This window comes from Malus sylvestris, chromosome 7 (assembly GCF_916048215.2).
Source record: "Malus sylvestris chromosome 7, drMalSylv7.2, whole genome shotgun sequence".
NCBI classification, from domain to species: domain Eukaryota; kingdom Viridiplantae; phylum Streptophyta; class Magnoliopsida; order Rosales; family Rosaceae; genus Malus; species Malus sylvestris.
The window spans coordinates 7,468,449-7,532,424 of NC_062266.1; the positions used below are offsets into that span (position 1 = coordinate 7,468,449).

The 63,976-nt window shown below is 40.4% G+C and overlaps 6 protein-coding genes across 6 annotated transcripts; 5 read left to right on the forward strand and 1 right to left on the reverse strand.

Annotated features, from left to right (window-relative positions):
- Positions 1 to 7,311: 7,311 nt before the first annotated feature.
- LOC126628029 (glucosamine inositolphosphorylceramide transferase 1-like) lies at positions 7,312 to 13,110 on the forward strand. The gene is made up of 4 exons (XM_050297604.1): positions 7,312 to 7,870; positions 8,228 to 8,350; positions 10,647 to 10,814; positions 11,044 to 13,110. The coding sequence occupies exons 1-4, from the start codon at positions 7,520 to 7,522 to the stop codon at positions 12,724 to 12,726; spliced, it is 2,325 nt and encodes a 774-aa protein (XP_050153561.1). The 5' UTR covers positions 7,312 to 7,519; the 3' UTR covers positions 12,727 to 13,110.
- A 588-nt stretch (positions 13,111 to 13,698) lies between these two features.
- On the forward strand, positions 13,699 to 16,005 carry LOC126628031 (pentatricopeptide repeat-containing protein At1g08070, chloroplastic-like). Its single transcript, XM_050297605.1, has one exon. It carries the CDS (start codon positions 13,926 to 13,928, stop codon positions 15,747 to 15,749), a length of 1,824 nt encoding a protein of 607 aa, XP_050153562.1. The 5' UTR covers positions 13,699 to 13,925; the 3' UTR covers positions 15,750 to 16,005.
- Positions 16,006 to 20,779: 4,774 nt separating this feature from the next.
- LOC126628032 (transcription factor bHLH91-like) lies at positions 20,780 to 23,032 on the reverse strand. The gene is made up of 3 exons (XM_050297606.1): positions 21,893 to 23,032; positions 21,237 to 21,665; positions 20,780 to 21,035 (listed from the first exon to the last, which is right to left on the reverse strand). The coding sequence occupies exons 1-3, from the start codon at positions 22,895 to 22,897 to the stop codon at positions 20,931 to 20,933; spliced, it is 1,539 nt and encodes a 512-aa protein (XP_050153563.1). The 5' UTR covers positions 22,898 to 23,032; the 3' UTR covers positions 20,780 to 20,930.
- An 8,373-nt stretch (positions 23,033 to 31,405) lies between these two features.
- On the forward strand, positions 31,406 to 32,949 carry LOC126628033 (transcription factor bHLH10-like). Its single transcript, XM_050297607.1, has 3 exons — positions 31,406 to 31,957; positions 32,103 to 32,531; positions 32,727 to 32,949. Exons 1-3 carry the CDS (start codon positions 31,496 to 31,498, stop codon positions 32,826 to 32,828), a joined length of 993 nt encoding a protein of 330 aa, XP_050153564.1. The 5' UTR covers positions 31,406 to 31,495; the 3' UTR covers positions 32,829 to 32,949.
- Positions 32,950 to 33,517: 568 nt separating this feature from the next.
- Positions 33,518 to 40,394, forward strand: LOC126628034 (uncharacterized). The gene is made up of 2 exons (XM_050297608.1): positions 33,518 to 33,899; positions 40,109 to 40,394. The coding sequence occupies exon 1, from the start codon at positions 33,627 to 33,629 to the stop codon at positions 33,897 to 33,899; it is 273 nt and encodes a 90-aa protein (XP_050153565.1). The 5' UTR covers positions 33,518 to 33,626; the 3' UTR covers positions 40,109 to 40,394.
- A 5,926-nt stretch (positions 40,395 to 46,320) lies between these two features.
- On the forward strand, positions 46,321 to 47,277 carry LOC126630052 (uncharacterized). The gene has a single exon (XM_050300221.1). The coding sequence runs from the start codon at positions 46,321 to 46,323 to the stop codon at positions 47,275 to 47,277; it is 957 nt and encodes a 318-aa protein (XP_050156178.1).
- Positions 47,278 to 63,976: the final 16,699 nt, after the last annotated feature.

Below are 63,976 nucleotides of genomic sequence, written 5' to 3' on the forward strand. Positions count from 1 at the left end.
CATGTTCCGATCGAGTCTATCGAATTTCAAAGTGAGTTTCAGATTCCATTGCCTGTTATAGAGTGATTTCTTTCAAAACGTTTAGTCCATGCAAGATGCAAATTGCAAATAGGTCGAGCATTACCTCTTGTGCCGATTTCTATCAAATGCATGGGTTATCTAGCTTGCTACTGTTGGCAATATGATTGGTTGGCTACATTCTCAAAATATGAAATCATCCCATTTTCTATCCCATGAATTGGTGGGCCAACTAGTCAGCTATGAGCATCTGACCACACACACTTTTCTTCTTTTTGTCTTTTAGGGCAGTGGGGACTGGGGAGAGAGGATAAGGACTACATTTCTTTTCGAAAAGAAAAGTCAAGTGCTGATTACCAAAAACAAAAAAAAAAGTCAAGTGCTTACTTGGAAAGAATATGCTTATTAGACCATCACATTTCTGATACAAAGTGGGCCTTAAATTATGTAAGTTGATTGAAAAGTCAAGTGCTGATTACCCAAAAAAAAAAAAAAAAAAAAAAAAGTCAAGTGCTTACTTGGAAAGAATATGCTTGTTAGACCATCACATTTCTGATACAAACTGGGTCTTAAATTATGTAAGTTGATTGCTACCAAATAAATTTTATGGAAAATTAATGAAAATGACTTGAAAATTTTGAGTTTTAACGATAATGATGAAATAAAGAGTAAAATGAATAGTATTATGATTGACTTTTTAGTGTAAAAATGTGGTTTTTCGTTAAAGTAAACAATACCGGAAACTTTTCGCTAAAATTCTAAGAGGCCGTTTTTAAATTAATTAATTATTTATTTATTTTTTAAATTGAAAACTAATATAACTACTTTCAGTTTTCACCACAGATGTTTAAATATTAACAGACTTCACCATAAAAGTTTATATCTTAATTTTTTTACTACAAGAATTATCTTTCTACTATTCTATCACACTACGAAAACTATTAATTCAGCTAAGCCTAAAACGGTGCTTGCAGCACTATTAATAAATTTAAGCATAAAACGGTGCTTGCAGCTTGCCATTATCCGATATGCGTAACGTCTTGCATGTTTTTTAATGCTTTCACCTTCTACGTACATAGCATTATCAACCTTCCAAACGACAAAAGTACTACAGTTCGACAGAAACAAAAATAAAACGATAAAGCACTAGACCCACCGGGCCAAATTTTGTTTCTATATAAAAACTTGTTCAAAACGACCACCTTTTAATAAATGTTTATAGGATATGACTGTTTATGCACAAATGAATGGTGTAACGTTCTTTCTTAGGTCAGACGACACATTTGGGATCCCCATTTACCTTTAACTGTTGTCCTTAAATGGTAAAATAAATCCAAGTAAGGAAACAGCAACAACATTTTTTTTAGCAATGACAAATTTTTTTGGGTGTTATGGAGTACCTATCACTCGAGTATTATAAGTTATAACAGTTAAGATCTTTAAATTTATATTTTAAAATAAATTTTTAACATTTAAAGTACATGTCACTCCGGGTACTCCAAAGTACCCAAGAAAGTCCTAGCTATGACTTGGCCGTGACATCTTCAACCACGTTCACACACGACATTCTCGTGACTAGTTTTCTAAAAAGCCTGGCCTATGGCCACCTAGGTGCCGTATAGTCGCTAGACGGTTGGCCGTGGTCACGATTAACCTCTGGATGCTATAAGAAAGGGTGCTTCACCTAAACCTACCCACGCACCTGCCTAGACCGCCTAGGCCGCGACTCTCAAATGAGAAAATAATAACTTCTATTTTGCATTTTATTTTTTTTCAATAAAAATGTAAGAGACTTAGTGGATACCTAGATGGACACTCATTACATGCCTGTAAGAGACTTAGTGGATACTCTAGTACTTTATAACTCTATGCCATTTTATTTACAATATTTACAACTTATGTATCGCAATAAAATTATGTGTTTTTTTTAAGTATAATTAGACATTTATTTAAATGTTGTGTAATAAACTTAATTTAAAATAAATAAATAAAAAGCCTAGGCCCCTGCTTGCCGCCAACTAACGTCTAGAGTTTTTTAGAACTTTGCTCGTGACACATATTAACCAAAAGAAAACGTACTCATAATTATATATATTTGATTTGTGGAACCCAAATCCTCTTCGGATCATTTGAAACTGAGCCTAAGGATCAAATGATCTGGGTCATTGAAATTTGATCCAACAGCTACAATTATTATAACTTTTAGAGGGACCCCCTGTTTGTAACCGTTGGATTAAATTTTAACGGCCTGAATCATTTGATCCTTAGGCTCAGTTTCAAATTATCCGGAGAGGATCTGGTTCTGATTTATGCTACATGCTCAATCTACAGCTTTAAGGACATTTTTAATGTCATTTGAATAAAAAAAAAGTCAACATTAAAGAAGACTCTAAAATCTTAATACAAGCAATTAAGGAGATTCAAATTCATGACCACTTAATCCCTCATCAAGGATATATAATATATGTTGGGCCATACCCTAATTATATGATTAATCACATTTACAAGGAAGAATATGGCAGTTGATGTGTTTGCTATAATCTATCATATTGACTGTCAATCGTGTATTTGGTCTTCTAAAAAAATATATATGATGAAGGGCATTCGGATGGGATTTGGATCCTCTCCTGAGCAGGGGGTCCGAATCCTCCTTATCCAATAACACAAGCCGTTGGATTTTGATCCAACGGCTACAAACAGGGAACATCTCTAAAAGTTATAATAATTGTAACCGTTTAATCAAAATCTAACTGTCTGCGTTATTAAGTCAGGAGGATTCGGACCCCCTGCTCAGGGGAGGATACAAATCCATTGGGATGACTCTAAAAAATCTATTTTATTCTCTATTTTTTTTGTGCAAAGCCGCCATGGATCTATTAAAAGGAAAAAGAATTGTATGTAACATAGCGATGAGACAATTGTGTTTACACCACTAATTATTTCTTAATTACAACAGATATTCCACAAATATCCTTTTATTCTCTAATCTTCTTGCGCAAGGCTGCCATCGATCTATTAAAAGGAAAAACTTATTTGTAACATAGTTATGTGCACAATTGTGTTTACAAGTTAACACTAAGTTTTTTTTTTTAATTACAACTTATATTGTACAACAATTTACACTAAGAGCATAGAAGAGGGTTCAAACCCGAGACATAGTAGGTTAAAATTAAAATCATAACCGCCAAGACAATCCCTAATACCTCTCACCGAATGACAATAGTAACTGGGGTTTCCCACGACTAAACATTGAAGCTGCAATTTAATTAAAAATGGCAAGAGACCGTAAAGAGTTGGCTTCCTATATTTTTCTTTTCAATGTATATAAATCAAGCAATAAGCAAAATATAATTAGGTAATAATTTTACTATAAATAAGCTAAAACTTCTCGCTTATAAGTTGAGAGAAACACAACTAAACCATAAAAATTAACGTAAACTAATCCTAAAACTTATTAATATAATTATAAAAAGAAAATGATAGATTTGAAATTGTGAGTATGAGATCTTGTTTTTTATTCCTCCTTCAAGAAAGAAGAAAAACCTTTTGCATTCCTATCTCCAAAGCATCGATAGCCAAATTTGACATGAGTTTAGTTTTCTGACCCAAAAGAAACAAATTCCCACAAAAACAAAAAAAATACAAATACAGATTGAAAACAACCACCCAACGGCTTTGGAATAATAAATTCCACCATTGGTTCGGTGCATTAAATCGAACTTTTTTCCTTTGTTTTTAGTTTGCTTTGCAGCAAAGAGAATGAAATTTTCAAAGTTGATGGATGGAATGGAAGGGTGAACTCGTTTCGGTATAAGCAAAGTGCGCCAACAAATTTGAAACTGCCCTCCTCCAGCTATTTACGTATATTTAAATAAAGGATATGAGTTCAACTTGTAGTTTGCAACATGATTTCTTTTATTTCATTTTTTTTATAATCATTAGCAATATGTGGAATTGAATTCAAAATATCGTTAAAAATTTAATTGTTCATTCCAAACTTTTTATTTAAAAAGAAAAATACAAGTCAGGAGTACACAATTAATATTTTGAAGTGACAATATTAGTTTCCAAAATTGAATGTTGTAGGCCATATAGAGTAATGACTCCACATCATTCTTTTTTTTGGATAATACTTGCACCTCCGATTGGGGATGCATACATATCCGTTGTAAGTAATGTATTGTCATTGTCTAAATTTTATAATTGAGATTGTTCAATTTTTTAATATTCCTTTGAAGATTACCTCTGAAAAAAATTATTTGAATCGAATATCACTTATGCATCCAAATGTATGAATCAAATTGACGGTGTGAACATCAAATAACATATTTATGATCAAACGTCAATTTGCTTGATATATATAGATGACAAAATGATCTCCAACTAAAATGAAATTTTAAAGATGATTTTAAAATTAAGATTATGACATTGCATGATTTCAATTACAAAATTAATACGGTCAAAATACATTATTCGTCCCACGAAAGAATGAAAGCATTATTCTCCCATTTGTTTTTCCTATTCTACTTTCTTTATCAAACTTTTGCTTTGCCAACTTCGTGCGCGAGGAGGATTGACAAAGTCAAGGTCAAGAAGCACTTGTTTGTATGTTGTAATGCCTCCGCCGAACAAGCCCTCCCCACAATATTTACTAGTTTCTTAGCCAGGAATCACTTGTTACAAGGTAGTCAACATTTGTTGTTATTTGTTTTAGGGGTTTCCCATTCAACACCTCCCCAATATACTCAAGCCCCAAGCAGGACCTGAGCTTTGATGAAAACGTAGAAAAATCAAGTTGCATTATGTTATATATCGGAACAACTTATGTAGATCAACAACTATATTTTTTTTTAATAATTGAAGAATAATAAAAAATTGAACAAATTTTGTAATTAACCACGGTTTTGGACGTTGCATTATGTTATATATCGGAACAACTTATGTAGATTGACAACTATATTTTATTTTTTTTAGTAATTGAAAAGTAATAAAAAATTGAACAAGTTTTGTAATTAACCACGGTTTTTTTTTGGGGGAGGGGGGGGGTAGGTTTCTAAAATAGAAAAAAAAATTGAAACCCAGAGTACATACACATACTCGCATATGCCCAAAACACTTTTTTTTTAATTTTAAAAATGGAAGGAGTGAGAGAGAGGTTTAATTTTTATTTTTAGAGATATGTTAGAATTACATGTAGGCTACACTTAAAAAAAAATTAGTTCTATGAAATTACATTACTACCCATGTTTTTTTTTTAAATTTTTATTATCTATGTTTAGTTTTGATTAGAGAGAGTTAGAATGGTGATTTATAGAATTTTGGTTGACAACAAGGATTTTTTTAAAATTTTAATTTTAATTTTAATTTTTTTATAAAAGACGATATATATTTCAAACGAGCCAGAAATAGGCTAAACAAGGGATGGAGATATTCTCCTCAATTAAATCACAAATAAAAGAGAGAAGTTCATCATCCCAAGTACAATCACCTCCAAAATGAAGGGCAAAGGGAGCTAGCCTATGTGTTACGAAATTGGCTTGGTAGGGATGTAGGACATAGTAGCTTTAGCGATCGAGTGTAGCAGGTACTTAGCATCCTCTATGATTGCTCCAATGGGGGACACATTCATAGAAAACCCATGTAAAGCTGACATGATCTAAAGCGAATCACTCTCCAAAGAAATAAATGTAAACCCCTCGCAACCGCCATCATAAAGCCATTCTCTAACTGCTAAAGCCTAAACTTGAATAGGATTGAACACATCATTACATCTCATACTCGCATCAGCTATGCAAACTCCGTTCGAATCCCTGATAACAATCCCCACGCTTCTAAGGTTTAGCTCCTTGTTCCAGGCACCATCAACATTCACCTTGGGTCACCCTGGAGGAGGTCGTGGCCATTTCGGGACAATTGGGTTGCAGCAAGACTCAACCATTTTTACATTAACTCTTATAAGATCCTGCCACCAATTTTATGGAAGAAGCTGTGGACGGCTTGTGTCCCCGAGAAAGTAAAGATTTGTGTGTGGCGGGCATGTTTGGGGTCTTTGCCTACAAGGTTAAACCTTGCAAGCGAAGGGGTGTTATGTGTGGTTGCCAGGTGGAATCCGTTGAGCATGTTTTCTGTGATTGCCATGTTGCTAGAGCGGTATGGTTTTGTGGTTTAGGTTTAAGGGTGGAAAATGGGCATGGTGTGAGTTTTTTGAATTGGTTAGCCAATCTGCATTTACAGGGACCTACGGTGGGATTTGAGCTTGGTCTAATGTTGGTTTGGTCAATATGGCAACACCGGAATGATGTTCTTTGGAATGGCAAGTACTCAAACCCGGATGCGATCGTACTACGAACCGATGGTTGGTTGTAGGAATTCCACAGGTGCCATAAGACGGACATAAGGAATGGGAGACGTGAGTTGCAGAAGTGGAAAAGACCAGTGGAGGGTTGGATAAAGTGCAATTTCAATGGAGCATAGAATCACTGTCAACACCGAGGAGGGTATGAAATTGTTTTGCGTAATTACTTGGGGGAGTTTTTAGGTGCTACAGTAGGTCCCATTCATTATTCCATGTTTGCCTTGCATGCGGAATTCTTAGCACCTAGGCACGCTGTACAGTTTGTTAAAGGGTTACATTCGGTCAATGTCCAAGTTCAACTTGAAGGAGATGCGAGCTTGGTATTGGCTACCATTAAGGGCCAAGGCAAGGATAGGTCTAATTTTGGACCCATTATTAATGATTTGCGATGTTTTTGTTTGGATTGGTCGAAGTCGATAGTTAGTCATGTGCAACAAGAAGGAAATTTAGTGGCTCATTGGCTTGCTCGGCTATGGCTTACTTGTACTTCAAAAAAGATATATTTTAACATGATGTTAATTATTGTTTTATCTTTACTATATTCGTTTTTTTGGTTAATTTAGGAGTTATTTATACTTTTTTAAATTAAAAACTCATTCTTCAAAAAAAAATAAAATAAATAAAAACTCATTTTACAATATTTAAAAATTAAAGGACACGGAAGTTGATGATTAATTTATTACTTAAGCGTTGATAAATGTACTTATTTATATTAATGACACATTATTTAATTTTTAAAATTTATCTCTAAATTTAATCTCTTTATCATTATCGTGAAGTTTATTAACTTTTCTCCCCTTGGCCAAAGCTGTAAATTTTCAAAAACAAAGAATTGGAAAAAAAATCTAGTTTTTTTTTTTTTTAAGGAGTAAAGTGGGATTTAATAGTATTTTAATTTGATGGGCGACAATGCATATCACTTATATCCAGTAAAACGCTTTCCCTATAAAATCACCAACTCAAATAACATCGCTCGCTCCGTCACCTTTTTCATTTTTCTCAAACCTAAAACCGCTAAATTTCAAACATCACATACTAATCACACAATTAATCAAACCCAAATGCTCGCGGCGGTTGTTACGGCGTTCTTCCTGCGGCTTTGACACCCAATCCATCGTCTGCGTCCGGTGGGGTTCTGGGAAAAAAATGGGTTCAAGTCCGGCCTCCGGCAGCGGCGACGGCGGTAGCGGTGGTGCTGTGGGTGGTGGTTGTGCGAATGGTGCGAGTAATAGCGGTGGCAGCTGCTGCAACATGAGCGTGAAGTGCAGGTGCAGGTGGAGGTGCCTGATGTCGTCGGGGTTGGTGTTCTTCTTGGGGTGCTTTGTGTTGTTCGGATCAGTCGCCACGGTTTACGTCTGGTTCGCCTTCACGCCTTTTTATGCTCGGACGGCGTTGGCCTCTCCCTCCATGCTTGGGTGTCAGGAGGACAATGAAGGTTCATGGTCTGTTGGTGTTTTCTTCGGTGACTCTCCTTTTTCCCTCAAGCCCATTGAAGCTGTAAGATTTCTTTGTTCTTTTCTTTTCACTGGATGGGGTGTGTATTATTTTGAGTATTTTTTTTTTCTTAATTTTAGTTTGGTTTTTGGTGGGTTTGGCTTGTATTTTCAATTTAGTCTTCTTTTGGTTTGACTTGTTTGGGATGAATTGGCCTTGCTGGAAGTGTGGTTTTTTATTTATTATTTTTTTCCCTGTGTATTAAATTAATTTAGCTCTTGGAGGAAAAGTTCTTAAGGAAAACTCTTTTATTTAATTTAATTTTGTTAGTTTGGATTTTTTTTTTCTTTCAATTTTTTGTTAAATTATGGATTTTTGGAGATTTCGAATTTTGAAACTGGGTTGCAATTTGGTGTATAGATGAATGTATGGAGGGACAATACTGCAGCTTGGCCTGTGGCGAACCCGGTTGTGACTTGTTCTTCAGTTTCTGATGCTGGTTTCCCAAGTAATTTTGTTGCCGATCCTTTCCTTTATGTCCAGGTATTTGCTCTGCCCTTCAAATATTTTAGGTTTTTACAGTTCTGATGTATGATTGATTGCATGTCAATTGTGTTCGGTACTGATTTGCATAATTCGAAGGCCAATTTACCGGACTATATAGTCCGGAACTTGAAATATCACGAGTTTGTATATTTTAAAAATTGAGTGAATTGTTACAGCAGTGTATTTAAGTCATTTTTCTCACAAAACTTTGAGGACTAAATGATTTCATGTGTAGAGCACAAACGGATATGGTAGGGTATAGATTATAACCAATTTTCCTTGGGTCGAAGGTTTAGGGCTGGAATCGGGATTTGGTACACTTGAGTTGTAAGGTTTCAACAATATGTTTTCTGCTCTTGTTTGTGGCAACAGTGATAACAAGTTTAAGTGAGTATAAGCGAGATGATGATATTGTGTTGTAGTCTGTTGACATTAGTGATATTTTTTGTCATCTCTGTGCTCAATCTGTTGGTGTGAAGTAGACAGGTCATTTGTTGGAGAGTTGTATTGGACATTAAGTGCATTATGGATACATGATGGCATTATGGATACATGATAGGTGTGGTCGTTCATTGGTTATTTAATTTCAACCTTTCATTCATACACCATTTGACGTTGTGCTATGGCTATGTTTGGTTGATACGTCTTTCTCAAGCAAAACATGATTTTGATTAGGGCCCAGATGGTAGTGAGAGCGTCCCTCTTTGTTGCTAACATGGTATTCCTTTTCTTCTCTGTATGGTTCTTGTGGCAAAAAAAAAAACTTGGTAATATAAGATGCATTCAAGTAACTTTATAATATAAGACCCTGTTTGTTTTCTGATAGTTCTTTGCATGGGATCACCACTTACTAAAATTGTCATGGCATTCTGTGTTGGGTTTTTCAGCCCATGATGAGTTGTCCTTAAGTCTATTAGAAATTATAATCTTCAGAGGATACAATTTTTTACCGAATTGAAATTGTTTTCTCAATTGGAGTTGTTTTCCCAATTTAAATTGTTTACCCAATTGAAGTTGTTTTCCCAATTTGAGTTGTTTTCCCAATTGAAGTTGTTTACCCAATTTAAATTGTTTACCCATTTGAAGTTGTTTTCACAACTGGGGTTGGTTTCTCAATTGGAGAATGATTCATAACTAGATTCCAATTAGGATTAGTAATTCTTATTGAAGAAGACCCTTATTATGTCTAAGGGGCTATTGCACTAGTTTTGAATTGGAGCAAAACAATGTGTCAAGGAGTTAGAGTGAGAGAATATTGTGAGGGCAAAGTGTGTGTGAGAGAAAAGAAAAGAGATAAGAGTGTATTTCTTGTTCTTGAAGGAGTTAGAATGAGAGAATATTATGTCTCTTTTTGGTCAAGAAAAGAGAGGTATTGCAAGATTATCCGTAGTACCCATTATTGAGATAGTGAAAGATTGTTGTTCCTGCCCCGTGGATGTAAGCACATATAGCGGAACCATGTTAATTCTTGGTGTTGTATATCTTGGTTATTTTGTTTTGATTTTCCGAGTTTGTTGTGTTTTCCCATTCTTAAACGTGATATGCACAACACCTTGAAAGGGACAGCCAATATAAGTTGTCAATGATATTTTGTCTGCTTTGGTAGAAAATTCTTCCAAGAAAAATGATTTCCTTGAGGAAAAAAAGGTCATTTCTCATTGTTTGGCTTTGATAAAAAGGAAAACTACTGTTTTATTTGGTACATGGATTAGAAAGTGCTAAAGTGAGGAATGGATTAGAAAGTGCTAAAGTGAGGAATTATTGTAGTTATTTTGTGTATTCTTATTTCTTTTAGATCTTTTCACTTGGACCAGGATGTGATTGTCTGTCACCATGAAGGACAGAAATCTTTTTTTTTTTTTTTTTTTTTTTTGGAAGAGAGGCTCTCCTTCCTTCCCTCGTCATCCTGTGGGGGAAAAATGATTTCCTGAACAAAAATCAAAAGTTATTCGACGAGTTTTTAACAATTTAATGTTTTTTCCTTTTGGGCAAGAACTGGTTTTATGCTGACCAAGTTGTTTACAATGTGGTAAACAAAAGAAAATCCGGAATGTTGTCTCTGTTGTTTTTTAATTGAGCTGTACTATGATTTTTCCAGCTCAATAGACCTTTTGGAGACTGTTAGTGGTGTTTGCATGTGTGTGTGTGTAGTGTGCATGTGTTTTGAATGTGTGTTTACTTGGATATGCATATTCTGATATGTCGGAATTGCACGTTTTAAGGTCTTAACTGTTGTCACTTTTCTTAGAATTACTTGGATCGTGCTACTCAATATCTCTGATTTTTGTTTCAGGGAGATATTTTTTACTTGTTCTATGAAACCAAAAATTCAATCACTTTGCAAGGAGATATTGGAGTCTCAAAAAGTATTGATAAGGGAGCAACATGGCAGCAATTGGGCATTGCCTTGGACGAAGAGTGGCATCTCTCTTACCCGTATGTCTTCAACTACCTTGGCCAAGTAAGAACACACTTCTTTTTACGTGCACACCAGCCCATTTGATCCTGTCACCAGTGTGAATGAAAGTAAAGAACTGTAACAGATTATTTCTACACAGTTGTTTGATGCATTTTTGGTCAAGTTGCAGCTTAACGGGATACATTGATTGCATAAAAAAGCACCTATCACCTAATTTTCTAGGGTAAATTCGATATCTGTTGTATAACTTATTTTTTATTGTTTCTTACAGATATATATGATGCCTGAGGGTGGTATGAAAGGGGATGTTCGTCTATACCGAGCACTCAATTTTCCTTTGCAATGGACTCTGGAGAGAGTGATCATGAAAAAGCCTCTTGTTGATTCTTTCATAATCGATTATAATGGAGCGTATTGGTTGTTTGGTTCAGATCACACTGGATTTGGCACCACAAAGAATGGACAGTTGGAAATCTGGTATAGCAGCTCCCCTCTTGGTCCTTGGAAACCACACAAGAAGAACCCTATATATAATAGGGACAAGAGCTTTGGGGCTCGAAATGGAGGCAGACCATTTTTCTACAAAGGAAATCTTTATCGTGTTGGTCAAGACTGTGGTGAAACATATGGGAGAAGAGTGCGTACCTTTAAGGTGGAAGTTCTTACCAAAGATGATTACAAAGAAGTTGAAGTTCCCTTGGGCTTGATAGAGCCAAGTAAGGGCCGTAATACTTGGAACGGTGCTCGCTATCATCATCTAGATGTGCAGCAATTAAATACTGGTGAGTGGGTTGGAGTGATGGATGGAGACCGGGTACCATCTGGGGATTCAGTTCGGAGGTTTATTCTTGGCAGTGCTTCAGTTGCTGTTGTTGCTGTACTCATTATATTGATGGGTGTACTACTTGGAGCTGTGAAGTGCATGATTCCTCTCAATTGGTGCACTCACTACTCAGGTAAGCGGAGTGATGCGTTCTTGGCCTGGGAAAGGTCACATTTGTTTTCTTCCAAAGTGAGACGGTTTTGCAGCCACTTGAACAGAGGAGTTTCATTCCTCAGAGGTAGGATTAAACCTAATACCTGTGCTGGAAGACTGGTTCTTGCTATAATTTTGGCATTTGGAGTTGCAGCTATGTGCACAGGGGTTAAATATATCTATGGTGGTAGCGGTGCAGAAGAAGCTTATCCATGGAAAGGTCATTACTCGCAGTTCACCTTATTAACAATGACCTATGACGCTCGTCTCTGGAATTTGAAAATGTATGTTAAACATTATTCCAGATGTTCCTCAGTGCGAGAAATTGTTGTGGTGTGGAACAAAGGAATACCACCTGAAGTTAGCGACTTTGACTCCACAGTGCCAGTTAGGATCAGAGTAGAGAAACAAAACTCCCTGAATAATCGGTTCAAGTTGGATTCTTTGATAAAGACCCGAGCAGTTCTTGAGCTTGATGACGACATTATGATGACTTGCAATGATGTTGAGAGGGGATTCAGGATATGGCGCCAACACCCAGATCGTATTGTGGGGTTCTACCCCCGACTAATTGACGGAAGCCGATTGAAGTATCGAGGTGAGAAATATGCCCGGACCCATAAAGGATATAACATGATTCTCACGGGGGCAGCTTTCCTTGATAGTCAAGTAGCTTTCGAGAGGTATTGGGGAAAAGAAGCTAGCCAAGCGAGGGAATTGGTGGACAAGTATTTCAACTGCGAGGACGTACTGATGAATTACTTGTATGCAAATGCTAGCAAATCCAAGAATGTGGAGTATGTGAGGCCAGCGTGGGCAATAGATACATCAAAGTTATCTGGTGCTGCAATAAGCCGAAATACAAAAGTTCACTACCATATAAGGAGCAACTGCCTCCTGAAATTTTCTGAGATGTATGGAAGTTTGGCCGGGCGCAAGTGGGAGTTTGATGAGCGGAAGGATGGTTGGGATGTATAGCCAGGGAGGTATAGTACCTAGTCGCTTACAACTCCTGAATTTGTTAATCCTTCTCTCTTCGTTTAGTAAACTTTTAGTAATCCATACTCCTTCCCCACCCCCCTCCTGTGAATTTCTTGTCGGGGAATTAGTTTATCAATAGATTTGAATTTTGATCAAGATGTGCATTGTTTTTGTGTTTTCTGATGTCTTGCTGGAGATTGATCTAGTATGTGTGTTTATCGTCTTGGTTTTGGACGTTCCATGGCCTCTGCAGCGGGGAAATTTTGCGTTGTATCATTACTCCGTTACATGTATGTTGAACTATTTTGGGAAATGATGTTTTGCCATATACTTTGAATGCTATATTGCCGGAATGAATCATGAAAAAGGTGTTAACTGTTATGTGTTTAGTCAGATAAGTAGTGTGTGTACAAATTTGGGTGGAGGATACGTAGCATCTGAGGAAATTGTATAATGGTGCTTGATGGTTTTATATGGTTGATAACTGTAATTGTGTACGTTGTGTATGATGGGAGAGAATCTTAATTAGTGTGACGGTATTTCAAGTCAATCACGTATTGTTATACGTTTCAATTTTGTGATATGACATTTGTGATTGACTTGAAATACTGTCATATTGTCATTCCCATTGCATGAACATATCCTCGATTATGCTGACCTTTGTGGTTTTGCCCTCAAAAGGGCATTCATGCCATTTTATCCACCAGTAATATAGTTAAAGAAATATAAATGAAACTGTCCGACCAATGGTCCAATACAAGGAATGAAACTGGATGTTTAGTCGGTATGTATGGCGATGTATAAGATATGTATACATTAGTTGTTGGTCCAAAGACTCTTCCATGGACAATTTAAATGGGAGGTCAAATATTTATTTGAGTGGAAACGTACTTAGTACTATTACCATCTGACAGTCATAGTTGCTTATTAAATATCACTAAAACTTATTTTGATTGTCAAATAGTGATAGCAATAAGTATTTGTAAGTATAGTAGTCAAATACATAAATTTATACGTTGTTTTACATCTTCTGAAAATGTAAATCTGATGCAAATAGGATGCAATATTGACTTTTATACCTCAAATTTACATTCGTAAGTTGTATTGTAGTTAAAAAAACTTATCTTAAAGCATCTCCAAGGGCTACTCCAATAGATGCAAAACCTCATATGCCGCGCCCCATATGAGTGTATGACATGAACTCCCAAGAATTATGGGTCCATGTTTATGGGAGACTCAAATCATGCAAATCAATAAGCACAACACAACTCAAACAGTTGCATTCATTTCTCATCAAAACAAGGCCTCTCCCTCTCAAATACCCGAACCTCATTTCTTCTCCTCCATCTCCTCCTCACAAACACAAACACAAATACTCACATTCCACTCACATCCTCTCTTTCTTAAACCACCTGGAAAAGCCAGACCTCTGCCTCTCCCTCTACAATGCCATCATCCAAGGCCTCCCTTCAAATCCCACCACCAAAACAGCCTCCCTTTTCCAACTGTTTGAATTGCTTGGACACATGCTTGCCAATGGCATCCTTCCTGACCACTACACCGTCCCCTCTGTTCTCAAAGTGTGTGCGCAGTCGCGTGCGCTGAGAGAGGGGCAGCAGATTCACGCCTACGCTATCAAAACCGGGCTTGTTTTGTCCAATGTGTACGTCAATAACACTCTTATGAGGGTTTATGCTGTTTGTGGGGTTATTAAATGGGTCCGGATGGTGTTTGATGAAAGTCCTCAGAGGGACTTGGTTTCGTGGACTACGCTTATTCAGGGTTATGTTAAAATGGGGTTTCCGAGAGAAGGCGTTGAAGCGTTTTTTAGGATGTGTGATGCTGAGATGAGGGCGGATGAGATGACGTTGGTCATTGTTCTCTCTGCTTGCTCGAAGTTGGGAGACTTGAGCTTGGGTAGGAAGATCAGTGGATACATTTACGATAATGGGGTATGCCGAGATGTTTTTATAGGCAATGCGTTGGTCGATATGTACTTGAAGTGTGGGGATGCCGACTTTGCACGTAAAGTCTTTAATGAGATGCCTGTGAGAAATGTGGTTTCCTGGAATTCGATGATAGCGGGTTTAGCACATCAAGGGAAATTTAAGGAGGCGTTGGACGCGTTCCGGGAAATGCAAAGAATGGGTGTTGAGCCAGATGATGTTACTTTAGTTGGCGTTTTGAATTCGTGTGCGAATCTTGGAGTGCTCGAGATGGGGGAGTGGGTACATGCTTATGTTGATAGAAATCAGATTGAGGCAGATGGGTTTATAGGAAATGCGCTTGTGGATATGTATGCTAAGTGTGGAAGTATAGACCGAGCCCTTAGAGTTTTTCAAGGTATGAATCGCAGGGACGTATATTCATACACAGCCATGATTGTTGGATTAGCTATGCATGGGGAGGTGGCGATGGCATTGGATATATTTGCTGAAATGCCTAGAGTGGGCATTGAACCGGATGAGGTAACATTTATAGGAGTCCTTGCAGCATGTAGTCATGGAGGACTTGTGGCAGAGGGTCAAAAGTATTTTAGGGAGATGTCAAGTGTGTACAAGCTCAGACCTCAGGCAGAGCATTATGGCTGCATGGTTGACCTGTTAGGCCGTGCCGGGTTAATAAACGAGGCAGAGGAGTTTGTTGAAAACATGCCAATTGAGCCTGATGCCTTTGTTTGGGGAGCCCTATTGGGAGCCTGCAGGATCCATGGGAAAGTAGAGCTTGCTGAAAGTGTGATGAAGAAACTACTGAAGGTAGAGCCCGAGAGAGATGGTGCATATGTGCTCATGTCAAACATATATTCCTCTGCAAATAGATGGAGGGATGCAGTGAAGTTGAGACGGGCGATGAAGGGAAAGAACGTGAAGAAAACTCCCGGGTGTAGTTCAATCGAACTTGATGGTATTGTTCATGAATTCAGAAAGGGTGACAAATCACATAAAAGAAGCAAAGAAATATACAAATTGCTAGAAGAGATTATGAGCCACATAAAGAACCATGAGCTTTTGGCACACTGAACTCCATTCTTTCGATGATTGAGGCACATCAACATAAACCGTCAACTAAACTGAGAAGGAAGAGCATTGACAGTTTGGCACATTGCGGCTGGCATGATCGATCAACTTGATCCCAGGAGCTAATGCATCTTCTGCGAGGTAAGAATTAAGCAAGAAGATCAAATTTAATAATTTTGTCAACCTACCGAGTAATTGTTGTAAAGATTCATCTTGTAAACTATCAACTATACTTCATAATCCACACCAAATTTATTTAGTACCGGTGTCACTTGTACCGTGCTTCATTTTTCGTAAATCAGTCCATTTGTGCTGTACTAGGATCTAGGTTTTCCTCAGGCAGAAGTTGCATTTTTTCGTCTCGGATGCACATAATCGTATAGCTAACCTGTGTGTCGATTTATCCCGTTTTAACGCTCTTCTCAGCAGCTAGGTATTCCAAAATTTTGCAGCAGGGGGTGGTTAAAACGTCAAACACATAAGACCATCTCCAACCGAACCCTCCAAGAAATTAATATTTTAATGAACAATACATGATCATATTTTTTACCATCTCCAACCGAGGGGCCAGAGGATCATAGGCCAAACATAGCCCTGTGACAAAAAACCATCTCTAACTGAGGACCAAAGGGCTATAGTATGGAATGTGAAGAATTTAATTAAAATGAGGCAAAATAATATGGAATAGTAAAAAATATGTAAAAATGGTGTAGGAAAAAATTAGAAATTAAAAAAATAAATAAACGTTCAAAAAAAAAAGAAAAAAGAAAAAGTGAGGTGGGCAAATGGAAAATAACAAAAAAAAAAAAAAAAAAAAAAGTGGGCTAGCTGGTTGGCCCTTTAGCCATTTTTTGTCCAGTGGGGCCCATGAGCCATTTGGCCTAACCCTTAGTTAGAGACAGTTTTCAGGCTATTTTCGACCTTTTGACCCTCTGGACTTTTCGGTTGGAGATAACTTAATAATACCATCCATCTAGTGCTTAAGATTTTGCTTCCAAGTCCTTGTGGTATCCATAGCTAAAGAAAACTTGAACTTAGTTGAAGCTATACCTGGAATATCTAAGTTTAATGAACTTATGGTAATGGGATTAATTTGAATATACAAATCTTATAGGGAAATGATGAATACACACCCTTTTTAGCATCACCTGCGTGCTTAATCTGTCTGTTGATTATGTTTGATTTATTCAATTTATAACTAAAAATACAAAGAAGAGTGTGAGAAGTTAAAAACAATGTGAAATCACCTCTCATTTTATATATCTTAGCGAAAACTTGTAGCTTCCTTGTAACAAGATACGGCAAAATAATGCATGAAACAGTCGTACGACACAAACGTAGTTGAAATGTTAAGGACCCGTTTGAGAGAGACTAGGATTCTCTCCATTCCTCTTTTTGCATTCCCTCCTCTCACATTCTCTTATTTTGTCTTTCACTTGTTATAAAAAATTAATGTAAGATATTGACGTGGCTTAACCATAACCGTTCAAATAGGAAGAAAAAAAAAAGAGGAAAGAGAATCTTACTCCTTTTGAGAGTGGGGAAAAACACACAAGATGTTCTTCTCCCAGTAAGTGGTTGTGGCCCCCAGTCCCAGAGTTGATCCGAAACGAACGTTAGATAGAGTTGGATGACGTGCATGCTTATCCTAGTTGCCAAACAGAAGACAGTGGAAGAAGGGAGAGGGCAATTATAGATAGAACCATGGTCCGAAATGCCGATATTATCGGCGATATATCGCCGATATTATCGGTTTTCAGGGGTACCGATTTTTTTTGCACTATCCAAATGGTTTTCGGGATAATATCGCGATATTATCGAAATTAACGTTAATATTGAAACAGGCTTCCCGGAGAAGAACGCCGGAGCTGTAGAAGCTCCGGCCGACTGTAAAACAGGACCCTAGACTCCGATCTAGGTATGAAAATGAAATAGAAGACGAGATGAACGTTTTTATAACTTCCGTTTGCCGTGAAACGGTCGGAGGTGTTCGGAAAGTGGCTCGACACTCACGGCCTCGCCGGATCTGGGTGTCCTTGGGGTCATCTGCGTTCCTCTGCGCGTCGCCGTGCTTCCCAGAGACGGAGGAGAGGGAGGGAAAGTTCAGGAGGGTGGTGGAGATGCTGCGCTAGCATCGGGGTGGACAAATTTGGGTGTGCCTGGGTGTGGGTGCAATCGGGGAAATGGAGTGAGAGAACGGGAGTGAGAGAACGAGATAGAGTTGAGAACTAAACTGAGAGAGAGTGAGGGGTCTAAGAGAGAGAGAGAGCCTTTCTCCTTTTTCTAAAAGGCTGTTTTGGTTTCTACAAAACAATAAAAAAAATGGAAAGGACATCAAGGGCTGTTTTGGGCTCGGGGTTGATGCAAAGAGTCGTTGGCTCGGCTCTGGTCTCGAGGCAGAGGGATGCAGAGCATCCCATGTGAATTCATATCTATTTTTTTTTCTTTTGTTTTTCTGTTAGTTCAGTTCTTTTTAGTTTTTTTTTGTGTTCTTTTCCTGTTTTTATTTAGTTTAGTATATTTATTTGAGTTTAGGTTCTTTTTATTTACAGTTTATTTTTTTTCTTTATTTATTTTTCACACCTTGAGGACAATGTGTGATTTAAGTTTGAGGGTGGGAAATAAGAAATTTTAGGTTTTTAATTTTTGTGTCAAGTTAAAAATTTTCGTTTTTAAGTTAATATCCATAGTTTATTTTAAGCGTTAGAACAAATGGACAAGGTGAAGGTTAATTCCATATTAGAGTCTTTTCTATTTATCGTCAATTAGACATTAATTCACGAATTATACTTTGAAAATTTGCATTATATATAAATGATTATAGTGTGTTTATACTTCTTTCATTAATTACTACATGTTTTCTACACTCACAATGTTTGCCAGCTCGCTATATAATCAACTTAAATCAGTTAAATCCATCATGCAATGCATTTTCTTCCAATTTTTTGTGATAAACTAATAGATAATTGACTAAATAAACATCCTACAAAGTTTCAATAAAAATTTCCAAGTTTTTCTTACAATTTCCGTGGTTTCCATGTAATTTTTATCTATATCGATATTTTACCGATGTTTCCATCGATATTTCCGTGTTTTCGGAATACCGATATTTCCGATATTACCGATATTTAATACCTTGGATAGAACCACACAACTAATCTGCCCCCTACAAAGTGTACAGTTTAATGCCGGTAGAATTGGCTTACTTTGGAATTGGATTCCATCCGGATCCACGGGATTCTTAGGGATCCTCATATATCATACGATTAGAAATCATTTAATTTTTTTTATTTAAAATTAAACACAAATAATATCTGATAAAAATTGTTCGCACGATATACGATGAACAACTAGAATATGAGGATCTTTATGATTCCCACAAAGTGGATCGAGAGAGGATCGTTTTCCTAATTCGGACTTTGTAATTAATTTAATTTGTCCGACAGTTTTGCCAATTGCCATAAGCTTTGTAAACTATAATTATTTATTAACTATTCTCTGTTGGCTGCCCATTTATTATTGGGAGTTTTAACGAAAAGCCCGCGGTACTGTTTACTTTAACGAAAAACCACATTTTTACACTAAAAAGTCAAACCTGATACTATTCACTTTACCCTTTATTTTGTCCTTATCATTAAAACTCAAAGTTTTTAAGCCATTTTCATTAGTTTTCCTTTTATTATTTCCCTTCCGTTAACCATTAACAAACTTCCATGGATTAAAATAAGGGAACTTTAACGAAAAACACCCGGTACTGTTCACTTTAACGAAAAACCACATTTTTACACTAAAAAGTCAATCCTGGTACTATTCACTTTACCCTTTATTTTGTCCTTATCATTAAAACTCAAAGTTTTCAAGCCCTTTTCATTAGTTTTCCTTTAAAATAAAGGAAAACCAATGAAAAAGATTTGAAAATTTTGAGTTTTAACGAAAATGATAAAAATGTGTTGTAAGTGAATAGTACTAGGATTGATTTTTTAAAGTACAAATGTGATTTTTTGTTAAAGTAAACAGTACCGAGAGTTTTTTTTATTAAAGTTCCCTTAAAATAATAATCTAGTAAATCATGCTTGAAGCATCTGCTATAACGTATTCGATTCTTAGAGAGGCATCTACTACCTACAGTTGCATATCAACACAAAACACGAAAATCTTAAAATTCGTTAGCTAATTATTTTGTTCTCAGTTTTTAAGTTTATTTTTAAAATTTAAACTGAAATATATGTAACATCCCACATCGTCCAGGGGAGTGGATTCTCTAAGCCTTATATGTATATTCTCATCTCTATCTAGCACGATATCTTTTGGGAGCTCACTGGTTTCAGATTCCATAGGAACTTCGAAGTTAAGCGAGTTCACGCGAGAGCAATCCTATGATGGGTGACCCGACCCACTAGGAAGTTCTCGTATGAGTTCCCAGAAACAAAATCGTGAGGGCGTGGTCAGGGCCCAAAGCAGACTACGGTGGAGTCCAGCCCGGAATGTGATGGGGGCTCGGGTCGACATGTGACATATATATATTATTATATACCATATGTGAGGTTTTCGTACTAACAATTAACGAGGGTTGACAAAACTTTTATTTTTGGACATAAATTCCAACAGACTTTACCATAAAGATTTGAATCCTAATTTATTTTATCCCATGAGCTATCTTCTAACTATCCTATATGGCATCGACGGGTAGTAATGTATAGTGTAACAATTTGTATCTTGGGTTAACTTCAATCGGGTTACTACTCTCAACTTTATCCACTACAGCTACAGCATGTTAGTACTATTTGAATTTTAACATTTAATGCCCGCACGTTGGGAGATTTTGACAATCTAGTTCTACCATTGCGATGGTGTTTAAAAATTCGATAAGTTATGACATGCTACGTGTGGAGTCCGCTATTTTTTTTCACAAAGAACAACAAAATATTAGTAGAAAGCTTGATAATTTATCAATGACAATGACAGATTCTTAGACGAACTCGAAGATAAAGAAAGAACACATGCATGTTTGTCTACATGCATTCGACACCACAAATTTGTAGAATTTTTATGAATTGTAATAAGTAAAGAGGGTTAAGTAAAGCACCACTGAACCATGAAAATATACTCTTTTAATACTATTTTTAAAAGACTTAATTGATATTAATCCAATCCAAGCATGCAGGTTAATCTCATGCCTCCTTCCTAATAACTGCTGGTGGGTGGAACCGCTGCTGCATATTGTATATCCAGAACCTCAATGAGCTTCCCAGCTATTGCACTTGCATACAAACAAGACCCTTCATACATCTGCATAATTAAAACCAAACCCTAATTAATTAAAAACCAAAGTTAAACCAAGTGAAACTAATCGTGTGAAATTGTGTTGTTTCTTTCGGTGTGTCCAGAACCTCAATGAACTTCTTAGATTATGTTTGACATGTCTGTCCTACATACGTTCTTGATTGTTATTAACGAAGTTTTATTTGATCTCACGAAAGACAAACACACCTTGGTATTGAACAAGAAGCTGTAGGAATTGCCAATGTGGCCACCAGCAACATGGTGAAGATCAAGCTGCAGCTCATCAAGAATCCTGGACACAAACAGCAACAGGTTGATCTTCTTCCTCTGCACCAGTTTGATAGTAACTTCATCGTCGATAATGCGGACATCGACTTCGGTGTCTTTGGATTTCCTTTGAAGCCATGAGCTCCTCAGAGAGCCATTGCTATAGGATTGGTCATGATGCTCTCCAAGAGGCTTCACATTACAGTTCTCATCGTCTCCGGCGGAACCTCCATCTTGTTCAGTCTTGCGCCTCTTGCCTCTCTCTCTCCCACGCCTTTTCTTCTCCACCAGCAACTTCAGCTCGTCCACTGACCTCAGAAGCTCGTTTATATAATCAATGGCATCTCCCAGAATTGATGCTCTATCATTCTTTCCTCCAATTAATTGTACCCAGAAAAATAAATTAAGCAAAACAAAAAACCGAGGAAATAGTGTTTCAATTAAAACTGCAAAACAACTGATGCATTTTATTTTATGAAATAAATCAACACGGGATTTTCTAGTATGCTATTCTATGCCCGGGGATTTTTGGTCGCTACATATATCGTTGATCAAGGATACACTGGAAGTGAAATTTGTGAATTTTATATGCGTACCTTTGTTGGGTTTGGAACCAAAGTCTTCAAGATATCGTACTTGCCATTCAATTGCTGTCTCCTTTGGCGCTCAGTGGCAAAGTGTTTGGTGCCCTTGACATCTCTTCCTCTCTCATTAGAAGCCATTTCTCTCGAGAACTCCAAAACTCCGCTATCAAACTGCCTCCCAAGGCTTCCATCTGCATCTGGGTCATACAGAACCCCTCCTCCGCTCCCCTCTCTCTCATCGCCGCCGCTACTGAACAGCGACCCGTTTCCTGAGCCAGGCAAGGTGTACCCATGCGGCAGAGACTGAAACAACTCCCTGAATAATGGCGGCTGTGGAGGGAGGTTCAAATGGAAAATCGGGTCATAGAGAACGGAAGAAGCCGTCCCTTGTGGGGTGTCAACCGCGCTGGGGAGGTCTCCGAGGGACCCCAAAGAGCTCGGAAAATTCGAGGTTTTTGGGATGGGGTTTGTGAAGGTGATGGATGGATTTTGGAGAAGAGAGGAAGGGGAGCATCTGGGTAAGCTGAAAAGGTTGAGAAGGTCAGGTGGTTGTGGGTATGGAGTAGAAGTAGCAGTAGTATTATCCGGGAATTGTTGCTGCATCTGATCATGGACTCCATGAATATTGTTGTCCCAATTTGTTGGGTGCTCAAAAGACACCAAATGGGAATTGTTGATGTTGTTGTAATGGTCACTGGTGTTGTTGTATGGGTTATCGATATTGAACCCAAGTTCGTTTTGGAGCTCGATGTCCATGTAGGAATGATGATTTTGGTGATGGTGATGATGATAAGAAAGCTCTTCTATGGAGAGTCTGATGTTTTCTTCGACACCAAACCCGCTGTTGGTGGTGGTGTTATTGTGGTGGTGGGTGTCTGAACAAGGCATGAGAACTTGCGGTTGTTGTGGAGGCGGCGGCAGCGGTGGGGAAAGCGGGTTGAGGTCGAGCAAGCTCTCTGCCGCAGATTCAGGGATGGAGTTTGGGTCAAAGTTGCAGCCTACTGTGTCTTGATACATTTTTGGTTTTGGACAAAAACCGTCTCCTTCTTTTGCCCTTTAGGATCCGTTATTTCTTCACAAGTCACAACATCAAGAACTGGTGGAGATAGAAAGAGAATTTGTGTGTGAGAGAGAGAGAGAGTTGTTTCTTTTTCTTTTTTCGTGTTCCGGTTACAATTAAATTTTTTTCCACCAGCGGGGAGTTTGTTACTGAGATCCCACCGGTGGGTCCACTCACAATCTCCATATTTATAAAAGATTGTTGTTGTTCAAGCACTTATTTTTACTTTCCATGCATCTTTTGTTAATTTTTATTTTTTAATCTTCTTCAATTCATTAAATTCCAATTAAGAAGGATGTGTGGAAGGTAAAAAAAAAAAGTGTGGATATCACCACCCAAAAATTCTTGATTGCTCGTGTGATTTAGCCCTTTTCGCCCTCTCATTCTTTTTCATTTGCTTTTTTATCCTTATCGGTTATCAAGTTAAGAACTTGGGATATACATTGTGGTAGCTATAGGGTGGGTGACTGCTTGTAATATTCTCATTGTAAGAAGAAAAGCTTTAAGCTTAAACAATGGAGGTTTCACACTAAGAGAGAGAGAGAGAGAGAGAGAGAGAGAGAGAGAGAGAATTCTTCTTCTGTTATATATTGTTTTCTTTCACACTGAATCATTACAAACTATTGCTATATATACACTTCACTTTCCTTACAGACTAAGCTAGCTCATAACAAACTTAACAGACATATCAGCTTAATCTATTTACACCTGGTAGCACATCAGCCATTGGATTGATCCTGTGTTTTTATACCTTTACATCCCCCCTCAATCTCATGCTTATGAGAACCAAGCATGAGATTGGAACAATGATCTTGAAACAAAGATATAGACAAGCCTTTAGTAAGAATGTCAGCAAATTGCTCCTTGGAAGAGACATGTTGCACAGCTAGATCACCGCGGATAACACGCTCCCGGACAAAATGGTAGTCTATCTCAATATGCTTTACTCGGGAATGAAAGACTGGATTAGAGGACAATGCTATGGCTGAAATATTATCACAGAACAAGACAGGAGCATCATATAAAGGAACATGAAGGTCACATAGAAGCTTCCGTATCCAAGAGACCTCTGCAGCAGTAATGGCAAGTGCTCTGTATTCGGCCTCAGTAGACGATCTCGACACCGTGTGTTGTTTCTTGGAAGCCCAAGAAATAGGAGTGTTACCAAGATAAACAACATAGCCAGACGTTGACCGTCGATCATTAGGATCCCCGGCCCAATCCGCATCACTATAAGCTTGAAGATGTAGTGGTCCAGAATTGAAATGAATACCGAAGTCAAGAGTGCCACTGAGATATCGTAAAATCCGTTTCACTGCAACTACATGAATATCCAGAGGATTGTGCATAAATTGACAGCATTGATTGACTGCAAATGCAATATCTGGCCTGGTAAAGGTCAAATATTGCAGTGCGCCAACAATACTGCGATATTGTTCGGGACTATGATACAATGTGCCTTCGGTCTTGGATAACCTGTGATAAGGGAGACAGGGTGTAGCACATGATTTGGCATCTTGCATATCCACCTTGGCTAGAAGATCCTGAATATACTTGGTTTGAGAAACAAACAAGCCTGTGCTCTTGTAAGTAATCTGCAAACCTAAGAAGTAATGTAAGTTACCCAAATCCTTCATATCGAATGCTTGTGTCAAGGCTGAAACGACCTCAGAAATAAGAGAAGAACTGCTGCCAGTTAGGATGATATCATCCACATAGAGTAATAAAATCACAATACCAGTAGGGTGCTTCTTAACAAACAAAGAAGGATCGGAAAGAGAGGCATTAAAGCCTAAACCCGGTAAGAAACTCGTAAATTTCTCATTCCATGCCCTGGGGGCCTGTTTAAGGCCATATAAGGATTTTTGAAGTTTGCACACATAATTGGAAGGATGAGAAGAGCTCACAAACCCCGGAGGTTGACTCATATAAACTTCTTCAAGGAGATCACCATGTAAAAATGCATTTCGAACATCCAATTGTTTTAAACTCCAATTAAACTGAGCTGCAAGTGCTAGAATTAACCTGACAGTGGTTGGCTTGACTACGGGACTAAAAGTCTCAGTATAATCTATGCCTTCCTCTTGACTGTAGCCTTTAGCTACAAGGCGAGCTTTATACCTCGCTATAGACCCATTTGGATTCTTCTTAAGCCTGTACACCCACTTACAACCAACCAAGTTCTTGCCAACTGGGAGAGGTACAAGTGTCCAAGTCTGTTGGGCTTCCAAAGCATGAATCTCATCTTGCATGGCAACCTGCCATTCAGGGATTTTACTAGCTGTTTTATACGAAGATGGTTCTGTAAGTTGCACGACTGATGAGGTGACAGAAGCTGAGAAAGCTTTTCTCTTAGAAATCCCACTCTTGGACCTTGTTTGCATTGGATGAAAACTGACAGAAGGTACTGGCAGTACGACACTGAGACTTTCTTGCTGAAAATCAGGATCAACAGGGATCGGGGACTGTGTAGCTGAGAGAGGAGCCATCAAGGGTGAGGGTGACATATCTGGGTAAGTAGAAGGTGTAGGCAAAGGCATAGGATTGGTGGGTGAAGGATTTGATAACTCTGGAGCTGTAGTGGGAGATGCCAAAGACTCTGAAGCACTAGAGATCATAGAAGAAGACTCTGGAGCTCGAGGGGCTAAATGTAATGATGTAGATGATGATGAAGAGGTGTGTGATCCAACAACATTTTGAAGTGTGACTGATGGTGGTATAACATGTGAGGAAGACAGTGATGGTGACTGTGTAGTATGAGATTGAGAAATGAGAGTCAAATAGGGATAACTGTGTTCATCAAAGATCACATGTCTCGACACATAAAATTTTTTGGTAAGGGGATTAAAACAGATATATCCTTTATATTGGCCAGCATATCCCAAAAATATGCACTGTGCAGTTTTGGACTGAAACTTAGAAGTATTGTACTGTCTCAACATGGGAAAACAACTACAGCCAAAGACCTTTAAATGTGTCAACACTGGTGATTTCTGAAACAAATAAGCATAGGGAGATTGCCTAAACAAAGTTTGACATGGCATTCTATTTATTAAATAAACAGAAATGGCACAGGCATGGAACCAAAATTGTGAAGGCAAATGAGCTGTTTGAAGAAGAGTGAGAGCAGTTTCTATAATGTGCCTATGTTTTCTCTCGGCAAGGCCATTTTGCTCAGGTGTATAAGGACAAGATTTATGATGCACAATGCCTTTATCTAGTAAAAACTGTTTGAAAGGGGTACCAATGTACTCACCACCACCATCACTTTGAAAAACCTTAATTGCAGTTGAAAATTGAGTTTGTATAAAAGAATGAAACTGCACAAAGGTATGAAACACCTCAGTTTTATTCATTAAAGGAAATATCCAGGTAAACCTGGTACATTCATCAATGAAAAGTACATAGTATTTAAAACCCTCAATGGACAAAGTAGGTGATGGTCCCCACACATCACTGTGTATGATTTCTAAGGGTTTTATGCTTTTATTTGCAGGAAATGAAAAAGGAAGTTTAGTAAACTTTCCTTGCAAACAGGATACACAAACATGTTTAGAACAATCCACAGAAAATGGGACTTGTGATTGTTGCAACATTTGAGAAACAACAGTGTTTGAGGGATGTCCTAATCTGTTGTGCCACAAGCTTGTGGTCACTTGTTGACCAAGGTAACAATGTTGCTGTTTGTGTAAATGAGGTGTCGGTGATGCTTGTTTGAGAATGGATGATGGTATGTATAATGGAATGGGATATAGACCAGCTCTACACAGTCCCTGAAGAAGAACCTTCCCTGTGATCTTGTCCTGAATCCAGAAACAAAACTCATCACAAATAAACCGACATTTATTGTCTTTGCACAGTTGATAGATAGACAACAAATGTTGAGACAGTTTCGGAACATGCAATACAGTCTTTAATTGAAAGACAGATTTTGGAGTATGCAAAACCGAAGAACCAGTATGGGAGATTTGCAAACCTGCACCACTTGCAGTGGTAATTGTGTCAGTGCCAGTGAATGGAGCAGCAAAAGTGAGGTTGGACAGATCAGACGTCATGTGTGATGTAGCACCAGTGTCAGCTACCCAAAATTGTTCTTGAGGAGCAGATGGCTGATAGTTAGCTTGCATTGCAGTAATGGAGGATGGTGGAGGTCTTCCTTGAAATGAGAAATTGGCACGATGATAACACTGCATTGCAGAGTGACCAAACTTGCAACAGATCTGACATTGCACTGGTGATGAGGTAACAATAGTAGAAGAATGTCGCTGGAAGCAGTCAACCGCAATATGACCACGTTTGTTGCAAATCTGACACACAGGGATATCATTGTTGTGCTCGGGACAGGTAGAGACATGTGGTCTCGCAGGGCCTAGAATGCCAGGACTATTATTAGGACCAGAGAATCTGAAATTATTACCAAATGGATGCCTGCCTCTTGCTCGCCCTCTGAAATGTTGACCTCTATAGCCACCAGAATTATTGGTATTGTTACCGGAATGATAGGTGCCACCAGAAGGATAAGGTCCTCCAGAATTGGAAGAACCTCCAGATGAACTACCAGTATGATACTGAGTAGTTAGAGAATTAGAAGACCCGTCATCAAGTACCAAGGCCTTTCCTTTGGACAAAGTATGTTGTGCTGTCATAGCAGTAGTAAATGATTCATGAACTGGAGCATGCTCAACAGTTGTTTCTTCAGCAAGTAACTGAGCTCGAAAGTCCTTGAGAGATATAACATTCTCTCGACCCCTTATAACTGTACGAAAGGTGTTATACTCAAGAGGTAGCCCCTTCAAGGCAAGGATGACAATATCATCATCATCAAATGAAACTCCAGCAGCGGAGAGATGATCTCGGACATCTTTAATCCTCTGTAAGTACTGAGAAACATTCTCTGAGCCTTTCTTGATATTCTGCAACTCAGTCTTGAGTTGAAAAATGCTGGCTTTAGTGATCGTAGAGAATCTGTCCTTCAGATTTGTCCAAATTTCATGAGAATTGGAGCAACCAATGACACACGACATTGCAGGAGTGGAGAGAGTGGCAATAAGGAGCTGCATAAGAGCTCTGTCATGCATTTTCCAGATTTGGTACTCATCAGATTCAACACCTTCAACATCTAAATCTTCAACAAAACGAGTTGGACATCGACGTGTTCCATCCACAAATCCAAAAATTCCATGACTTTCAAGAAGCAACCGCATTTGATAATGCCAAACCAAGTAATTTGTATCATCTAGTTTCACCGTTACAGAAACCGAAACATTAGGAATCAGGTTTGTAATTGGAGACTGAACTATCTGTAATTGTGCAGCAGTCACCATACCGTCGAAATTCTTGGAGAAAAATTGAAGAAAACTGGAAGAGATTGAGAATCTAGGGTTCGTAATTACACACACTTCACTTTGCCAGAGTAATAGTCAGAAAGTGTTGAGAAGAATTGGGAGATTCAGAGAGAAAGAGTCATTCACACATATCATCAAACAGTTTGCGTGCAAGAAACACAACTGAATTGCAGATCATACTTCGCCAGACAAATAAAGATTCACGAGAGAAGAATTCATACCATCAACACAGAGAATGAAGTGAGAAGAGAGAATCGAAGATAGCAGAAGCAACACAGCAGAAGCAACACAGCAGAAGCAACACCTGATCAGGATCGAGACGTGCCGACCCGGCGAGGATACCATGTAAGAAGAAAAGCTTTAAGCTTAAACAATGGAGGTTTCACACTAAGAGAGAGAGAGAGAGAGAGAGAGAGAGAGAGAGAGAATTCTTCTTCTGTTATATATTGTTTTCTTTCACACTGAATCATTACAAACTATTGCTATATATACACTTCACTTTCCTTACAGACTAAGCTAGCTCATAACAAACTTAACAGACATATCAGCTTAATCTATTTACACCTGGTAGCACATCAGCCATTGGATTGATCCTGTGTTTTTATACCTTTACACTCATGACATGTATTTTGAGATTTACCTTTAATAATTTTCTAATTCATGAGAAAATGCGATTGTGTTTTTCTTGTTACACGATAAAAAGTCAAAAAATTTGTTCAATCATTCACAACAAGTTCAATATAAAATAATGCAGGAGATGACTTACAAATGTATTGATTTTCAGCACTCATTTTCTCTTTATACACTCTTTTAGTTTCTTTCAATCTTTCAGTTAAATAAATTAAAAGAAAAAACCAAGAATATAAAAATCACTACACTAAACAAAAACCTTTTGAATATTAATGTGTTAAAATATCTAAGCCCTTTACAATAATTTTCATAATCCTAATATCTTTTATCCATAGTGAGAAAGGTGTGGAAGCCAGACCTGTGGCTAGAGAGAGATTGAAATGCTTGTGAGTCTTCCCAGCCCCTGGAAGGGATGGATAACCGTGACTTGTCACCAATTATTTTCTTTCAAAAAAATTAAAAAAAAGAAAAAAAAAAGAAAGGTGGGTTCTCAAGGTTTGTTTAAAAGAAGAAACGTGATGGATATTCTTTTGAAATTACCTACCTGTCCAAAAGAGAAGGACGATGACTTCGTTCCTTGCTGTACACCTAAACACACTTCCACATTTTAGACTCCTAATTTAACTCCCAATATCACTTGTATGCTAAATAATAAGTTTCTAATATATCCTCAATAGTTTTGTAGGACCATTTTGCCATTGAGACAAAATTCAACAGTGAGATTTATACTTTTTTCTTCCTGTCTCAAACTGTAATTTAGAGAAATAATGAATGGTTTTTTGATAATTATAAATTATGAATAGAGCTTTAGTTGAGAGAGACAAATTTAAAAGAACTAAAAACAGGAAAACGAATAAAGAAAACCTTTTCCGAGTATTTCACGCAAATTTGGTTATTCTCTTCTCCAAGAGTGAGTTTCGGTAGGAGCCCTATTTTTCATACAGTTTATGTGGACCCCACTTCTCACTTCTCCCATGCAAACCGCCATCCCAAACTAATCATTCCTACCATTTAACAAGAAAGACTGAATTTTTATTTCATTTTAAATCCTCTTTCTTATAAAGGACTTGCGAGAAATTTGAAGGGACTCTTTTAAAGTGAGATTTTTTATAAATTTTTTGTTATCGTATAATTTAATGTTAATTTCGTGCGAATATTTTAAAAACTATACCAAAAGCATTAGGCGTTTGAGAGTTTCACTTTTGAGATAATTCCATTGGAATCTCTCAGGATTTATATGTTATAGTTACATTTCTTTCTATTGTGGTGTTCTGTATTAATAATTTAATGTATAAATTTCTCTCTACACGACGTTGTAGCTTTTAATACAGAACAACATAATAATATTGTATTCATGTCATGTACGTTTACTCTCTCTCCTTTAATATCCCTTATACAAATAGAGAATCTAACTAATTCCATAATAATGAACTGAAAGTTGGACAAGATTGTGCAAATTACTATATTTTAAGGTTGTCTGTGACTAGTTGACAACCTTGTCTCCATTTGGTTAGAGAAGTTCTCAATTTTGACTTATACGGATGCAACGATCATATATGACGTACACGTATGTTAATCACTTCGACTTATTTCCAAGTAAGTAAACGTGAGATAATTGATATCATTAATCAACATGTTGTTAACTGTTTAGTCTAAAGTATAGAGATCTAAGGTCCTTGATGTTTAGGACGTCCACGCATGTCCTAATTGCAGAATGGAAGTGTATAGAACCACACAACTAGCTTGCCTCCCTACAAATAGTACAGTTTGATGCATGTAAAATTGGGTTGGGACATTATTATTAAGTTGGGGAAACTTTGGTTCTCGTTCTTGGTTGACTAAAATTTTAGATTGAAATTTTATTAATTTGAATACTTTGATTGAATGGTACAAAATGTTAAATTTTAGTATTAATTAGAAAATTTAATAACAAAAAATATTAAATCCTTCCTAAATCATGCAAAAACTAATACCAAAGAGAGATTTTTAATTTTTTTTTGCTCAAATTTGAATTGTGTGAAACCTGGTCAGATTTTGTATTTTTTTTAAACTATAATGTTTTGTTTTTAAACATTTGTACATTTTACATATATATAACAAAGTGGTACATTATAAGTAAATTATGAGTACAAATAAAAGAAAAAAAATTAACAAATAAAAGTTGTAAAATATGGATACAAATTAAAAAGGAAAAAATGAATGAATGAAAATGCAAAATGGGCATGCAGAATTCTTGGGATGTGCTATCCACACACTCTATTTTACTTCTCACACACCTCTTGTTAATTTCTGTCATTTGATATTCTTCAATTTATTCGATCTGACGGTCGAAAATTAGAAGAATGTGTGAGAAGTAAAAGAGAGTGTGTGAATATCACAGCCCATCAAGAATTTCAGAGAAAAGAGATTGTGAATGGGCCCCACCTATGGGAATCTCAGTAACAAACTCCCAGCTGTGCTATTGAATAGGGAGAGAGAGAGAGAAGAAAACAAAGATACAGTTCTCTCTAACCTCCATAAATATTTGCAGTTTGCTGCAACTTTGACCCAATCTCCATCCCAGAGTCTGCAGCAGAGAGTATGCCCAACCACGACCCTCTCCCTCCTCTACCACCGCCGCCGCCACAACCACCGCAAGTTCTGATGGATGAGCTATCTTGTCATCACCATCACCATAATCATCATTCCTCCATGGACATCGAGCTCCATAACGAACTTGGGTTCAATGTGGATAATCCATACAACACCACCAGTGGCCATAACGACAATGGGTACACCTTGCCTGGCTCAGGAAACGGATCATTGTTCAGTAGCGGCGGCGATGAGAGAGAGGGGAGTGGTGGGGGCATTTACCCAGATGATGGCACTATTACCGAGTCTTTTTTTGAGGATGGAGTTATGGAGTTCTCCAGAGAAATGGGTTCTATTGGAAGAGGAAGAAATCGCAAAGAATCCAAAAACCTTGCCATTGATCGCGTTCGGAGACAGCAGTTGAATGACAAGTTCTTCACCTTGAGGAATTTAATTCCCAACCCAACTCAGGTATAGGCACAAATTTTAGAATTCCAAATCCGATCCCAATTTGAATTTCATGTGGCAGTTTGGCTAGTAGTTTTCCAGTGTTTCCCTCCGTTTTTTTGGCTTGATAATATTATTCTTTCTTAACATTTGTTGCTTGGGATACAAGAATGATAAAGCATCAATTGTGGGAGATGCAATTGGTTACATAAACGAGCTTCTGAGGACAGTGGATGAGCTGAAATTGCTGGTGGAGAAGAAAAGGTGTGGGAGAGAGAGGATCAACAGGCACAAAACTGAACAAGATGGAGGTGCCGCCGGAGACGATGAGAGTTGCAACATTAAGCCTCTTGGTGAGCCTCATGACCAGTCCTACAACAATGGCTCTCTGAGGAGCTCATGGCTTCAAAGGAAATCCAAATACACCGAGGTTGATATCCGCATTATCGAAGATGAAGTTACCATCAAACTGGTGCAGAGGAAGAAGATCAACCTGTTGCTGTTTGTGTCCAGGCTTCTTGACGAGCTGCAGCTTGATCTTCATCATGTTGCTGGTGGCCAAATTGGCAATTCCTACAGCTTCTTGTTCAATACCAAGGTTTGTTTTTTTCATTAGTCCGCAATTAGTCTCACTTTTTTCTCTTTTGATAAAGCGATATTCTAAACTAGTCCTATATACGAGAAGGAGAAATCAAATTTGTGTGCAATGAGGCAAGCACCACATGACCAACTGTGTCCTAATTCACTTAATTAGTTCGGTTTTATTAATTAGGGCTTGGTTTTAACTTTGCAGATGTATGAAGGGTCTTGCTTGTATGCAAGTGCTATTGCTGGCAAGTTCATTGAGGTTCTGGATGGACAATATTCAGCAGTTCCACCTACCGGCAGTTATTAGGAAGGCATTAGATGGTCCTTGGATTATTGTTTTAAGTCTTTTAAATAGTATCTTTTCCTGAAATGTTGGAGAGTTGGATTGAGTAGTTCACTTGAATATATTATTGATGGTGTTTTCTAAATTTTCTTGAGTTAGAATAAGAATAGTATTGATTTCATTTAAGTTGTTTGCTAATTTACTTGAATCGGAATTGAAACTAATTTAATTACTAAATTGTTGTCATTCCAAATAGATTCTTTTGGTTTAAAGGTGAATGTAAACTTGGATGTTTAAGCATCGTTTGGTACATATGATTGAATTGTAATGGATAAATTATTATGTTCAAGATATGTTGAACGAAAAAAATAATAGAATCATGTCAGAATTTAGACAATGGACATGTCAAAACACTATCCGTTGGGCCACTGAATTTTACAGTCTATTAGTATTTCACTTTACATATAAGTGAGAGGTTATGTACGATTTTTATCAAAGACGAATTTGATAGCACACCCCTCCACACGCCCCTATTAGATGTGCATTCAACTAAAATTATATTATACAACTTAAACCGGTACACAATAAACAGTTTAGTTGTTGCTAGTTGTTATAGGGGAGAAAATCGGTGAGATCGGTCATTACGATAAAAAACAGATGTTTTAATTTTTAAAAGAAACAATAAACAAAAAAAAATTATTAGTATTCTACAAATCTTATCCTACAATACAAAAAAATAAAAACAAAAAAAACTCCAATTTGTATTGCCGGCTTTGCAACTTGACTCTGAGCAGCGAGCGAAAAGTGAAGTGAGGGAATAAAATGGGAAGGGGAGTAATTTGGGCGACGGCGGAGGACTTGGCAAGAAACAGAGGACGCGTCCTCTCTCTGTATCGCCAGATACTCAGAAGCCTCAACTCGCCTAGCTTGCCGCTGAATCTGGCCGCAAGGCTGGCCAAGAAAGCGGAGGCGCGCGCAATCTTCATGTTGGCGGCGGAGGAGAGGTCCCTTCACAACATTGACGACCTCGTTGATGCCGCTCATTACTCTCTCTCCCTCTTGAGGAAGGGGGAATTACCCAAATACATTCAATGAGTAGGTTTCTGTTTCTTGTGGATTTTCATTCGAATTGGAGCTTGACCCAGTTGGGTTTTGGTGTCCAATTGTTGAATTCAACTGGGTTTATGGGTTTTGGGGACTGGTTATGATTTGATTTGGTTGTGAATGTCTTGAGCATTTAATTAGTAGAAGAAATTGGTTGCTTTCTGATCATTGGTGGAAGTTTTTATGTGCTTTCAATGATTGATTGATTGATTTGTTCCTCATGTTTCAGTAATGTGATTTAGTTAGTTTTAGTCTTGCAATTGTCCAGGGTGATTGATGTTTGGTTATTTGGAAAGTCGTTATTTCGGTTTTAGTTTTGAAGTCGATTAATTTGTGAAATATATTGTCTTTTGTGGTGGGCAAAGTGAGAAAAGGAGCGTTTTAGAGACAACAACAACAACAACAACAACAACAACAAAGCCTTTTCCCACTAAGTGGGGTCGGCTATATGAATCCTAGAACGCCATTGCGCTCGGTTTTGTGTCATGTCCTCCGTTAGATCCAAGTACTCTACGTCTTTTCTTAGAGTCTCTTCCAAAGTTGTCCTAGGTCTTCCTCTACCCCTTCGGCCCTGAACCTCTGTCCCGTAGTCACATCTTCGAACCGGAGCGTCAGTCGGCCTTCTTTGCACATGTTCAAAATCACCGGAGCCGATTTTCTCTCATATTTCCTACAATTTCGGCTACTCCTACTTTACCTCGGATATCCTCATTCCCAATCTTATCCTTTCTCGTGTGCCCACACATCCCACGAAGCATCCTCATCTCCGCTACACCCATTTTGTGTACGTGTTGATGCTTCACCACCCAACATTCTGTGCCATACAACATCGCTAGCCTTATTGCCGTCCTATAAAATTTTCCCTTGAGCTTCAGTGGCCTACGACGGTCACACAACACGCCGGATGCACTCTTTCCATCCAGCTCGTATTCTATGGTTGAGATCTCCATCTAATTCTCCGTTCTCTTGCAAGATAGATCCTAGGTAGCGAAAACGATCGCTTTTTGTGAGCTTCGCTAGATTGCTCCGGTCATTAGTGTGGATAAGTATATAAATGGATAGAGATAGGAAAGCAAACACAAGATGTACGTGGTTCACCCAGATTGGCTACGTCCACGGAATAGAAGAGTTCTCATTAATTGTGAAGGGTTTACACAAGTACATAGGTTCAAGCTCTCATTTAGTGAGTACAAGTGAATGATTTAGTACAAATGACATTAGGAAATATTGTGGGAGAATGATCTCGTAATCACGAAACTTCTAAGTATCGGAGTGTGGTGTCGTCTTGACTTGCCTTATCTGTCTCATAGGTAGATGTGGCATCTTCTCTGGAAGTACTCTTCCTCCATCCAGGGGTGGTATCTTTAACTGGTGGAGATGCACAAGGTAATGTATCAATTTCACTTGAAGCTTACTTGTAGTTTCAGGCTTGGTCAAGCGCGATACAAACCATGTAGTAGGAGTCCCCCAAGTCGCCGAGCTAGGGGGTCTGCTGAAAGAGGTGACAGACAAGGTAAGCAATCAGAGCTCCGACTGATTGTTCACCTTCTCCCCATCTTGCAGCAGCATGAAGGATAAAGAGAAGAAAAATGAGAAGAGATGATATGAGATACTTTTGCTTTTGAAGAAGTAACTTTCCACAGGCTTATTCTTGAACTGAGCTGGAGGGTTTTCTGGTTTCCTCCAGAGTATAAGGCCGACTGAAGAATTTGAGGGTCAAAACAAGTCCACCAAATCTAGAGTACGTTTCACCCTGCTGATATGGGATACTTTTGCTTTTGACAGAGTAATGAATGTATCGGCACGTGTGCTGTTATGCTTGTCTCCACATGCTTCCTTGTATCCTTCGCACTTGCCCTATCTGTTCCTCAAGCAGATGCGGAATCTTCCCTGGAAACATAAGATGTTGAAGATGAGTACTCGAGAGCAATGCCAGGTAAGTAATCAGGTAAGGGGTTCCAGGCAGTCAGTTCCTGGCTGGAAGCTTGATTCCAAGTGCTGACTGATTGCTCTCTTTCTCCTTGTCTTGCAGGTAAAAACAAGGCCAAAAGAAAAGACAGGGAAAAAGCATGATATGGGATACTCTTGCTTTTAACCCTGATGATATGAGATATTCTTGCTCTAGTATAGCTTGTTTGCAGAGGTATTATCGGGGGGAAAGAAAGCTGAATATTTCGAAAGGCTTCGTTGGGAGTGCCCTCTCAGATATGATGAAGGGTTGAGCATTTTTGCAGGTCTGCCTGTCCGTTGGGGATGGAGGTCGACATATATAGGAGTCTCCCTAACAACAAGTAGTAATGCTATTCCTTTACCCTGCTTGGTCATAGCACGGTAGTGGGAGCTGCCAGTTTCACATGTTTTAACTCTGTCAGAGCACTTTGAAAAAGTGGTCTGTGGTATCTGGCTCTCGAGATTCGGAGAACGATGCCTCTTCGATTTTTGAGAAAGCAATCATGCTGGGGGTATGACTCTCGAGATTCGGAGAGCAGTGTCTCTTCGATTTTTGAGGAAGTAATCATGTTGGGAGTCTGGCTCTCGAGATTCGGAGGGCGGTGCCTCTTCGATTTTGGAGCAAGCAATCTTGTTGGGAGTGTTGTCTCGAATGTGAGTAAAGGTTGGGCATGTTTGCTAGTCTACCTTGCCACGAAGCACAAAGGTTGACACACAGGGACTTTCCAATTATCCAGCAATGGTACTGTTCCTTTACCCTCTCTTCGATTTTGAGAAAGTAGTCATGTTGGGAGTCTGGCTCTCGAGATTCGGAGGACGGTGCCTCTTCGATTTTGGAGCAAGCAATCTTATTGGGAGTGTTTTCTCGAATGTGAGTAAAGGTTGGGCATGTTTGCTAGTCTACCTTGCCACGAAGCACAGAGGTTGACACACAGGGACTTTCCAATTATCCAGCAGTGGTACTGTTCCTTTACCCTTGTGGGTAATAATATGGTAGCTAGACCTTCAAAATTTATGTGTCTAAACTTTTGTTAGTGCTGTTTCTTTGCTATTCTTTTACCTTTCTTGGTCAGAGCGATGTAGTGGGAGCTGCAAGCTTCACGTGCTCAACTTTGGCAGAGAACTTTGGCAAAGTTATTTGTGGTACCCATGAGCTATTGTTGCGTGTGGGAAGTGGGTGATTGAACAGTAAGATTCATGTGCTTTCTACTTCACCAGAAGTCTTCGACAGAATGCCCATAATTTCTGCAAAGCTGAGTGTGCGTGTGACAGGTGCTGACAAGGCTAGAAAAGTAGGTGCCTCTTCGATTTCTGAGATCGGCCCTCGTGGTCTCTGAGCAGCCCAGCTTTTGAGAAAGCGAGCGCCTCTTCGATTGATTCGGAGAACGATGCCTCATCGATTTTTGAGAAAGCAATCATGCTGGGGGTCTGGCTCTCGAGATTCGGGGAGCAGTGTCTCTTCGATTTTTGAGAAAGTAATCATGTTGGGAGTCTGGCTCTCGAGATTCGGAGGGCGGTGCCTCTTCGATTTTGGAGCAAGCAATCTTGTTGGGAGTGTTTTCTCGAATGTGAGTAAAGGTTTGGCATGTTTGCTAGTCTACCTTGCCACGAAGCACAGAGGTTGACACACAGGGACTTTCCAATTATCCAGCAATGGTACTGTTCCTTTACCCTCTCTTCGATTTTTAAGAAAGTAGTCATGTTGGGAGTCTGGCTCTCGAGATTCGGAGGACGGTGCCTCTTCGATTTTGGAGCAAGCAATCTTATTGGGAGTGTTTTCTCGAATGTGAGTAAAGGTTGGGCATGTTTGCTAGTCTACCTTGCCACGAAGCACAGAGGTTGACACACAGGGACTTTCCAATTATCCAGCAGTGGTACTGTTCCTTTACCCTTGTGGGTAATAATATGGTAGCTAGACCTTCAAAATTTATGGGTCTAAACTTTGTTAGTGCTGTTTCTTTGCTATTCTTTTACCCTTCTTGGTCAGAGCGATGTAGTGGGAGCTGCAAGCTTCACGTGCTCAACTTTGGCAGAGAACTTTGGTAAAGTTATCTGTGGTACCCATGAGCTATTGTTGCGTGTGAGAAGTGGGTGATTGAACAGTAAGATTCATGTGTTTTCTACTTCCCCAGAAGTCTTTGACAGAATGCCCATAATTTCCGCAAAACTGAGTGTGCGTGTGACAGGTGCTGACAAGGCTGGAAAAGGCTGGGAAAGTAGGTGCCTCTTCGATTTCTGAGATCGGCCCTCGTGGTCTCTGGGAGACCCAGCTTTTGAGAAAGCGAGCGCCTCTTCGATTTTTGAGATCGGCCTTCGTGGTCTTTGAGCAGCCCAACTTTTGAGAAAGCAAACGCCTCTTCGATTTCTGAGATCAACCCTCGTAATCTCTAAGCAGCCCAGCTTTTGAGAAAGCAAACGCCTCTTCGATTTCTGAGCAGGCGCCTCTTCGATTTCTGAAGCTTCGTCGAGTGCAGATTTTTATAGGGGCTGGCATTAAGTTCCAAAGCACACTTGAATCTCCACCAGTAGAAGCTTCATTCTTGCACTTCTAAGATCTTGATTTGTCCGACCTCTTCTCTCTTCAACACCTTTGAAAATGTCTGGCCCCTCCAACCGTCGTTTTGACTTGAACCTTGTTGAAGAGGCAGCCCCGCCTTCTCCAGACAACATATGGCGCCCATCCTTCGTCTCCCCTACTGGTCCTCTTACCGTTGGGGATTCCGTGATGAAGAATGATATGACCGCTGCGGTGGTGGCCAGGAACCTTCTCACTCCCAAAGATAACAGACTACTTTCCAAACGGTCTGATGAGTTAGCTGTTAAGGATTCGCTGGCTCTCAGTGTTCAGTGTGCAGGTTCTGTGTCTAATATGGCCCAACGCCTATTTGCTCGAACCCGCCAAGTTGAATCATTGGCGGCTGAAGTGATGAGTCTCAAACAGGAGATTAGAGGGCTCAAGCATGAGAATAAACAGTTGCACCGGCTCGCACATGACTATGCTACAAACATGAAGAGGAAGCTTGACCAGATGAAGGAAACTGATGGTCAGGTTTTACTTGATCATCAGAGATTTGTGGGTTTGTTCCAAAGGCATTTATTGCCTTCGTCTTCTGGGGCTGTACCGCGTAATGAAGCTCCAAATGATCAACCTCTGATGCCTCCTCCTTCTAGGGTTCTGTCCAGTACTGAGGCTCCAAATGATCCCCCTCCGGTGCCTTCTCTTTCTGGGGCTCTACCGACTGCTGAGACTTCTCCTAAGCAACCTTTGTGAAGGCTCCCTCTTGTGTGCTTATTTTGACTCATGTATATGTACATATTTGTAGCTTATCGGGGATATCAATAAATAAGCTTTCCTTCATTTCAACGTATTGTGTTAAATACACCAAAGCCTTCTTCGCTAAGTTCTTTGAATTTTCTTTTGTTAAAGCGCGTTTTAGAGACAAGCAGATAAAATTCATTGACTACTTCTTGAACAGGGATGAAAATATTGTCTCTGCTGCTGTATGTGTAGTGGGGTGCTGAGGAGTAATTACTGGAGTGTTAGTGGTAAATGATGTGTTAATGGGGTTGTTCTGGTATTATATAAACTGGTTTTGATGGGAAGAATTTGATGCATTTTCGATATGTTAGCCATTAAATCTATACACCTCTAGCTCTGTATACTGATACGGCCTATTATGAATGTTAAAATCCATCAAAATATAAACTGGTTTTCTTGTCCAATCTGGTGTGTTTAACATTCATAATAGGCCCGTATCAGTATACAGAGCTAGGGGTGTATAGATTTGGAATTTGGCTAACATATTGGGAAAGCATCAAATTCTTCCCTGCATATTATTTATGGCAGTTGGCATCTTCCAAGTTCTGTTGTCCAATGTTTGGTTTTGCATGTCTAATTCTGGTTTTCTGTTTGTTTTTGTGGATTTTCTGAACTACTGTTAGCACTTGTGTATTACGATTATTTGTCATGGAACTAAATCAACCCATGTATTAGGATATTTGAGTTATATTTTCTTGTATAAGTCAAGCATCAGGCATTTGACTAATGGCATTGTGTGAAATTGTTTATAGAATTATTATCCATCCACCATCGATAGCATAGCTGAGAGTTAGAATGGATGATTATAATGTATGGTTGTGCAGTAACCAATTTTTTAATGAATTGGTACATAGTATGTTTGCATATTCATTTTTTTTTCCTTATTAAAGAACATCAGTTTTTATAATTTTGTCTTGCGGAAATGATGCAGGCCTTTTCTGTAAGATTTCAGTTTCTCCTTTGGGTGCTCTTGCAAGGAGATAGGAAGTAGAGCAATTTGTCTATTCTCGGTTGCTCTCCTGTTAGCTGAGATTGACAAACTAAACTGTCAAACGGTTGCGGCAATGTGAAGCTGGTAGGCCTACGCAAAATCAAAAGATTTATGTGCATTTGATTTAAGATTATCATCTATTATATATACTTAAAATATATGTATACCATGAACAATTCGTTCTGCATATGGTAGTTCAATAATATTTTGCTTCCTTTAAGACTCATATGATTCTTAATTTGTGTTGCATTTTGGTAAAATGTGTTGAATAGCTTCTCCATCAATAAGATTGGTTTATTCGTTGGATTAGTATGTTAACATCAAATGAAACAAACTTCCCAACTTTTGCCTTTTTAAGGTAACAAGAAAAACTTGAACGGCAATATAGTTAAGTGCCATGGCAACAAATCAGTTTTATTATTTTCCTAGTTGCTCCAGGTCCTCCACCAAAATCTTCATTGGTCTCGTTTATGGCTTGATCACTTCCATTAGCAACTTGATTTTCCCTGTGATTATTATTATGGTTTCTCTTTTGCTTTAAATGACATCAGTGGTGTATCCAGGAAATATTATTGGGGTGGGCATTAAGAATAGTGCACACAGTATGCAAAATTTTTGATGAGTTGAGCATGCAAATTGGCATTTCATCGAGCCTTTATAGGCTCATTTGCAAGTCATATTGCATGCCTGTCGACAGGCCTAGCTAACTCTTTTTCTATCTTCTCCCTTTCTATGGATATTTGAATGGAGAGCTTGGATGACCCGCACATTTTGTGCAGCATGCATGAGATTACTGCTTCGTGCATGGGATACTGGCAGTGATTAGTTTCTCACATAAGCGGAACGAAACTACTTTGGTTAGAAGAAAATCACAACTGTTACTAACACTAGGTCAGCTGGTTTTATTGTTTTTGAACCTATGTAATGGTGGCATGGGACGGTTCGAGTGTGAAGGAATCGTTCTGGTACTATGGCATGTATGCAAATTCGGCATCGCCTAGTTAGGGATTGTTGGATGTGCACCCTGTGATTGACTGGGAATCGCTGGTGATATTTCCCAAGAACGTGACATTCAAAGGCCGTAATGGTAATTACCTCAGCACTCCATCTGTCGATGGACACCCGTATCAGCAGTTTGAATGTCGACGGAAGCCTCCTCATAAAGTCCAATTCCTCGGGTAAATTCTGAAGGCTTACAAAGGATGATTGAATTTGCGCCGACGAACCCACGGCTCTTTGGAGATCATGGCATGTTCAACTTTGTCACAGGTTCACTCCTCCAATACCACAGCTCGCAACCTACACAACTTCAAACCTGAAACACTTCCTGCAGATCGAGCTTTGGCAGCCCCAAACCCCAACTCACGAAGCCCACACAAATTCGACACAAAACTATCGAAGCTCAAACCTGCTTCCACGGCTTCAGTTGCTGCTTCTACTATCTGTGCACCAAGACCAGACCAAAATCAATCTACGAGAAACAGGACAATTTTGCCAGCAAGTGCTGAAGATTTTAGGTCAGCAGCAGCAATTCAGTCCCCAGAATCACAAATATGGAGCAATCGCAGCCATCTCCGTCTATGGCAGCGATCTTAGCTCGGAAATCTCTCCAGGCTCTCCACGCCAAACAGCTCACAAATACCGAAGTTAAATTTCTCCCCAATATATATATAAAAAAAAGGCGCTGAGAAGGAAATGGCTGCAAGGTGTAGTGATTGAAGGACAGGGAAGCCGGAGGCACAGATTTTTGAACCCAGCAAGTTTCTAAAAAGACAAAAGAAAGGGAGGTGGGCTGCTGCAACAGGAAAATATGGTGAGAGGTTGGGCCCCACGTTGGGCCTAGCAGACAACACAAATGAAGGCCTTGGGCTTCAGCCCTTGGAAAAGTAAGGTGGAGCACTACTTAAGTTGGGCTTAATAATAATAAAAATATATATACTTGGGCTAAAGTTTATGAGAAGTCTTTTTTCTTGAATGACTTGGGAAATTTGGGACACCTCTTTCAGTAATTCTCCTCGATAGGAGGTATGGAGAGACTTCCATTATACGCTACTCCACTTTGTCACTCGAAAGTTTTGTGATTATTTAGTGATTTGGATTTTGTAAGTTCCCAACCGAGAAGCTTTTCTCACTAGGGACTTGGGTGAGCACTATTTGTACCAAACTTCACCAATTCCGAAACTACCGAGCACGATCAACTTTATACCTTCAGAAACCCATTGAAAGATACTTGTTGAGACACCATGCCAAAGCACAAGAGTTTCTCTCCTACCAGGAGGTTAATCACAATGGGATACATGTCGACATCAGAATAAAACTCCTAAAGTCCTACATCGACCGTGGACGAAAGCATGCGATTCTGCTCAACTATAAGAGGAGATCATTCTCCTACAATTAATCTCTAACGCTATTATTTTACTTAACCCATTATTAGAACTCACTAATGGTGATTATGTTTAAACCTTTGTATTATGTAAATTCTACATTATTAATGAAAACTCCTTTACCCTCGTGACTTTCTTTGAATCATTTACATCTTGTGTTTGTTTCCCTGTCTCAATCTCTTTACATATTACCTACACTAGATGACCGAAACAACCTTACAAAGACGACACTCTACGTTGTTCCAAAGTCAATCCAATTTTGTGCATCAACAGAGGTGATAACAATTTGTTTTATCTTTTGTTGTTTTTGCTTATTCTATTTACAGGATAGAAGTGAGAATCAGATTTGGCATCAAGGAATGTTATGGTTGAAACAGTAACTTCAATTTTCCTTTTAGCCTTTTTCTTCCTATGCTCACTGTGGAGCCAAAAATATTCACCAGGCGACACGTGGACTTTTGAACAAAAGAGGACAAAAATACCCTTGAGGCATACCGGGATTCCTACGCGCAAGTAGTGGGTAATCATCCTCAACCAATTCAAAAATGCTCCAGAAGAGGTAACCAATTCCAAATTATCTTATTTTAGGCAATTATTTCCAAAACTTAATTTCCCTAATATATTATTTAGTTAATTAATTATCTAAATAATATATTCTTCCCATATCTCCTAAAATCATCCCTTAATTATCAATTTGAAACATCCACTCAAACCTAAAAAATGGTATAGGGCCGGCTACCCCATTCAAAACCTATTCCATCACCTTTTTTTCTACCTTTTCCACCTTTCCTTCTCTTTTTAGCCAATCAATACCATAAATACTAAAACATCTCCTTTCATATTTAATTAGCCAATTAATTGGCTAATTAAACCAAAAATAAAACCCAAAACTCCCACCTAGGAGCCGGCCACATTCCCTCTCTTTTCCTTACCTTTTCAGATTTCCTCCACTTCATTAGCCAAATAATGATAACCATTCAATTTGGTAACTTCCCATTTATTTCTATTATATTTTATTAGCCAATAAAGTGGCTAATTAAATCACAAAAATTCACCCAAAAACACACAAAAGGGCCGGCCACTTTCTTGAAAATGTGGACCAACTTGGTCCTATAAATAGTCACCCATTTCTACCAAACACTCATTCCAAATCTCTTGCAAAAATTCCAAAACACTCTAAACACTATTTCTCTCTAAAATTCTAACTTTGGCATCGGAGGTTCTTCGGCCAAAGCCCCCCCCATTCATCGTGGGCGCGTGAGGCTTTTGGCCTTAACCTAAGGTGTTAGTTGTTTTGTAGGTGCAAAATCGTCCAAGATCGAAGAGGTGAAAATTTGCATCCACAAATTGGTGCTTTCATTGAGAGTTGTTATCCATACTCGCAAAAGACTCTCGCGCAAAAAGGTTTTTTCTTTATTTTCTAGTCCATTTGAATATTTTTCATACGTTCTTATTTATAGAATTTTTTACTTGCAAAGGTTCTTTGATAAAATGTATAAGAAAAATATAATGACTAGAAATTTAGAAAATTCCGCAAGTAAAAATTCTAGTATTCAAGAAATGGGACTGCGGAGATCCATGAGGCAAAATGCGACAAGAAGGGGAGCGACATCATCACCACGAGCTTCCACCATGGGAACCACCGTGATGGCTACCTCGGTAGCCACCCGCGGCGAGGTCCATGGTGCCTTCACCACAGCCACCATGGGAACCACCGCGGGGGCTACTTCGGTAGCCGCTCGTGGCGAGGTCCATGGAGCCTTCACCACAGCCACCATGGGAACCACCGCGGGGGCTACTTCGGTAGCCGCTCATGGCGAGGTCCATGGAGCCTTCAACACGGCAGCCATGGGAACCACCACGATGGCTACTTCGGTAGCCGCTCGTGGCGAGGTCCATGGAGCCTTCACCACGGCCGCCATGGGAACCACCACGGTGGCTACTTCGGTAGCCAGTCGTGGCGAGGTCCATGGAGCCTTCACCACGGCCCGAGCCGTGCCATCCAAGTTTACGTGGACCAAAGCCCAAGCCTCGCATTCACATGCACCGCGCATTGAGCAGCCTGCTCTTGTAGCCCAGCCTGCTCCCGTGATCCAGCCTGCTCTTGTAGCCCAACCTGCTCCAACGATCCAGCCTGCCCCAGTGATCCAGCCTGCCCCAGTGATCCAGCCTGCCCCCGCAGCCCAGCCTGTTTTCATGGTTTCCCAAGCTGCCCAAGTCCGCCCGAGACAATCTCAACCATCCGGACCAATCATCGAGGCTGAGGTGTTTTCACCACATTTCTCCGCAGATTTGACATTCCCCAACTCAAATCTTGCACTTGGAGTCAACCACCCTTTCATTGTTCAAGGAGGTGCATTCCATCCAAGTTCTTCCAATCCGAATGGCGAACAAAACTTGTCCCGACAAGTCATAGAATTGACGAGCGCCCTTGCACAACAAACTACCTTGGTGAATCAACTTTTACAACGTACTGAGATGCATCGCGCCCACGATGAAGTTTCCCGAAGTAGAACAAGGGTAGACAAGGAGCCTTTTAAACAGCGTCCTGGAAAGCAGCCATTCAACCCATCACAAGTCGAGCATTCAGACAGTGCACACTCTCGATTGGGCCCCCGAAATAGCGTATACTCCCGTCTTAGCGCGCGGAGGAGCGTGCACTCTCGGTTAGGCCCACGAGCAAGTATACATTCACGGTTGAGGCCACGCTTTGATAATCAACATGGGCAACCTTCCAGGCAAAGCATTCATTCGCGATTAGGCTCACAAGGAGTATCCTCCACATCACATCGGAGCAGGCAACCTGACAAACGGAAGGAAACGATCGTTCAATCTGGCTCTAGTTCAACCGGTAGCCTGCAAAGAAATCCCTCGCCTGCTAGGAATCTATCTCATCCATTGCAGCCACAGCGTATATGAGCCGACCGAGAAGAAGAGCAGCCTAGACCGGTAGAAAAAGACCAAGGGCAGCCAAAAGCTCCGTTACCCCAACAAAAGCAAATCCAAGAAGAAGTAGAAAGACTTTTCAATGAACGGATGCGTGATTTTCGGCGCAACGAAATGGTTGATGAGGCACTAAGGCGAGATGTGACCAACATGAGCAGGTCATCTTTCGCGGATGAGATCGAGCAGACAGAGCCTCCGCCCAAGTTTAGCATGCCGCACTTCACATCTTTCAAAGGAGATGAGGATCCCGAAAGACACTTGAAGCATTACCGAAATGCGATGGTCCTTTATCGGAATAATGACGCCCTTATGTGCAAAATATTCGCCACTACTTTACAAGGCGAGGCACAAGATTGGTTTCATACCTTGCCGACACGATCCATCCAGAATTTTGATGATCTTTCCTTGGTTTTCACCAAAGAATACTCATCTTATCGATCGATCAAGAAGAAGTCCGATCACCTGTTCAACGTAAAGAAAAACCCAAAAGAGTCGCTTCGCGATTACGTGAAGAGATTCAAAGCAGAGAAGGTGAAGATCGTCGGATGAGACAACTCGATAGCAAGTGCAGCCTTCCAAAAAGGACTACCAGCAGACCACCCACTGTTTGGAGAAATGATCATGAAAGAAGACCTAACTCTAGCAGATTCCTTTGCTATGGCAGAAAAGCATGCGCTTTGGGACGAGGCTCAACAAGCAGAAAAGGCTCCCGAACAACCTCGAAAAGAGTTGGTAGCTGCTCAAAAGAAGGATGAAAAATAACCCAACAAGAGCAGGCAGGAGTTCAAGCGCAGGGACCGACCCACGACCAAAGAAGGCCCGATGACCAACAACTATTCTAAGTTCTCAATTCCGATTCATCAAATCCTTCGTGACGTCAAGAATGAACCATGGTTCAAGTTGCCGAAGCAGTCAAAAGGAGATACTTCCAAGTTGGACCACACTAAATATTGCGCATTCCACCGAGGTCCCGGTCACACAACCAACGATTGCTACACTTGGAAGAACTACCTAGAGAAACTCGTGAAAGAAGGCAAAGTCGATAGATATTTGGACAAGCCAGTTGAGCAGCCAAAAAGGAATGCTGACGGAGATGAGGAGCCACCAACTAAGATGATTCGAATCAATGGCATTTTCGCTGAATCCGAGCACTTAGGGGCTACTAATAACTCCAAAAAGAGGAAGATCCAGCAGGCTTTACTAATCTCACAAGTTCAAGCAGTCAATACCCAACCTGGACCTATCGTTGGCTTCACGGAGCAGGATGCAGAAAGAGTCAATTTCCCACACGACGATGCATTAGTAGTATCTGTCCAACTAGCCCATGCTATAGTCGACAGGATGATGGTTGACAATGGAAGTGCGGTCAACCTACTTCAACTTTCAGTCATTCAGAAGATGGGCCTGGAAAGTACAATCATACGCCGGGCAGAGGTACTTACTGGATTCAACGGACACACCTCAACTGCCATCGGCCATATCGTACTTGACGTAAAAACACCGCCAGTCGTCTCAAAGCAAACATTCACGATTGTAAGCGACCCATCTCCCTACAATGGGATTCTTGGGAGACCTTGGTTGATCAAGCTGGATGCTGTCACTTCCGTCAAGTATCAAAAAATCCGATTCCGCATCCCGGGAGGAGGAGTCGGAGAGATCAAGTCTGACCAGGCCTCATCCCGACGATGCACTGTGCAAATGTTAAAAGAAACAAAGAAGAAGACCTTTACCCCCATAGAGGTTACCGAAGTCCAAAAGGGCAAAGAAATTGCCAAATAGCAATTACAGCAGGTGGATCGAGAAGATGGCACCCAAGCAGACAAGATAGGATGGAAACCCGAAGAGGACGCCGAAGACATCATTCTTAATCCCCAGCAGCCGGAAAAGACGGTTAAAATTGGCTCACGACTAAGCCCAGACGAGAAGGAAGAACTCACAATTTTCCTTAGGGAAAACCGAGATATCTTCGCATGGTCACCATCCGACATGCCCGGTATTGATCCCAAAGTGGCCTGCCACAAGCTGCACGTCGATCCAACTGCCAAACCGGTAATTCAAAAAAGAAGACATTTCGCTCCCGAACGAGTAGCGATCATCGAGGCAGAAATCGACAAACTATTGGAGGCCGGTTTCATAGAAGAGGTAGCACACTCGGCATGGCTTGCTAATGTCGTACTAGTCATGAAGAAAGAGAAGGGCAAATGGAGGGTTTGCGTAGACTACACCGACCTCAACAAAGCATGCCCAAAAGACCATTATCCTGTCCCCCAGATTGATCTATTAGTAGATTCAACTTCTGGAAACCAGTTACTTAGTTTCTTAGACGCATACTCCGGCTACAACCAAATAGCCATGCATGAGCCCGACAAGGAGAAAACTGCGTTCGTGATAGAGCGAGGCACTTACTGCTACAAGGTCATGCCTTTTGGCCTCAAGAACGCGGGAGCCACTTACCAAAGGTTAGTAAATATGATGTTCAAAAAGCAAATTGGGGTAACCATGGAGGTCTATGTCGACGATATCATGGTAAAGGGCAAGCAGCGATCAGATCACATTCGCAATTTAGCAGAAACTTTCAATATCCTTAGAAGGTACAAGATGAAGCTCAACCCCACCAAGTGCACGTTTGGAGTATCTTCAGGTCGATTCCTAGGGTACTTAGTAACCCAACGAGGAATTGAAGCACATCCCAAGCAAATCCAAGCAATCATAGAGATGAAATCTCCAACTACCTTGAAGGAGATCCAAAGCTTGACCGGACGAGCAGCCGCCCTCAATCGCTTCCTCTCACGATCCACCGATCGATGCAAACCCTTTTTCAAAGCTATCAAGAGGGCACAAAGAAACAAATGGGATGAAGAATGCGAAAAAGCTTTCCAAGACTTGAAGAATTATCTCACATCACCTCCCTTACTATCCAAGCCGGAAGCAGCGGAGGATTTATATATTTATTTGGCAGTTTCCGAGGTAGCAGTGAGCTCTGCTCTCATACGAGAAGAGCTGGGGGCCCAACTGCCGGTATTCTACACTTCTAAAGCTCTTCTCGATGCGGAAACAAGATATCCGAAGATTGAAAAATTAATTTTGGCGTTAGTTGTTGCGGCTCGGAAGCTCAGACCCTACTTTCAAGCTCATACAGTCATTGTTATGACTCAATATCCCTTACGATCAATATTACATGGTCCGGACGCTTCTCAACGAGTGATGAAATGGGCATTGGAACTTGGCCAATATGGTTTAGTTTTCCAACCTCGCACAGCGATAAAGGCCCAAGCCTTGGCAGATTTCGTGGCAGAATTCACACCTAGCCTAGGCAACGCAACAGTGCGGCCCGACGACGCCCCAGAAGCAGCCGAGAGTACCTTAGCCACACTTACTCCATCCAATAAAGATTTCTGGAACTTGCATGTCGACGATGCATCCAACTATAAAGGCTCGGGAGCAGGTATAGTTCTTGTTACTCCAGATGGCTTAATGCTCGAGCAGGCGATCACTCTAGGTTTCAAAGCATCCAATAACGAAGCAGAGTACGAGGCTCTACTAGCAGGCCTCCGAATGGCAAAAGACTTGGCGGTGAAGAAACTCGCAATTCATTCTGATTCCCAACTAATCACCAGCCAGGCTACTGGGGAATACACGGCAAAACACCCAAGGATGGCACAATACCTAGAGAAAGTACGCCAGCAGCTTGAAGCATTTCAGACTTACACTCTTACTCAAGTTCCACGTGCAGACAATGCACATGCAGATGCACTAGCTGGTTTAGGCTCCGCCCTTGACCACCAATTCAAACGCTCCATTCCGGTGGAATATCTAGACAAGCCAAGCATAGAGATGGAGTCGATAGCCGAAGTGTCACAGGTTAGTGTAACTCCCACTTGGCAAAGTTCAATTATAGACTACTTGGTCAACGGCACATTACCCACAAAAAGATTGGAGTCAAGGAAGCTCCAAATTAAGTCGGCACGCTACTATATGTGGAATGGCATTCTCGTCCGAAGATCCTACACCGGACCACATCTCCGCTGCCTGGAACCTCCCGATGACTTGAAGGTTCTAAGCTCAATCCACGAAGGCGTTTGTGGGAATCACTCTGGAGGTCGATCCTTAGCCCAAAAGGCTCTTAACGCAGGCTATTACTGGCCTACCATGCACCAAGATGCTAAGGAGTTAGTACAAAAATGCGACCGTTGCCAACGCTACAAACCAGTACCAGCACTACCCGCCAGTGAGCTACACCCGCAAACGAGTCCTTGGCCATTCATGCAGTGGGCAATCGACCTGGTAGGGCCTATGCCGCCTGCTACGGGGGGCAGATGCATGATGATCGTGGCAACCGACTATTTCACCAAATGGGTAGAAGCAGAACCCATGACAACCACGACTCAGACGGACATAGAGCGCTTTATATGGAGGAACATCATTTACCGATTTGGCATCCCTCAGTCTATCGTCACTGACAACGGTCCTCAATTTGTGGGAAAAGATTTGGCAAAGTTCTTCCAAAAATACGGCATCAAACAACACATGTCCACACCAAGATATCCTCAAGGCAATGGGCAGGCTGAAGCATCCAACAAGACGATTCTCGACTGCCTCAAGAAATCCCTCACCGACAAAAAGGGAAAATGGCCAGATGAGCTCCCAGGATGTTTATGGGCATATTGCACCACCAAAAGACGAGCAACCGGTGAAACTCCTTTCTCTTTGGCGTTTGGTTCGGAGGCAATCATACCTCCTAACATCATCGTGCCAAGCATCAACAATCTATTGCCAAACGTTGAGCGGAACAGTAAAGAAATGGCCACAGATTTAGATCTGGCAGAAGAAAGGCGCGAACAAACCATCACCCGCATTGCAGCCTACCAGCAGCAGCTCATTTCCAGCTACAACAAAAGGGCCAAGATCCGGCAGTTCCAACCCGGAGACCTAGTCCTAAGAAAAGCTTTCATCACTGCCCGCGAGAAGGCTCGAAAAAAATGGACCCCATCTGGGAAGGTCCTTACAAGATCAACAGAGTCGGCGGCAAAGGTAGTTATACTCTTGCTACCATGAATGATAAAGAGATCGAGAAGCAATGGAACGCCTACAATTTGAGGAAATACCATGTGTGACTTCACACTATATCAAGACCCGAAGACTCGAGCATCTCAACGGGCACCACCTCGTAAACCGAGGACTATCCAATCATCATGCAGTCTTTGCAACCAAGTTATTTGCTCATTTTATTTTTCAATAAAGAATTCAAAAGTAATTTGTAATTTGGCTTTAATATATGTCTACAACAACTTATTTCTTTCTGCACTTTAAAAGAAAATTACACCCCCCAAGGGACCAACTGTGCTCTCCAAGGAGGGAGGATAAACTCAACACTCCGAATATCCAGACGTGGATGAGCTTGGCTGCCCTAGAATAACTAGGTGCATGATGGCTTGCGCCGGGATTCCTAGAAGTAGCCACAATGGTCTGTTTCAAGGCTTAGCTAGTTGAAGGATTATGGGTCTATCGGCTTAATCCGCAGGGAACCGGGCCCTAGAGACGGAGGGGGCACATTATGCAGCACACCCAATGGGCGGCTGCCCTGGAAACCTAAAGCTGCTACCGAGTGCACTAAGGTAGCCTACGGATTTCCAGAAGATTGCTTACGGCTTACCCTTCGAGCAGTAGAACCACGCTAGACTTATGCAACCGCACATTATTGTGAAACGTTAAACAAGTTAGCGTGCGCACACGAAGATTTTATCCACTGCCGACATGCTACGTAGTTGATAAGCTTCATCTCTGTCAAACGTAGAATAACCTACACCAAGTCCTAAAGTGTTGTGATACTTGCTACACAGCCTACGGAATTGGAAAGATCCAAGGTTGAATAGCCAAGTGGTTACGCGGATTCGTCTGCTTCTGTAAGTAAGGCATCCGGCTGCCAACCCTATGGTTAATAACTTGGAAAAAGTTCTACATCAACACCTACGGCTGCATAGGCTATGTGGGCTTGTCTGCTTATAGAAAAGTAGCACGCCTGCCACTGGCTTATAAGGTCTAAAGGTTAGGGTAAAAAAAAAAAAAAAAAAAAAGATGGGAAAAGTAAAAGAAGCGAGTTTATTAAATTTTATAGCAAAATTGATAAACAACAAGCAAATACCGAAGAAGTTTAAGCAAAAGCAACAAAGGAAAGAAAAGGAAACCCTAAAAGCTACCTAGAAGACTACTCTTCAGTAGTTTGGACATCTCCCAGCTGCTCAGTCGTTACACCTTCAGCAACCTTGGTGTTTTCAGCAGCGGCATTCTCCGAATCTCTACCCTCGACTGCTCCAGCCTGGGTATCAACTTCTCCAACTATTTCACCGATAGAAGACTCAAAGGTAAAATCGAGCAAGTCTTCTGGAGAAATAAAGAAGGTCTTGAAGTCTTTACCGGAAAACTCAAAGTCAGACGGCCGCCCATAGAGATGATCTACATAGCCCAGCTTGTAGAAATCGGTTTGGTTCTGAATAAGCGAAGCCTCGAAACCATCTTTCTCACTCTTCAACTGCTCATTCTCCTCAAGTAGGCAAGCACGAACCCGCTGCAACTCCTCAATTTCCTTCTTCAGATTGTCGTTGGTCTTCAAAACACCTTGAAGTTCCGACACTTGAGGCTCAAGCCTGTCAACAACCTCTTTGAAGTGGATCGCTTGGTTGTAAGTAGCAATCAATTCTTCATCCTTTGCATAAGCAGCGGAGCGAAGTTCAGATATGGAACGCTCAAGATCTTGAATCTGAGGTATGTAACGCTCGATTTCCTTCTCTGCACTTTCATTCTTTGTTTGGATCGCATCAAACCTAGTCTTCAAATCCATGATCTCCTGGTGAGCGGCCTCAAGCTGCAGAGAAGTGGGGGCAGAAGTATTAGATTCCTTCAAAGTAGCAAGCTCATATTCCAATTTTTTGATTTTTTCGGCCGATGAATAAGCTTCGGCAGCCATAGTTCTTGCCATCTCTTTAGCAGCCTTGGTGTTCTCTTGGTCAAGGAACATAGACTCGGCTGCCAGAATTGTTGTTTTCTGCATCATGGCTAGCAGAGCAGTCTTCCTATACTCGGGTGTGTGCTTTGCAAAAAGACTCGGACCAACAATCTCTTTGACGCCATCAACAAACTGGGCACATACATCCATGTCTTCAAGAAGATCTGGTTTCAAAAGCGCACAAATCTTAGCAGCCTCCCCAGAAACGGCCTTGGCGGATTCTTCAAGCCTGCCTGAGCGAGCAGTTTCATTCTTATCAGCAGACGAGTTGGTTGCAGCAGCGGAAGAAGCAGTTTTCAGCGCCACTTTAGCAGACAGGGGCACCTTATCACTCTTCATAGTAGCAAGTCTCTTCAAGGGTAAGTCAGGTTTAGTCCCGGACGGACGTTTCGGCACAAACTTCGGTACCAAAGGCACGGAAGAACTTTTACGCTGAGCAATTTTTTCAGCAATCGAGCTAGCAGCTTTCGAAGCAATAGGCGTTACCGGCACAAATGTACCAATTCTTTCTTTCTCGCCCTTAGAGGAAGTCAGGTCAATCACAATCTTGGGAGCAGCCGGAGAATCCCCACGAGCAGTCTTCATTTTCTTCTCAGCAGGCATCTCTTGAGCAGGCGGAGAATGTTTCTTTTTCCCACCTTCATTGGTAGTAGGCTCCACCACAGTGATAGGACGAGCCATCGCGTCTGCCTTGATCCGTTTTATTTCTTCTTCTGGGGGTAGTCCACCTTTTTCCCTACGAAGAGGACTAAGCAGCCAACGCCACTCACGATACTCGGAAGGAATACCCAGAACGACATGCACTTTTTTCATATCTGGAGAAACCCTAGGAGTTGAGCCAAATTCCGAATCTACAAAAAAAAAAAAAAGAAACAGAAGACAATCAGAAAATTGAAGAATGATTTGGCACTAAAGCAAAGCAGCCGAAAAGACTAAGCAGTCTGCTTACCAGATATGAAGACCGTTGATACACGCAGCTCGGGAGAAGAATCAGATTCCCATTCTCCACTTATCTCCAAAGTCTCTTTGGCCCAATCATGATCTCCTTTGCTCGAATTATCAAAAAGCTTATGACGGATTCGCAGTTGTCCAACTCCATCAATACGACCTATGTCAAAGAAATACCAAAATTCGTTGGTGGTTAGTCCCAAATCAAAGAATTGGTTCAAATTGTGGAACCCCACCATCACTCGGACCGCATTTGGGGAACATTGGGCAGGCGCACATTTCATAGAGCAAAGCACTTCTTGGAAGAAACGCGGCATAAGGAAAGTAAACCCCAACACAAAATAGTAAGGATGGAACTTGATAGCTCTCCGAGTTCCACTGCATGGTTCCCGGCTGCTACCATCCTTAACTCGCCTCACACGCACTCCCGACGGAATGGCATGCCAATACGTTTCAAGAAAATCTCTAAACAAATTGTCAGAGTTAATCTTGAGGTGAGCAGCTTTGAAGTAGCCAATCTTGCTCAAAGACCCGCCTTGACGATACAACGGGGGCACACCATCATCATTCTTGCGGCTCGAGGAGGAAATGCTTGAAAATTCTACAAAAGTACAAGGAAGATTTGTTAGAGAGTTGTTTTCAAAAAAAAAAAAAAAAAAAAAATAGCAAAACAGCTCTCGGCAAAAAAAAAAAAAGAAAAAAAAGAAAAAAAAGCCAAAGCAGCTCTCGGCAAAAAAAAAAAAAAAAAAAAAAAGGAGAGTTGAAAGCCGCAGGAACCAGCCAAATTGCCAAGCCCCACGGCTTGGCTAATCATCCATTCACCATAGCCCAGCAAGAAGACAAGAAAATCAATTTTTTCTTACCTGGAAGCAACGAAGAGCGATCCTTTACACGGAGGGGGAACAAATATCCTCTAAGCTCTCTTTTTCTCTTGTAAGGATGAATAAATTTCTCTCTAAAAGTTGATTTAACAATCCACTTAAGGTGGACTTAAATAAGCTTTGGGGAAATTTATTTCCTTTTCCTAGAAGGATTTAATTTCCTATTGAAAGAGAGAATCAACAACAAAATAGGAAGCAGTTCAGAGTTTCCTAAAGCAAGAAAATCTCTACACCTATTGCCCTTTTCTGCAAACAGCTCAACAGGTGTGGGGGCATTTGTGGAGCCAAAAATATTCACCAGGCGACACGTGGACTTTTGAACAAAAGAGGACAAAAATACCCTTGAGGCATACCGGGATTCCTACGCGCAAGTAGTGGGTAATCATCCTCAACCAATTCAAAAATGCTCTAGAAGAGGTAACCAATTCCAAATTATCTTATTTTAGGTAATTATTTCCAAAACTTAATTTCCCTAATATATTATTTAGTTAATTAATTATCTAAATAATATATTCTTCCCATATCTCCTAAAATCATCCCTTAATTATCAATTTGAAACATCCACTCAAACCTAAAAAATGGTATAGGGCCGGCTACCCCATTCAAAACCTATTCCATCACCTTTTTTTTCTACCTTTTCCACCTTTCCTTCTCTTTTTAGCCAATCAATACCATAAATACTAAAACATCTCCTTTCGTATTTAATTAGCCAATTAATTGGCTAATTAAACCAAAAATAAAACCCAAAACTCCCACCTAGGAGCCGGCCACATTCCCTCTCTTTTCCTTACCTTTTCAGATTTCCTCCACTTCATTAGCCAAATAATGATAACCATTCAATTTGGTAACTTCCCATTTATTTCTATTATATTTTATTAGCCAATAAAGTGGCTAATTAAATCACAAAAATTCACCCCAAAAACACACAAAAGGGCCGGCTACTTTCTTGAAAATGTGGACCAACTTGGTCCTATAAATAGTCACCCATTTCTACTAAACACTCATTCCAAATCTCTTGCAAAAATTCCAAAACACTCTAAACACTATTTCTCTCTAAAATTCTAACTTTGGCATCGGAGGTTCTTCGGCCAAAGCCCCCCCCATTCATCGTGGGCGCGTGAGGCTTTTGGCCTTAACCTAAGGTGCTAGTTGTTTTGTAGGTGCAAAATCGTCCAAGATCGAAGAGGTGAAAATTTGCATCCACACTCACTCTCTTTAATCCTTTTATTATGCTTTTGATAAAACTTTGATTAGTTTTTTATTTTATTTTTCTGGTGTTCTTTAATTTTTTTTCTACTATCCTGGATTATATGTTTTGTTTTTTCAACGAATTATATCTTTCTACATATCATCTACAGTTGCTAATTGAGTTTTGCTAGTTAGTGTTGATTTGTGGGTTCAAATACTTCTCCAAGTCCTTTGTGCCCAAATAAGAAGAATTAGAAAAGGCAAGGAGACAATGGAAAGAAAGTAATTGTAATCTAATTGCACCGATAAGAAAATTGATAGAGTTATGTAGAGAATGCCACTTGTCATTGTATTTGTGGCTGTTGAGTTTTGTATCTAGGGTGTTATGTTTTGTATGAGTATAAATAGCAGAATTACATTGTATTGATTAAGTTAACAGTAATAACAAAATCTGTTGCAAAAGATCGTATTCTCTCTTTCTTTCTCTCTGATATTCGTTGTCTTTCTTCATACCTAAGTTTTCTACATTTCTTAGCAATGTTGTCATGGTATCTTCGCCGATACGGTTAACACCTTCGGTTGTCGATCCTTCTTGCTTCCGCTCTCGTTTTCTCTTTCGTGGATTGTTGCTATGATTTGTCGATCGTCGTCGGTGTTCAGGTTGTGGATTTCGATTCAGTCGTAGTCGGAGGGTTCTGATTTCTGTCGCTAGTCTTCGAAGTCGATGCTCTGCAAAACCCTAGAAATTGGGGATTTTTGGTGTTCTTGAGCTGTTGTTCATTGTCGCTAGTTGCTGAGGTGATTTCTTCTCTATGTTACGGTTGAATTCCTGATTATTGTTGAAGATTTCTACTGCACACCTAATCTGTGGAAATTGTTGTTGCGGATTCTTGATTTTTTGTTGAAGATCTCTACATTTCTCTGCTGTGATATTACTACTTCTTGATTCTTGTTCTTGGTTCGTTTCGACTATCTGTGGTATACTCTCGTGGGATTCACGATTTGTTGATTGTCATTTGTACAAACATGGTTACTACTGCTCAATTGGCTCTTACACAATCTCCGATTTCCTCACTGATTCCCAGTGTTGGTAATATTGTTACGGTTAAACTTGATGATTCCAATTATGTTACTTGGAACTTTCAACTGGAGTTGTTATTGGATGGTAATGGCATTCGAGGTTTTCTTGATGGCTCAATTCCTTGTCCTGCACGTTTTGATGACTCGGATTCTGATAATGATACTGTGGATCATGTACAAACTGTAACTGATGCATATAAAATCTGGAAGATTCATGATAAGGCTTTAATGACACTCATTACTGCTACTTTGTCCACTGCTGCATTGTCTTGTGTAATTGGCTGTACAAGTTCGAAAGACATGTGGACTTCTCTTCGTGAAAGATTTGCCAATATGACTCGGACTAGCATTGTTCAAATGAAAATTGATCTTCAGAATATTAAGAAGGGTTCTGAGAATATTGATGCCTATTTGCAACGAATCAAAGATGCTAGGGATCAATTGGCTGCAGTTGGGGTGTTCATCTCCGATGAGGACATTGTTATTGTTGCATTGCGAGGCTTACCTCCTGAGTTTAATACCATCAAAGCAGTGATTCGTGGTCGTGAAAATCTGGTGTCTCTTAAAGAGCTTAGATCCCAACTGAGGGCTGAAAAATCTACATTAGATGAGACCACTCGACAGATTCCTCTTATGTCTACCATGCGTGCTCAATCCACTGGTACTGTTTTTGATGTTGGTGGTTCCTCGAACACAAAATCTTATTCTTCCGGTTCTACTTTTGGTCAGTCCTCTGGCTCTGTGCTGCCTTTTCCCCAGCAGTTTGCCTCAATGCCTTTCATGCCTCAGTTTCCAGTTTCTGGTCAGCAGGCTTTTGTGTCTCAATCTGGCTCGGGTACATATAATAATTTTAGGGGGCACAACTTCAAATCCAAAGGGAAAGGCAAGAAATTCTTTTCTGGGGGTCAATCTTCTCATACTCAACCTTTCACTTATGGTGTAAATCCTTTCTCCCAGTCTTCAATTCAGCCTCCAGTCCCACAATCGTCTCCTAATCCTCAACAAATGTGTCAAATATGTGAAAGGAAATGTCATACTACACTCACTTGCTTTCAACATGGTTGTCAAATCTGTCATTGTGTTGGGCATACTGCAGCTACATGTTTTGACAGAAATTCAGCTCCCAATCCATCATTTCCTTTTTCACAGTTCTACCATGCCTATCCTCAACAACTTCCTGGATCAGCTCCACATTCGGTGCAGTTTCAAGCTCCACCTCCTGGATCAGCTCATATGTCATACCATTCAGTTTCTCCCGGGTCTCCTCAGTTCTTTCCTCATTCTGGCACTTCATATCACAATCCTCCTGTTGCTATGAATGTGCGGGCTCCAGTCTCACCTTCTGCACCACAAAAATCAGAGTATTGGCTTCTAGACTCGGGCGCCACCAATCATATGACTAGTGATTTGTCTAATCTTCATGCTGCGGCTTCGTATCCTGCTAATGATACTGTCACTGGTGCAAATGGTGAAGGTTTACTTATTGCTAATTTTGGCAGTTCTAATCTTCACACTAAGTCTCACAATTTCAGATTGAATTCTGTTCTGCATGTTCCTCAATTGTCTCAACACTTGCTGTCTATGCATCAATTGTGTAAAGATAATAATTGCAGATGTATTGTTGATGAATTCTCTGTTTGTGTACAGGACAAGGTTACCAAGAGAACATTGTTCCACGGCCTGAGTAACAATGCAGTTTATCCTATTCCTGTGCTCAAACCTTCCACTGGTCCTCCTACTGCGTTTCTTGGCCAAAAAGTTAGTTATCTTCTATGGCATAGTCGGTTGGGCCACCCTACCAATAATATTGTACAAATTGCCCTTACTAAGTTTTCCATTCCATTTTCTAGTACCTTAAACCCTCAACCATGTATTTCTTGTTTAAAGGGCAAATTCACTAAGCTGCCATTTCCTGTACATGTTTCTAAGTCTTCAATTCCTTTTGAAGTCATCCACTCGGATGTATGGGGCCCTGCTCCTGCTTTGTCTTTAGAAGGTTTTAAGTACTATGTCTCTTTCATCGATGAATGTACTCGATATACATGGATTTTTCCTCTTATTAATAAAGCTTCTGTGTTTGGCCTCTTTGCTCAGTTTCAAGCTTTTGTGGTCAATTTCTTTGATAAATCTATTAAAATTCTGCAAAGTGATGGTGGTGGAGAGTATCTTAGTAATTCTTTTCAGTCTTTTCTTAAATCTAAGGGCATAGTTCATCAGATTTCTTGTCCATATACACCTGAGCAAAATGGCTTAGCTGAAAGAAAGAATAGGCATGTGGTTGAAACAGCTATTACTCTTCTTCAGCAAGCTTCTTTACCTGATCCTTTTTGGTATCATGCTTGTGCTACTGCAACCTATCTTATCAATAGGATGCCTACACCTAGTCTTGACATGAAATCTCCCTTTGAAGTCCTTTTTCATTCTGCACCTAGGTTAGATCACTTAAGGGTGTTTGGCTGTGCCTGTTATCCTTCTTTAAAACCTTATCGGGCTACTAAACTTGATCCAAAGACCACTCAGTGCATTTTCTTGGGTTATGCTGCACAGTATAAAGGTTACATTTGCTTTGATGTTTCCAAACACAAATTGATGGTTTCCCGCCATGTGTTATTTGATGAAACTCAGTATCCTATCTTGTCTTCCAATTTGCCTAATTCATCTTCTTCTTCCACTTTTTCTCCCTCACCACCACATATTGTTCATCCTAATACCTTTCACCAGTATCCCATTATCCCTATCCCCTTACCAAATGTTTTTCAGACATCTGCTGCATCTCCTCATGTTACTCAGTTCAGTTCTCTCCACCATGGTGATCTTGTCTCTGCTAGTGCTCCTTCATCAGTCAATGATCGGTCTGCTTCTCCTTCTGGTTTGGAATTACATCCCGACACTACCATGTCTCAGGTTCCTGATTTACAACCTGTGCTTCTTGCTGCTCCAAATTGTCACCCTATGCAGACTCGATCCAAGTCTGGCATTTTTAAGAAAAGACAAGGATTCACAGCTTCAGTTCCATCTCCTAGTAGCACAGAACCACACACTTTTGCTGCAGCTTCCAAGTCTGATGAGTGGAAACAGGCTATGCAAGAGGAAATGGATGCTTTAATTCAATAGAAGACTTGGTCACTTGTTCCTCTTCCTCCACTTAAAAATCGTGTAGGCTGCAAATGGATCTATAAGATCAAGAGACATCCCGATGGATCTGTTGCTCGGCACAAGGCCCGCCTAGTGGCACAGGGGTTTTCTCAAGAAGCAGGCCTTGATTACTATGAAACATTCAGTCTTGTGGTTAAACCAACCACAGTCCGACTGATGTTATCTTTGGCAGTAACTAAAGGTTGGACATTGCATCAACTTGATGTCAAGAATGTTTTTTTACATGGCTTTCTTGAGGAGGAAGTATATATGTCTCAGCCTCCGGGATTTGTGGATAGAGATCACCCTGAGTATGTTTGCAAGTTACAAAGGTCCCTCTATGGTCTTAAACAAGCTCCAAGAGCTTGGAATGATCGGTTTACCTCTGTTCTGCTTTCTCTTGGTTTTAAAGCTTATTCTGCCGATCCATCTCTCTTTGTCCAGCATAATGGTCTTCACATGGTTGTGTTGTTGTTATATGTGGATGATATCATCCTTATTGGAGATCATGCTGATAGTATACAATTTGTGATCCGCCATTTAACCAAGGCATTTGATATGAAAGACTTAGGTCTTCTTCATTATTTCCTAGGTCTGCAAATTGAATATCATCCACAGGGGTTATTTGTTCATCAGTCTAAATATGTACATGACTTGTTGCAGAAGACATACATGGTTCAATGTAAGTCTTGCACTACTCCATGTCATCCACATCAGAAATTACTCAATCATGGTAGTCCCCTATATTCTGATCCTACTCATTACCGAAGTATTGTTGGGGCTCTGCAATACTTAACTTTCACAAGACCTGACATTGCTTATTCAGTTAACCAAGTGTGTCAATTCATGCACACTCCATTGGACTCTCATTTTGTTGCTGTCAAAAGAATTTTGCGGTATCTCAAAGGCACTCTTGATTGGGGAGTTTGCTTTCGACCTGGATCTCTTGATATTAGAGCCTACACTGATGCAGATTGGGCTGGTGATCCCAATGACCGTCGGTCTACCACTGGTTTTGTGGTCTTTCTCGGTTCCAATCCGATTTCTTAGAGTTCCAAGAAACAACATACAGTGAGTCGTTCTTCTACTGAAGCCGAATACTGAGCAATGGCCACTACCACAACTGAGGTTGTTTGGTTACAACAACTGCTCAAGGATTTGCATATTCTGAATTCAGTACCTCCTCTGTTGCATTGTGATAATATCTCTATGATGGCATTGGCAACTAATCCGGTTCTTCATTCCAAAGCTAAACATATCGAAGTGGACTGTCACTTTGTTAGAGAACGGGTTCAACAGGGAGTTATTTCTCTGCAGTTTGTCTCCTCCACTGATCAATATGCCGATCTTCTTACCAAAGGGTTGTGTTCACCTTTGTTTCTTCATCATTGTTCCAATCTTATGCTTGGGGCTTCCCACCATAAGATTGAGGGGGAATGATAGAGTTATGTAGAGAATGCCACTTGTCATTGTATTAGTGGCTGTTGAGTTTTGTATCTAGGGTGTTATGTTTTGTATGAGTATAAATAGCAGAATTACATTGTATTGATTAAGTTAACAGTAATAACAAAATATGTTGCAAAAGATCGTCTTCTCTCTTTCTTTCTCTCTGATATTCGTTGTCTTTCTTCATACCTAAGTTTTCTACATTTCTTAGCAATGTTGTAAAAAATAACCGGATTGCACTCCTCTAATTTGCTGACAGTCATCAACACATCATGCATGGTTTATTATTGCCCAATCCCCCAAATCTTTCCATGTATACATATTTACAAACATATATATAGTCTGTTCGTACCATACTTGACCAATCCCGAGACTACTGAGCACCGGTCAATGTTATACCGTTAAGGACCCAGAAGAGTTTCCTTCCAACCAGGAGGCCAATCACAGTGCGACACGTGTCGACATCAGAAGCCAATCACAGCGCGACACGTGTCAACATCAGAAGCCAATCATAGCGCGACACGTGTCAACATCAGAAGCCAATCACAACACGACACGTGTCAATGTCAGAACAAAGCTAGAAACTCTTCTATAAAAGGAGATCATTCTCCCACAAATATTTCCTAATGTCATTTGTACTAAATCATTCACTAGTACTCACTAAAGGAGAGCTTGAACCTATGTACTTGTGTAAACCCTTCACAATTAATGAGAACTCCTCTACTCCGTGGACGTAGCCAATCTGGGTGAACCACGTACATCTTGTGTTTGCTTCCCTGTCCCTATCCATTTACATACTCATCCACACTAGTGACCGGAACAATCTAGCGAAGGTCACAAACTTAATACTTTCTGTTGTACCAAAGTCCTCACTGATTTTGTGCATCAACATTTGGCGCCGTCTGTGGGAATGACACTTATTCCCACTCTCTTCAGCTTTGTCAAGCTGGTTTCCACTATTCGTACACTCTCTTTTGACTAGGCATCCCTCTCCAACATAGGGAGCGAAGGAAGCCACAACACACAGAATGACACCCCTCTTGCACCTAGTGCGAATCAACGAAAGAAGGAAGGAAAGAGGGTTGCTCTTCAAGCTAAAGTCGATGAGCTAGAAGCTCAGAATAACAAGATAACAATGAAGAATGAGGTCGTCCAAGAGCAGTATGAGAAGCTCTTTGAGACGCTCCACAAAACTAGGCGTACTCAAACACGCGAGCTCGTTGCTCCTGTGGACATCAACTATCATCTGGGTGCCTCCCAACATGGAGGGTCACTTTCCTTCGACATGAGTATCCCTAATGGGGAGCGAGCTAATCATCAAAACATTGATCAACATGAGACTTCTCTCAACCCAGCTGCTTCGACCCGAAGCAGGAGAAGTGGAGGAAGACACCTCATTGCAGAAGGGTTGGAAGGATCGAAAGGCGTTTATCGTGACTGCCAAGACTTCCTAAAGCAACGTTGAGAGAATCCCCTCCACATATGCTCGAAGATCAATGACCCAAGGGTTTCTGAAAGACTCGGTCCCTTCCCACGACCCAGGCCAGCTACCAATCTAGGGAAGGAACGATAGGTCCCAGAGGAACATGAAGGTACATGGGACTCTGAGGTATTCCGACAGACTCGCCCTAGAAGTCAGTACGCTGAGTCCAGGAAAAACCATATGCCCTTGCTCAAACTTTCCTACTTCCAAGTGGCGATGGAGACTTACAAAAGAAAATTCCAGTGGTACATGACTCTACTCAGGACCCCCTTTTCCTACAGCTCATTGAGGAAGTAAACAAGTTGAAGGCCGAACGTCAGGCCGATATACCTGACTGGAACCAACCCAGGCCTGACCCTCTCACAAGGAGGATCCTCGACACCATCTTCAAGCGAAGACAAAACAAAAGCTTGGTAAACTCTATACTGGAAGGGAGGACCCAATTGAACACCTTAACCTCTTTGAGTCCACCATGGCATATTGGATGCACACCGACAAAGAGGGATGTCTTCTTTTCCCCTCCGCCCTTTCTGGCGGAGCTCTAAACTGGTATTGCCGTCTTCCACCTGAGACAGTAGACTCATTTGAGGAACTGAGGAAACTGTTTGTCTCTCAACACATCTTCCAGACCGATCGCTTGCATTCTGTAGATGACTTGTACACTATTCGCCAGAAGCCGGACGAGTCACTATGAGAGTATCCCGGTCGCTTCAGCCATGAGTATTCTCGATGCGCTGAGGCAGATGACAAGACCGCCCTCAAGGCCTTCACGGCAGGCCTACGTGATTGTTTTTTAAGTACATGATCAATGCCAACACTTGGAAGATTTACTCTGAGGTGATGGCACAGGGTTATAACCATGCCTCCGCCGAGGCAAGGACATATCAAGGGAAACCCCCCACAACCACCCTTTATCAGTAAGTAGAGAGTGGAAGCCAGATCCAACCAAATGAGAAGACCTCGACCTTCCAAACGGCAGCGGTGCCTCCCCCTAACTTACTTAATACTTTGCCAAGTCAACAGACATATCAATCTCAGGGAAAAAGGAAAGATTTCCATCCTCACCAGTCTCATTTTAGTAAAAGGAGTAAGAGACACTACCGCGATGACCAAGGGTATCGCCACGATAATCCTCGACCCCAGGCAGTCAACACAGTGGGTCAAACATGTGTCAGGACAGCCCCTACCCCTAGGTATGAGGCATACACACCTTTGAACACCACATGTGTGGCCAATTACCCCAGTATAGCACACATGATACCGAAACCAAAGCCGAGGCACCCGGATTACAAGCCCACCAAGAACACGGGCACG

Excerpts from the sequence above, each read along its gene's own strand:
- LOC126628029 (XM_050297604.1), top strand. The coding sequence starts at position 7,520 with ATGGGTTCAAGTCCGGCCTCCGGCAGCGGCGACGGCGGTAGCGGTGGT. Across the intron at positions 8,351-10,646 it reads ATCCTTTCCTTTATGTCCAG|GGAGATATTTTTTACTTGTT; the intron begins GTATTTGCTCTG and ends TTTTTGTTTCAG. Across the intron at positions 10,815-11,043 it reads TCTTCAACTACCTTGGCCAA|ATATATATGATGCCTGAGGG; the intron begins GTAAGAACACAC and ends TGTTTCTTACAG.
- LOC126628031 (XM_050297605.1), top strand. The coding sequence starts at position 13,926 with ATGAACTCCCAAGAATTATGGGTCCATGTTTATGGGAGACTCAAATCA.
- LOC126628032 (XM_050297606.1), bottom strand. The coding sequence starts at position 22,897 with ATGTATCAAGACACAGTAGGCTGCAACTTTGACCCAAACTCCATCCCT. Across the intron at positions 21,666-21,892 it reads TGGTTCCAAACCCAACAAAG|AATGATAGAGCATCAATTCT; the intron begins GTACGCATATAA and ends ATTGGAGGAAAG. Across the intron at positions 21,036-21,236 it reads GCTTCTTGTTCAATACCAAG|ATGTATGAAGGGTCTTGTTT; the intron begins GTGTGTTTGTCT and ends TTAATTATGCAG.
- LOC126628033 (XM_050297607.1), top strand. The coding sequence starts at position 31,496 with ATGCCCAACCACGACCCTCTCCCTCCTCTACCACCGCCGCCGCCACAA. Across the intron at positions 31,958-32,102 it reads TAATTCCCAACCCAACTCAG|AATGATAAAGCATCAATTGT; the intron begins GTATAGGCACAA and ends TTGGGATACAAG. Across the intron at positions 32,532-32,726 it reads GCTTCTTGTTCAATACCAAG|ATGTATGAAGGGTCTTGCTT; the intron begins GTTTGTTTTTTT and ends TTAACTTTGCAG.
- LOC126628034 (XM_050297608.1), top strand. The coding sequence starts at position 33,627 with ATGGGAAGGGGAGTAATTTGGGCGACGGCGGAGGACTTGGCAAGAAAC.
- LOC126630052 (XM_050300221.1), top strand. The coding sequence starts at position 46,321 with ATGACCAACAACTATTCTAAGTTCTCAATTCCGATTCATCAAATCCTT.